Below are 72,089 nucleotides of genomic sequence, written 5' to 3'. Positions count from 1 at the left end.
AAGGTTAACCAACCCAACATACAAGGCCCCCCTGTTATGGCCTCGGGGATTCCAGCCCAAGCTCTGTCCCCACAAAGGAGGAAGAGGCCTCTGGACAATTGTAAATGGGAATTAAAGGACATTGTCCACTTGGTGATGTTACACCAAGCAGTGGCATTTTGGCAGATGGCCTTGGTACTATTCACCCACCAGACTTYGGACTGATTTTTCCCAGTATAGTTAAACATAGTGCAGTAAGTAGCAGACAAAKATCCTAGCAACTGCAGTTCTTGCGGTGGTAACGCAGGTGATACGCCTACTCGCTATAGCCAGCTATCCCAGGAGCCATTCCACCGCGTACAAAGAGACTGGCCGCTGCTGAGCGTGGTGTTACATAGGACTACCAATTCTTCTGCCGTCAATGGTGCGCCAACCAAGCAGGTAGAGAACAGGTTCTGTGGAGTAACAGTACTTAGCACAGGTGATCTTGTCCTGTGACGTTGGCTAGAGTCACCCAGACATTGTTGTGGCTGAGGTAYGGTCCAGGCATACCTGGGAAAATAAGAGGGGGAGGGGAAGACAACATTCTTCTGTCCCTGACTACTCTCTTCACCTGAGGTGCTCAGTTGATACTCGCTTCCACTGTTGCTCACCCTGAATGWCAATGATTACCGCATGCGAATCACCAGCTGCAAGTGTTTCCACCAGAAGTGGTACCGGCTCTAAAGGGGGTTRGTACCAGACACGAGCTCCTGCAAACCAAGTTGATGGTGGCGGACTTGGTGTTATGCTGTGGACATAATACACATTAACCCATGGAGCAGGTGGTACCAAGATTGGGCGCGATGTAGTATTTTTGAGACCTAACAACAGAGGCAATTTCAGGTTTGTTTGTATGAGATTCAACAGTACGATACTCTTACTAAGTAATGCTGAACTTAGTTGCAGCAYCCACAGGCATGCTGGTTGAGTATTGTTCACATACAGATGAACGTCGGTGCGTAACCATGTTACCTCCCCATTACCGATACTCCAGTCCTATGTGTTGTGGACAATATACCTACCTTGCCCACTGCTGGCTCGGAACTGTGCGCCCTGCTTCACAGATGCTACATTTGTTGCTGTGCGTACAGCCCGTATCTGGCCTTGTTTCATCAATAACAGTGGCGTGGTGCTGCTGGCAACAAGCCTGTTGTTTAAGATGCGAACAGCCTCTGGAAGGTGGTCTACCCAGCCCTGAAAGGAGCCTCCTCCCAATCTCTGGAGCTGTTCCTGTAGCAGTCCGTTTATCCRTTCTACCAGGCCAGCTCCCTGGGGGTGATAAGGGAGGTGCCACATCCATGTAATTCCTCGCTCTTCTGCCCACTGCTGCATTGCTTTATTTTTGAAATGTGAACCATTATCCGATTGTATTTCAATAGGGGTGCCATAGTACAACTCAATGGCGTTCAAGCACCGAATAGTTGTAAAAGCATTACTATGGCGGCTAGGAATGATGACAGCCAGTCCAGAACAGGTGTCTACTGCTACACAAGCATATCGCTGTCGTCGATGTTCCTTCAATGGACCCATATAATCAAGTTGTCAGACTTCCCCCCACCGTGGTTCCTCGCTTGATCTGCCCCAATGGTTGAGATAACACTTTCCGTTCCTTCAGCATCTGACAAACGGAGCACTGATCAATGACTTGCTGCACTAATGCTTGGCTCAATAGCAGACCCCATGCTTTTCCTCCTGCAACGGCAGCATTTCACCCAGCTTGGCCAGCTTTAGCATGAGCCCGCTTTGCTAACGCCTCTTCMTCTGGGGCTGTGATGGCGAGGCRGTGGATGTGAGCCAATTGGTCTACATGTGCACTCCATTTTGCTGTTTCTGTGGACTCTGTAGTGTGGGCATCCATGTGAAACACCCGAACATCTCGTTCTTGTAATAACTGCCATATACATTCCCAATACTGCTTTCCCCACATTTCTTTGGTGCCAATAAGCCATTGATCTTGCTGCCACTAATCAGATTCTGCAACTAATTGATATAACAGCTATCACAGGTGGAATTACACTCACCACACAGGATGGTTACTACTATAGAATTTATTGATAGCAAGGTATTCACACAAGTACTTACTGCATCATTAGCTAGCTAGCTCTTAGTATAGATTAAAAATCACGTTTATGTCTATTCACTGAGTGTAAGGCGTAACCTTAAGTGGCGTCCCACCTTAAGGGGAGATCCTGTCACGTAGCCTGCTGCCTTGCAGTAGAGTTCCAAGGAGTTCGTCTCTCAGGCTCCTATTTTTTACATTTGTGTTGGTGTTTGTACTCAGAGTCAAAATGCTTAGCTGGTAATTGACCAGGGAATTGCACAAGAGCAGGGCTAGTCAGTTGGCCAAACTGTACGAGTCTCTGCACTTAGCCCAGTTTCGATGACATTGCATAATTCCTTCCTCTGCCTATTTTGTGGAAGTTCAGAGTTCCTCTTTCTGCCCATTTTGCAGAGGTTCAAAGTCTCTCTTTTTGCCTATTTTGCAGATGTGATATCTGYGGTGAGATAGTATGCAATTCCTAGTGATAAACATAGTGTGAAGTTGTCCTCTCACAACTGCTGTTCCAAACTAAGGGTCTGTGCTCCTCCCCCTAATGTACGGCACACCTCATGAAATGAATTATATGACCAAAGTCATTTTTCCCCCAACTGTTTTCCATTCTTTTTGCATTACTATGTTCACGCTTTTATTCTTCTTTCTTTCTGTTTTTCTTTTTTTTTTCTTAAGCTCACATACCTTCTTGCAACTGACTGATTTTCCCAGTGTCTCTTTTGTGGATAAAATATTGACAAATTTTGAAAACTAATAGAAAGAGAATTAAACAGAAAACAAATAGGACACCTCAATCATGTAAGTGTGTTACTGCATAACCTTTCCATTCAGCTGACATATGTCATGTGTCTAAGGCCAAAAAGCAAGCTTCTCTCTTTATTCCCTTGTCTGCCATGTCAGCACAAGGATTATAGCGTGTATGGAGTCTACCACATATAACCAATTATATCATATGTGGAGGTCTTATGATAAGACTCAAGTGAAATAATTAAAACTATGTCAATTAGAACTAATGCTGAATCCAAACTGATATCCCCAAAGCAAGTGGTTTGCCTTAAAAGAAGAGGGAGAGACTGTTCTTTGTAAAATAGAACCTAAGTAAAATAAAATCCAGTATAATTCTCTTATTAAGTAGCATTTGACAGTTCAGGCATGTACATTTCTGTTGAAATATGAGATTTGCTTATTTTAATCTCCCTGAAAGCCAATCTGCATAAGAGTGATCTTCTCATACAATTACATTGATTTCCCATTTATAGACAAGTATCTTCTTAAATGATGCTTGAAACAGGTGTTTACAYGCTTGTTTCCAGAGTCTCTTGAGACTTATAGGGCCTCGTAGGACAAGCTCATGCCCTGTCTAGACCTGTGCCCTGATTTGTCTGTTCTCATTCTCCAGCCACAGTTTGGACTCTRTGTTTAATAGATTTTTGCCCGCCATCAGTCATATCACATCTGTTGCTGAGAGTCTCTAGAGATTGCAACAAGGCTGATAGATTTTGGCTAAGGAGAGAAAAATGTTGCATTTCTTCCTAAAAGAATCACACTTGAGTCTTGCTCTTTTTCTATAGTAATGTGAATTCAATATTAATATAATGATGTCTATGGAATTTAAATGTTACTTAACTGCTACTCCATCCATAAAAGAAAAGAAATGAGAGAGAAGAGAGGAAAAGAAGGAAGATTAAAGCTTTGATGGCATAGTCATAGGAGTTATACACGGAAAAAGTGATTGCAGTTAATTACACATTTTTTCAGTAGAAATTTTTTTAATGGGGTATATACTATAATTCTTTATTTAGGCTTAGTATGAGGCTACAATCATATTGACTTGCAAACTACAAGTAGTTTTAGAATTACTTACGTGAAGGCTTGTTAGTAAAGTCTTGCATTTTCTGTAGCTATATAAATTTCAACACACTAGAGGCCTTTCATCATTGTGCTAGAACACCTCAGCAAGTGCTGGGAAAAGGTCTGTGGTTCACACACCTTGTGTCTCCATGCACACACTAGTTTTATGCTCCCACAACAACAGCCCTCAAATCAGGAGAAAATCCTTCAGATAGGGAAAGAAAGGGGAAGGACAGATCTGCTTCACAGCTTTTTCTTCATCTGTCCAAGCATTTATACAAACTGACCTATGGTCATCTGATTTAGTTTGGYGTCAGTTTGTTCACTCAAACAATTCACCCAGTTTCTGCTGCATAAAGACAAGAATAGGTCATCCTGGAATCTATTTTATTAGATATGCATCAGAGTTTAGTACCAACTTAAATTTAAGACAGCTTTGCCCAAATCTTCAGCTTCTTCCAATGGATTACTAGACTCTATTTCTTCCTGAAACAGTTACTCTGCTATTCTGCTGAAAYATCTGTATTAAGCAATGTTTCATAAATTCTCCTGTAAAAGACAGTTTCAGACAGATGTTCTTACCTGACTGTCATGGGGGTGCTGCTCTGATCTTGATCTTTATTGTTGCCTTCCTTAATCAAACACTTCTCTCTTGCTGTGGTTGGGAATTTGGTGAGGTWTTTTTCTAAATAAACATTTGTCCTACAAGGCTACCACCCATCCTTTGTCTTCAGAGTCATAACTAGTGAGGCAAACAACTAGYATTACCTCATTAATATTGAGATTGATTTCAACTCAGAGTAAAAATCTTTTTACTTTCTGACAGGGACCGTACCATCCCTTAAACCTGTGAAATCAAAGTAGCTCMCCTTGCCATTCCTTTCAGATCCCATACTATAGTTGAGTGAATTCCTTTGGTAGAGTATCCAAGTCCTACATTGCAGTTGCAAGCATACATAGACCGAAGACAGATACCCAGAATTATGTGGGTGCAACAGGGAGTATCTATGGTAAATTTGTGTCTAGAATCARCTTTCTTTGACAAGGCCCCTAGTCATTGCTTCTGTTGAACAAGATGGCTGTGTGACCTGTGTTAGTGACATCATGTTCATCAATGGTTATCTCTGGAATTTAGGAGTTATTACTGTAGGCACTTGGGACAGATAAAGGATCATGGTGTTCTTAACCTTGCCCCAGAGCATGAAAGTGAAGGTCTTAAAAGTATCAATGCTCATGATTCCAGTTGCATGCAATGCTGAGAAATTACAAGATTTTTTGTTGGCTCTGAATTGAGACTGTTCCTTTTTGATCTCCTAGTCTCTGCTACTTAACTAAGCTACATGGGGTAATAGTGGTTCTATGCCAYCCTTCCCTGTGCTCAAGGAAGTTGTTACTCTTACAATAACAATGGAAATGATGTTTCCAATTGCTTTCATGTGTTAGCATTGCAGATGCTATCATTTAGCCATGGTAAGTCTGTGAGTGCATGTGTGCGTGTGTATGTTTGCAGCTGTCTGTTTGTGTATAGTGCTTAATATGATAAGGCATTTCTACTTCATGTTCTAGAGCTGGTTCTGTGATGTTACATACACATCATTTCAGAAATAAAACTTTGGAAATGAGCAGTTTTGTGTCTGGGCAGTAAATTATAGTTTCTCCCTCTCTCCTGACACGTTTCAGTGGCCCTTAATATAGATGTCCATATCCCAAACCTGATGGGAAGAATTAAGATGCTATCAAGACAGTGATACAACAGGTTGGTCRACCTGGTGAAGAGATTTAAGCTAGGAAGGATGGGGGCAGGGGAGAACTGTAAAGTCAAGGTAGTCAGCAAAACATGGCTCACATCAGGATGCCTCCAGTGGGTGGCTGCAGCTGGGGAAATGCATATGAGACATGACATTTTCCCTTGCCCCGCTCCAGGGAAACTTGCATGCACAACTATCTCTGAAATGCCTGTATGTCAATGCACGCAGCATGGGGAATAAACAGGAGGAACAGGAGATCTGTGTGCAGTCACAGGGCCATGATCTCATTGCARTTATAGAGGCATGGTGGGATAGCTCTCATGACTGGAATGTTGTCATGAACAACTATGTGCTTTATAGGAWAGTCAGACCGGGAAAACGAGGTGAAAGAGCAAATAGAACGTATTGAGCTCTGCCTAAGGGTAGATGAAGAGCAAGTCAAGAACTTACGGGTAAGGATTAAAGGGCAGGATGACATGGGTTATACTGTTGTGGGTGTGTACTTCAGGCCACCTGATCAGAAAGAGGAAGTCAATGAAGCCTTCTACAGACAGCTGGAAGTAGCCTCATGATCACAGGCCCTGGTTTTCCTGGGAGACTTCAACCATCCTGATATCTGCTGGAAGGACAAAACAGCTAGGCACAAACAATCCAGGAGGCTCTTGAAGAGCATTGATGATAACTTTTTGGCAAAGGCGGTAGAGAAGCCAACAAGGAGAGGCTAAGGCCCATTTGGAATTAAATCTGGCAAAGGATGTCAAGGACAACAAGAAGGGTTTCTTCAGCTATATCAGTAGCAAAAGGAAGACTAAGGAAAATGTGGGCTTACTGCTGAATGGAGTGGGGCTTACTGCTGAATGGAGTGGGTGCCCTGATGACGCAGGATCCAGAGAAGGCAGAGTTACTGAATGTCTTCTTTGCTTCAGTCTTTACTGTTAGGATTGGCCCTCGAGAATGCCAGAGTCTGAAGATGGGAGAGAAAATCTGGAGAAAGGAARACTTTCCCTTAGTTGAGGAGGATCAATGTTAGAGATCATTTAGGCAAATTTAATGTCCACAGATCCATGGGCCCTGGTAGGATGTGCACATGAGTGCTGAGGGAGCTGGTGGATGATATCTCTAGGCTCCTCTCCATCATCTTTGAAAGATCATGGAGAACTGGAGAGGTACCTGAGGACTGGAAGAAAGCTAATGTCACTCCAGTCTTCAAARAAGGGCAAGAAGGAGCATCCAGGCAACTACTAGCCAGTCAGCCTCACCTCCGTGCCTRGAAAGGTGATCAAACAGCTCATTCTGGATGTCATCTCCAGACATAGGGAGGAAAAGAAGGTGATCAGGAGTAATCAGCATGGATTCACCAAAGGGAAATCCTGCTTAACCATCTGATAGCCTTCTGTGGTGGAATGACTGTCTGGGTAGATGAGGGGAGAGCAGTGGACGCCGTGTCCCTTGACTTCAGCAAGGCTTTTGACACCGTCTCCCATAACATCCTCCTAGATAAGCTCAGGAAGTGTGGATTAGACGAGTGGCCAATGAGGTGAATTCAGAACTGGCTGAATGGCAGAGCTCAGAGGGTCGTGATGAACAGTTCAGTCTAGTTGGAGGTCTGTGACTGATGGAGTCCCCCAGGGCTCAGTACTGGGTCCAGTCTTTTTCAGCTTCTTCATCAATGACCTGGATGAAGGAACAGAGGGCATCTGCAGGAAGTCTGCTGACAAGTGGCTGATACACCAGAGCGCTGTGCTGCCATTCAGAGAGACCTGGAGAGGCTGGAGAGCTGGGCAGAGAGGAACCTCAGGAGGCTCAACAAGGGCAAGCCCAGGGTCCTGCACTTAGGGAAAAATAACCCTAGGCACCAGGACAAGCTGGGGGCTGACCTCCTGGAGAGCAGCTCTGCAGAGAAGGACCTGGGAGTGCTGGGGGATGACAAGTTGACCATGAGCCAGCAATGAGCCCCTGTGGCCAAGAAGGCCAATGGAGAGTCTCCTGGGGTGCGTTGGGAGGAGTGTTGCCAGCAGGTGGAGGGAGGTGATCCTGCCCCTCTCCTCAGCTCTAATGAGGCCTCATCTCGAGTCCTGTGTCCAGTTCTGGGCTCCCCAGGACAAGACACACATGGAGCTACTGGAGAGAATCCATCACAGGGCTACGAAGATGATCGGAGGGCTGGAGCACCTGCCCTATGAGGAACGGCTGCGTGAGCTGGACCTCTTCAGCCTGGGGAAGAGAAGACTGAGGGGAGATCTTATCAATGTGTACAAGTATCTGAAGGGAGGGTATCAAGGGGACGGGGACAAACTCTTTTCAGTTGYCCCGTGAGACAGAACAAGAGGCAATGGGCARAAAYYGAASCACAGGAAGTTCCGCCTGACTGTGAGGGGGAATTTCTTCCCTGTGACGAAGGGAACGGGGAAGCACTGAGAGTGACGAAGCACTGGACCAGGTTGCCCAGAKAGGTTGTGGAGTCTCCTTCTCTGGAGATCTTCAAGGCCYGCCTGSAYGCAACCCTGTCTAMCATGCTCTAGGTGACCCTGCTGAGCGGGGAGGTTGGACTAGATGATCTCCAGAGGTCCCTTCCAACCTTACCGATTCTGTGATTCTGTGATTCTGTGATTTTGATACAGACAAGAGATATTTCAGAAAAGACATGCAGCCATACAGTGTTTAGTCAGTGTCATATAAACGGTGAAGGACAGATGGGGGGTTGGAAGTGTCATTATAGCACAAAAGATCTTCATGCTGAAGTTTATAGTATTATCTATATAAACTCTTAACAGAAAAATAACTTGGTGAAGTAACACTGCACAGATCTTTCTGAATTCTTTAGACTTTTTCTCTGGATATTGCCATTTTAAAAGATAGAAGTGTTTTAGGTAGAATGGTACCTTCTCTTTGGAGCATATGCTTATTGGTTAGATGGTCTCCTTCCATGAGATAAAAAGTCAAGTTATTGGGGATCTGTCCCTGGAGGAATCACAACAACATCTTACAGTCAAAACCACTTGCAACACAAATTAGACACTCTTCTTATAAAAATGTTTTATTTAGTTGAAAATCTAATTTTTCCCTCATCAGTTTTACCTTCATTTTTCTTACCAGTGAGAAGTCAAGCATTTCTAAACAACTTCTTTAAGAAGCACAGTCGTCGCTAGTTAGAATCTTACCCTAAGGAGAAGATAAGCAAATTGTTTGTTGTGTCTCAGCTCTCCTTGAAATAAAATGAAGTGAAAGCTTCTGTTCTACCTACAAGACATGCAACATTTTTTGGAATTAGAGTCTGTTTAAGTTTAATCTCTTAACAGATTTAAATTCATCAATCTTCATTCTTTATTATTCCTTTATTTGTTTATGAGCAAAAAAAAGATAAATTGACTCTGAGCATTAAATTAGTCTAGATGCACTAATAGAAGTAGCTGCCTCTGTCTTCGCAAGGGTGAAACACATGAGAAGAGGGATTTACTTATCATAAAAAAGTTGAAATTTGCTTCATTTTCTTTGACTCACACATTGTTGCTGTTTGTAGTTTCAAGGTAGTGTGAAAAACGTGTTTGAATTATGCTGCATTGTATATAAGACTAGAAATATCTAGAACAAGAGTTTGAATTTAAAAAGTATCATAATGATTAAATGAATTCATATATTTTATTTATTTGAAGTTCAATAAAACAGGAGTCATGTGTACTTAATGAAATATATTTTTCCTAATATTGAAACTAAAATGGGGAAATGATATTTTAAAGAAGTGCAAAAAATTCTTAGTGATGTAGGAAGCACTAATGCTTCCTGGAGTCAAGTTAAAAATGTTTTACAGTGAAAACTAAAAGAAGTAGTCCCAAAGACAGTAAGACAGCTATTAGGACTGAAAATTATGCAATTATTCCAAACTTAAACAGCAAGCTARTGAGAAAAGTCTGGAGGGAAACTTCAGAGTTAACTTTCCCTTTCTTTTGCTCTGACTGCTAGTTAAATTCCTAGAGAGTTATACTGGAGATTTGCAGTACAGAATCCAGAGAGTGAAAGCACAGACGATTAAATAAGCAATATAAAAATGCTTRTATGAATTACCTCTTGATCATGCTTTGAAACCAACAACAGTGTTGATTTCCATTTTAAATAATACACATAGTTCAGATCCTCTAGCTTTGTTGGGATACCCAAATTTATACCTTATATTTATACCTTACCCAAAAGCAAGGTAAAGAAAGGCAGCCTGTGCTGTTGGCATGGCAAAGCAACTGGCCACAATAAACCTCAAATTTCATCACAAATTTATAGTGTCAACAAGTCATCCAGATGATTAGCTCCAAACTTCTACAAGACTATCTAATAAGCAGAACATTCTTAACACAATACCATCTCTCAAAGTTGCACAATGAAGGTTCTTAATGATACAGCAGTGTGTGAAAGGCCTTTCAGTGAATCAGAAATCTGGCAAGAGACTTTGATTCTATTAGACAAGAAACAGAAAAGACATARGAAACCTTGCAAATAACAGAGGAATATATTTAAATACAGTTTGAAAGTACAAAGCTCAAAACCTCAGAAGGTTTCTCAATAATAAAATGATCTCTGTCTTCCTATGATATTTGTAGACATGCAAAAAATATATTTTACTCTTATTTCTTTCATTCCAGCAGGTCTCTGATGAACTAATTAGAGTTTAAATACGAGGTCTATATTTATATTTATCTCAAAGGGTTGTGAAACAATGTCTCCCTTTTGCTGCTGCCAAGTACTGAGAAGTTAGGTTTCCCAGCCCCATTAAGCACTGCAGTTTGATCCCAGTTTCTCTCATGGTATGCCAAAAATTTAGCAGAGATGGCAGACACTTATTGCACTAAAATGTGACCACATGACAGTCCAGAAYAGATGAGGTAACCAGAGCAGTGGAGAAGTGAGCAGGCACCAGAATTGCATTTGTGATGTCTAGATGGCTCAAGGGATTGAGATCAATCCCTTTGACCCTAGTTGGTCCAGCCCACAAAGAGAGGCTTTTCATTTTGATAACACAAGTAGGTAGTATGTAGATATAAACAGGTACCAGTAATCAACACTAGGAACAGCTAWTGCAACGTATCTCTCACATTAACAAGCTAACAATTAATGTCACATCTACATGGATGGATACAGATAATTCTGTGAGCCTTCTCTGTGCTTGGAGGTAGGAACCAGGTCTGACCTGGAGCTGAAGAAGCCATGGTACTGCAGAAGTCTGGCTGAGCTAACACTGACTGTGGACAGGGAGGTGTTTCCTTGTATCCTATGTTGTTTGTGTTAAGATCATGTCTTAAAAAAACATGGAGAAAGTCATGCTTCCTCTTCCAATATTTGCTCTGGAGCTATGAGGAAGATCTGGCAGATCTCACTAACACTTTATAAAGAATTAAACTTGACATAACTAAGTAATGTCTAGACATGAGAGATTGTACATAGAACTCTTTAAAAGTGTCCTGAGGGTATGGAATGAAAGTTAGGAGTTTTATGCTCCTTGAAAATTTTTATGGGGAAGTAAAATCACAGAACTGAGAGACACAGTATGAACATCATTCTTATATATAAATAAGAAACTGCAAAAAAACATCCACTAAATATTATCACCTTTCTAAAAATTAGAAAGTGTATTTGTGAAAAATTTCTTGATCTAAATATCTAAATATAGCCAGATACATAAAATACATTTTTTTAATAGCTATCTGTGCAAAAGACAAAATGTGGACAGAAGAGATAATTAATGGATAATAAAAGATAATTTCCACTGAATCATTGGACAAAGTATCCTGATGTGAGAGTGTATTTCTGTAATGCTCTCTGAGAATGATACATCAAAAAAGACACTCATTCACACAATGCGTTTTTAACAGTAGAATTATTTCTTTCTTTCTTTTCATTTTCTTTCCCTTCCCTCCTTCCTTCTTTCTCTGCTTCCATCTTTTGTTTCTTTGAGGTGAGAGAGGGTTTTTTCTGCTCGTTCAATACAGCAGTTTGAACAAGACAGGACCCTCTAACTCCCGGTGAAGTGGATGGCTAACAGTGCTGGTAGTTAAGCCAGAGGCATCATGGGCAGTTTGCTATTGATCATGTTTGCATGTCGATTTTGGGTTTGAGCCACATCTACATTCTCCATTACTGAAATTATTAAAAACAGTACAATAGAACAAAATGAGTTAAAGGAGACAGAAGGTTTCTGTGGCAATTAAAGAAGCCCTGTATGCTTGCAAATGCATGACGATGAATTTATGGAAAGAAATTATTGTCATCTCACTAGTACAAGAAGGAGGGCTCAGCTGGGATATACTTTGTCTAAAGCTCAGCTGTCTGGAAGCTACTTTGACTTTTGCTACCTTGTTTCCTTTGTCATTAATATCTAGTCATCCAGAGGAGGGTCTCAGTTCAAAAAAGCACTTGAGATGGGACTTTGGTGCAATTAATAGGACTTTAAATATATGCTTCATTTGCGCAGCAACCTTAYCTGGTTTACAGAACAAACTCTTCTACACTTGGGAAGGAAACCCAGTGCAAGGCGTTTTTATTTGCTATTACCATTCCTTATGGGAATAATTGGAGTGCTAATAGAAAAAGGTGATAGAAACCCTGTGAACCTGGAATTTATTGCTCACATCTCAGTCCACGGGCAGAGCTAGACCCTCAGCTCCATTCAGCTTCAGAGGAAGTTGAATGCACTCAGCTCCTTCCAGGACCAATCCTGCTCTCTGTGGACCCAGATATGGTGTGTACGTGCACACACACACACACAAATATATGCATCCAGGGTGCAACTGGACATGCCAGTGAGCAATTGAGACACCTACAAGTGGACTCGCCAGGGTGAACGTCTGTGCTCCAGGACCAGCTTTGTGAGGATGCAGATTGTTCTGCTGAGCTGTGGCCTCTCTTGGCTCAGGTATCTCCTGGCACCTAGAGAGTCCATGTGGTCACAGCTCTGGTATTCAAGAGATATGAGCAAGGCATTGTCTGCAAAAAGAGAAAATAATTTTATTGGACCAACTAATAAAGTTGGAAAAACAAACAAAAAGGCTTTCAGGAACACTGAGCCTTGAAGAACAGTTTTCTTGCCACAGACTTGTCTTGCCTTTTTTCCAGCTACATCAGTTATTTTAATATGGAGTATTATTACCCTGCACAAAACTCTGCTTTTTGTAGGTATGGCAGCAAACTGTAAGTGAAGGCTGGTAGGCAACTTAGGCGGGAAGCCTATTTAACACACAGTAATATTGTCTGAGCTGCAGAAATTAGTTCATAATCATAAGACAGGACAGACTTGTGAAGACTTAAATTTCATATACTTTAGAGAAGAACATTTATAACTATAAGCCTTCTACAACTTTGTGATGATGTGGAATCTGATAACTAGGGGGGAAAAAAGCCAACAATTTTCATTCTGAATCTCGGATTAAAAGGCAAATATCTTTACAGAAAATTTATTCCACCTATAACATGCTGTTATTATCAATTTAATTCAGAAAACTTTCTGAAAATTTATGGACATCACTGAAATGATTTTCTTGCTGACTCGATGTCTAGGGGATTACCAGCCTGACAGAAAGATGAAAAAAATATATACACATACTTCTGGATACAGAAATAATTTTTTTTATAATGTATAAACAGAAAGCTGCAATATTTTTTATTCCAATAATTTATGAGCAAATATCTCCACTGACATAATAATTTTGCTGTTACCCAAACCAGGAATGATTACATGGTAGGGTTTTATTTGTGAAGTGTAAGTTAGAATTTCATCATAAATCCGGATCATTCAGCAGTGTTGAATTATCATTACTTGAAATAGTATTCAGGGAAAAAAAAAACAAAAGCAAAAAACCAACAAAAAATACAAGGATCTAAATTAATGAGTCAATAGAAGAATTTTCTAGTATGGTTGGTTGACACTTCAACATAACTAAWTGGAACTATAAATGAGTACAAGAATGTATCTTTTTGTGCTATGGAAGCCTTCTAAAATGAAACTGAGGAGCAAGAATAGCATGTATCTGTGGGTTCTAAAAACTATGTCAGTGCAGCATGAAGTGCTGAATACAGCTTAAGGTGCTTGATTTTATACTCCAAGTTTAATTATGTAAAACGATACACTGTTCCCTTGTCTRTATTTATAATATGGTAGAATGCACTGGCCCCAACCAAGACTTACTGAAAGAGAATATAATTTAAATAGACAAAACAAATAATAGGATTATCTACTAGCAAGGTTTTGAGATAAAGTATTTTTTCCCACATTGACACTAGAAAACTCTTCCAAATGTAGGACAGGAATCCAAGTATCTTTAGTTCAACCAGTGTATTAACCATAAGATGAATACACCAGAATCAAGTTTCTCTGTTTCATGTTGGCAGCATTTTGAGTAGGTTTCTAGACTTAGATTTGACTGGCCTAACTTTACACAGTAGATACCTATGTCTGAACCAGTCTTCCCAACTTTCCATGTCATCAACAAGGAGAAACGAGTTTTTTAGGGGATGATTCATCTGATCTATTGCAGACATCTACCTTAGCTACATTGAATTGCCCAAGCAGTGACATTGTCTCTCTGCAATTACAAAGGGAGCCGAGGGTGACGAGCTCAAGTGAAGCTATTTGCAGAGRAGGCATGTACATTTGAATGAATTTATTTTACTCTGAGTATCAAAGATGTGGAATGCCCCCAGTGAAACAGTAAAAAAGTGGGAAATGATAATTTGTTTCTACAATTTTTATTTACATATGTAGTAGTGAAATATTAATAATGTAGAGCATAATGTAGAGCRTGAATTTTGCTTGGGTAAATTTTCTCCTATTTCTTCAGCTAAAGAATCTTTGTAGTTCATATAAAAGCAAGAAAATGTGATTTGGGAACCAGATGAAGTCAAGATGCAGGCAGGCCTTTTGTTTCTATTCTGAAAAGAAATTGAATTTACTCTATATAAAAAGGACTAAGACTAAATGCAATTTCTTTGCATGGATTTAAGATGCTTATTCTCAGTAGAGATCCTGACTGTTTTTCTTGCATAAATAATAAACATGTTGACTACTATAAATTATTAACATATGAGTAATTCCATGGGACTGACGGTATTTGTGGATCAATCAGAGATGAAATTATCTTCWCAAAGAGATGAAATAAAGGGAACGATCAACACTATGTAAAGCCTGTGGGCTACCCTTTTCTAGTTTGTACCAAGAAGAATCATAGAATCATAGAATCAGTAAGGTTGGAAGGGACCTCTGGAGGTCATCTAGTCCAACCCCCCTGCTCAGCAGGGTCATGTTAGACAGGGTTGCATGCAGGCAGGCCTTGAAGATCTCCAGAGAAGGAGACTCCACAACCTCTCTGGGCAGCCTGGTCCAGTACTCTGTCACTCTCACAGGGAAGAAATTCCCCCTCATGCTCAGGTGGAACTTCCTGTGGTTCAGTTTCTGCCCATTGCTTCTTGTCCTGTCACATGGGACATCTGAAAAGAGTTTGTCCCCATCCCCTTGACACCCTCCCTTCAGATACTTGTACACATTGATAAGATTCCCCCCACCCCTCACCCCAGTCTTCTCTTCCCCAGGCTGAAGAGGTCCAGCTCTCGCAGCAGTTCCTCATAGGGCAGGTGCCCCGGCCCTCTGATCGTCTTTGTAGCCCTGTGCTGGACTCTCTCCAGTAGCTCCATGTGTGTCTTGTCCTGGGGAGCCCAGAACTGGTCACAGGACTCGAGATGAGGCCTCCGCAGGGCTGCGGAGAGGGGCAGGATCACCTCCCTCCACCTGCTGGCAATACTCCTCCCAACGCACCCCAGGAGACCATTGGCCCTCTTGGCCACAGGGTCTCATTGCTGGCTCACGGACAACTTGTCATCCCCCAGCACTCCCAGGCAATTTTTTTCCTCCTTTTTCTTGTGAGGTTTGGAATGACTAAAATCCAAGTCATTAGCATTCAGGTTGTTTATGACACTACAAAATATGAAAGTAGTTTGAAATTAGAAGTAGCTTAAAGTGTGAGACATTTTGTGAAATTATGCATCTGTTTCTTCACTGGAAAATTTGTATGCTAGCCAAGGCATAGAAAAGCAGAGAGACTGCAATTGAATAATAGGAAATTTTATTGCAATGTCCAGTTCAAGGTCTGAGTAATCCAAGGGAGGAATTTGTAGCCTTTCTAGTATACATAGAACATCTTAAAAAGAAAAATAAGCTCTAGAAGCTGTATAAAGAGCTTTRCATACTTTTTAAAGATTACTTTAATTTGTAAATTGACAGACCTTCACAGGTTATTTAGAAAAGTCTCTAAATATCTGGTCTTATTACTATGTGGATAATCCAGTGATCATTAAACTCATGAGATAAATATTTAGCCATGAGTCCATAACGGCTTAGTTAAACACAAAAATCTTGCCATGTAAAATATATGAAATATCTAGCAAGAGATCCTAGTCACAGTTCTGATGTGTTAAATACAGACTGCAGCCAGGGAGAACCATTTGTAAACTACAGTTAAAATATTCTACATTCAAACTGAAACAAACATTTGATTTCCAGGCTGATAACAGTCATAGTATCATCTTCGAGATCTTGGTTCAGAAATTGGCTCGCAATTCAGGAAAACATGTACATACTTAAGTGTCACAGAAGTGTATTCACATACCTAAAATTAAGCATGTGCTCAATTAATGAACACAGAYACCCTCTCAGAGGCTGAAGTCCAAAGATTAAATTAAAAACTGATTAATTACATTGATTTTATTAAATTTGACCAGGTTTTTTGTTCACTTACTATTTACACTTACTGTGTTTTACATACATTTTGAGTAGCTTGTTCRTAGTCTTCAGTGTCTGAGAGAATGCTAATTTTGTATCTACTTTACCTGTCTGAACTTAGAAAAACACATGAATAGATATGATAAAATATACAAAAGAGAAGCATTCTTTAACATAGGCTATTAGGATAAGCAGAGATATGTAGTGAATTCCACAGCATTGCTGAAGATATCTATTTTTCTATCAAAAGTCTAAAGAATATTACTCATAAGTGATAAAAATAAAATTACTACACCTGTTTGGAAAAGGGACTGGAAGGTTCGTAGAGATGAACAATTCAACTTTGATCAGGAAAGACTGAAAGATACTGCTGCATTTTGTGTGTGTTGTAGCAGAGGGAAAATAAAAGGCTGAATTTGCTCACATTGCCAACATAAAGGTGCAGTGACAGTGCAGGGTGCATGACAGTATATATATATGTGTGTGTGTGTGTGTATATTTATATATATATATATATATAAAAGAAAATCTCGTAATTCAGTCATCTCAACTAAGGAAGGAGGTCAGTGATAACTAGACTCATATCCTTAAAGAAGTACTGTATATCCTGTGAGGTAAATTCAGCATGCTGCCATGCCTTTGTACAGAACTCTACCTAGAGGATTTCAAGATCATTATATTCAATACAAGAATATCCACACCTAGTAGTGAAAGTTCACTTTGCCAGGTCAGCTATTTCTTCAACATTCAATGGGAAAGTTTGCCTCCAAGACTGAGATTCACAGTGGCTGAGATGCTGAGTGCTGGAACATTGAAAACAGACAAGAAACACCAGGATGTGGCTGCAGCTACATCTCCTGTGTGAGTTCAGGCATCTGTGGGAGGCTGAGAATCAAAGCCTGAAACTGTGGCTGGTCCTTAGGGATATGGGGTACAAGCAGGGTGCTCTTGAAGAAGGGTAAAGTGTGGCTGTCCTGTTTCTGCTCTTTGGGTCACTTTCAAGTTATAGATAACTATTTTTCTGCAGAAAACTGTATAAACAGAATGAACTTCTCTCTGCAGACGTAGCCACTCAGCTACAGCTCAGACTTCCTCCTATCTATCTCCTTTCTAGCTTCACGAATATATCTTGCGCAGTAGCCCAAATTTAGCAGGAAGCCTTGGGCAGTTTTAGTTCCCTGTAGCCTGCTGGCCTGGATACTCAYGTGAGATGTCAAAGCTGTGGTTTCATCTCCTGTTATTCTGAGGTAGATGACTGCTGTACGTACTAGAAGGAAAGGTCTATCACCACTATTTTTACTGTAGCATTGTAGTTCAAGTGAGTTAGGATGAGTCTAAGAATTTAACTGGTTGCTTCAGAAACTCTGGCACATAGATATCCGCCCCTTTTCTACAGCATTTTTGGAGGCTCTTTAGGCATGAGGAATGTATAACAGACTGATATTGCTTTTGTGTTCAGATATGAAGACGCTATCCTAACTGTTCATCCCTGAGGATTAACAGCTAGAGGCTGAGAATCAAACTCCCATCAGTGAATCAGAATTATAAACCTTCCTTCATGTTAGTCTCACAGAAAAGACAACTAATGCACCTTTACTTCACCCAAGCACAGGGCTATTCAGCTATCCTGTCTCAAGGTAGACAGTAGCCCAATAAACATTGAAAATAGCTCTATAGAAGTGAAAGTAAAAGCTATCTTTCTGTAATGGTATAGGATGGATGCTGTGCTTCAAGTTTCGGTAGGATTTTGGATCATTTGGCTTGTGGGACAACATGTAGTTGCTTTTAAGCTGAGATTCGATTTGTAATTTAAAGGTATTATGAGGTAATCACTTGCARCAGTGAGGGTTTAGTCTCAGTTCTGCTGTCCCTATATCTGTTTTATCCAAAATAGTTAAAAATTCAGGGCAGAGTATCAGCACATTCCAGTCTCCCACAGTGCTATGATCTTCAATGGGTGAAATACAGGGGAAAAAATATAGCTGTAGACCTCTTCTGCAGAGGTCTAGCTACTTGTGTACTGCTGCATCCCCCMAAAAATGTCAAAATGACTCTGTAAAAATTGGAAGAAAGTTACCTAGAATTTTTCAATTTTCCATATTTATTATTTATCCCTAGCTGAAGAAGAGGTTCAGACCAGGCCACTTTCTGCATTCATTACAATCTTTGACATAAGATATATCCACTGGAATGTGAACATTGTGTCAAAAGCACGAAAAAAAGTCATGAACTCTAATTTTTTGCCCTCTGTCAGCCTCCCCTCATTTTAATGGCTGACCAGGCCCACCAATGGCAACTGGCCTCACCAACTAGTAGAGTAGTAGTGACACCAACAGCCATGAGCAAATCGACCTATAGAAAAGCTTAGAGGTGGGAAAGAGAGGATGCTTTTCGCAGCCTCAGCATTAACATTCCCCTGCTTCACAGTCATGACAAGGATGGTAAGTGTAAGTGGCACAATATAAATACGTTCCTTTTAGAATGACAGAAATGTGAATGGAAAATGGTGCAAAAAGTCCTCACCCATTCTTATCATCTCAACATGGTAACTTCTGTTTTCTCCTTACGTACTTTATCTCTCTGTGAAATATTCACAGCTCCTCCTCTCCTCTCCTCTCCTCTCCTCTCCTCTCCTCTCCTCTCCTCTTTTTTTATTCCTCACAAAGGGTCAAAAGGAGAGCTGTAAAACTTAAATTTCTAAGCCTTTCCATTTCCACTCACCAAATTACTTGAATGTGCCTGACCCCATTTTGATGTAGCATTTGAGTAGAATGACACCAAGAAAAAGAAAAAGGAAAAAAAAAGAAAAGAAAAAAGGCAAACATTATAAAATAAAAACCTTAATCATGTAGTTATAAGTTTAAAAGGGGTTTGAAAGTCTGGTGCTTTGTCTTTCCCATTTCACATGGTCCTGCTGCTAAAAAAAATCTCCCTGAGGTTTCTGCTGCATCTACCCTATAAATGATTCTCTTTGATCAGAATCCAGTGCAAGTAGGGCTCTTTTTTTCAGTCTTACAGAGGCAATGATTCTATATCACAGCATTGAAACTCTTGACAGCTCAGTGGGGGTGAGAAGAAGAAGAAGCAGGATTATCTAAAAACGAGAGAAAAAAGAGGAAGCAATTCAAAGTCAGGCCAAAGATGACAGGAGAATCAGGGTAGCAGCTGTACAAAATCATACTTGATCTCTGCCAGAGATGTGGTATGTAGGGGTGAATGACAACTTCTAATTAAAATTGTGACTGATTACCATGTAAGAAATGACAAATTTATCGAAGACCTGGAGTTGAAGATGAATCACTTTTATTTGCAGAAAATGCTAATTTAAAGTTATGTGTTTTTAGAGGAACATCTGCAGCATATTTTGATAAAATTCACTGCATAATTAAATCCCCCACCCCTTTTTTGACTAAAACTTTTAAATTGTCTTTTATCCAAGCACTGACTTTGCATTACAGAAAATAAGAAGGGAGAAATATTGAAAATGATATTTGGAAGAGACTCCAACTGTACTTCAACAGCTCTGATTTAAAATTCCAAGAATGAAGCAAATTTAAAATATGGTATCTGCTTTAGTTTAATAAATTCATAGATCTGCATTGAGAGATTCAGGATATTATTTTTCAGAGATGTTGGATTGTTTACTTGTCATATATGCGTGTGAACTGCATTCATATCCCATTTCAAAGGGACACATGAATATGAGTGTTATTCAAACACATGTTGCTGACTCACTTGAAAGCACACTTTGAATTTGGATTCACATTGAGATTAGGCAGCTTCTGTGCTATTTTCTCTTGAGAGCTGTCTCAATCATTGTCCAAGTTGATATTTTTTAATATAGAAAGCTAAATCATCATCGCCTTCTACTGGTTGCTTCTCATTTCTCAGCCAATACAAAGCCCCTGGGAAACTACCTAATGGAGATGTCGGGGTTTTCTTAGCATGGAGAAATCTTTGAGTGGCCAGATCCGGCCAGATCACTCACTCCCAAAGTTGTTCATAAATTAAAATTTATAGGACCAGCAAGGAAAAGGTGGGATTGCTTGGTCTTGCCTGGACTCTGCTTGGGCATAGGCTAGGACAGTGATTGTTGCCTTGAACCAAAACCACATCAAGGACCATACTAATGGTTACATAGTATAGGTGTTCACTACATGTTGGTCTAACTCAAGCCTCTGTAGATTTTTTTGGTGTTGATACAGTCCTAAAGCCCCAGCTCATACCAGGATGATAAAGAAAAATTTGGTTCTCTTCACTTCATCCTTTCCACCACAGTTGATTAGAGAGGCTTCCTATATTGTTTTGTGACTCTAAGGAACTCTCAACCTATTATATCAAGTCTATGCTGGTTAGGATATATATGAGCAGGAAGTAAAGATGAAGTCTCATTTTAGAATAAATATTGGTTACATAGAGAGCAATGAAAGATCAGTTTGAATCTGATTCTTATTTCCCTGTGTCAGAAGAAAGCTTCCCATGAATTTCAATGAGATCTAGATGATGATTTCTTTCACTGTTTCACTGGACAACTCTATTAAATACTTTGACCCTTTAGCAGGATAAATATAATACAGTGAAAAAATGAGTATCTTAATCAGAAATGAAGTGGCATATACAATTAAGGAAGACAGATCAACTTCTTATAGATGTAGCCTTCATAAGGATGCAGATATTGAGTTGAAGAAGAAGCTAATTCTTCAACAGATTTTTTTTGTTGTCATTTGTTCTGGAGAATTGGCTGGATCCTCTGATAAACAAACAATCAGTATGTATGCATCAGTGGCATTTTTTAGATTACAAATATCTAAAATGTAATGTATAATATAATACAATTATTATTTTAAAACTATCATATAGATAGATATTTTCCAAACAGGTTTCTTTTCTGGCTTGCTCCAGGATTCACCTGACTTCTTACGCTTACCAGTAAATCCGGCTTCTGAAATGTCAATTTTAAATTTTTGTACTTTCACACTATCCAGAATTATTATATAGCTCTAGGCTATTGCTAGTTGTTGTTTTATTATTTTTAGATAAGCGGAAGTGGAGAGCAAAATTCTTGCATGTTTGCATATGTCATTGTTTATGTCTACAGCTACCTTTACAGAATGGAAAGTGAAACTATGTGCATTTCTTTCTCAATCTTTTTATACTTTTTTCTTATGCAAACCACATTTACACAACATGCATGCTACAGTTAAATCAAAATTTAAATTTATGTTTCTGATTTATTCTGAAATCACATATCATTTTTATAAGTTACGCATCTGCAAATACCAATTCTCCCTGTGAGAATAAGGAAACACAGAATCATAGAATAGCCAGAGTTGGAAAGGATGACTGGAGATCATCTGGTCCAAGCCAGCTACTTAAGCAGACTGACTTAGAACAGACTGCCTGGGCCCATGGTCAGTCTGATTTTGAACATCTCCAAGGATGGAGACTCCACAAACTCTCTGGGCAACCTATTCCAGTGTTCAATCACTCTCACAGCAAAGAAGTTCAAGTGGAATTTCCTGTGTCTTAATTTGTGCCCATTGCCTCTCATTCTGTCACTGAGTACCCACCACCAAAGAGACTCTGGGCCAATCTTCTTCACATCCTCTCTTCAGATATTTATACACATTGACATCTCTCCTCAGTCTTTTCTTCTCCAGGCTAAACAGGCCCAGCTCTCGCAACCTTCTCTCATATCCAATCCTTTAACTGTTTTAATCGTTCCAATAGCTTCATATCTCTATTATACTGAGGAGCCCAGAACCGGCTGCAGTACTCCAGATGAACCCTTACGAGGACTGAGGAGAGGGGCAGGATCACCTCCCTCCACCTGCTGTCAACACTCTTCCTAATACACCCCAGGATACCATTGGCCCTCTTGGCCACAAGGACACATTGCTGGCTCACGATCAACTTGTTGTCCTTCAAAACTCCCAGGTCCTTCTCTACAGAACTGTTCTCCAGCCTGCACTGGTTCCTAGGGTTATTTCTCCCTAGGTGCAGAACCCTGATGTTCACCTTCTTGTCTCCAGCCTGTCCAGGTCTCTCTGAAAGGCAGCACAGCCCTCAGGTGTATCAGCCACTCCTCCCAATTTGATATTGTCAGCAAATTTCCTGCAGATGCCCTCTGTCCTTTCATCTAGGTCACTGATGAAGAAGCTGAACAAGACTGGACCCAGTACTGAGCCCTGGGGAACTCCACTAGTCACAGGCCTCCAACTAGACTGAACTGCTCATCACAGCCCTCTGAGCTCTGCCATTCAGCCAGTTCTCAGTCCACCTCACTGTCCACTCGTTTAACCCACACTTCCTGAGCTTACCTATTAGGATGTTATGGGAGAAAGTGTTGAAAGCCCTGCTGAAGTCAAGGTACACAATGTCCACTGCTCTGTCCTCATCTGTCAAGCCATCCTCTCATCCTTGAATGCTATCAGATTGGTTAAGCCTGATTTCCCCTTGGTGAATCCAGCCAGAGATTCCTGATCACATTCTTGTCTTTTTGTGCCTGGAAATGGTGCCCAGAATTAGCTACTCCACACAAGATGAAAGTTAAATTAACTGACAAATATGAATGTACATCACTGCCTTCTGCTCCATGCTTATTTTAGGAAACATGGCCTTCTAGCAGGTACAGCAGGGTCTTCTCTATGTTAGTACATTTCAGAGCTATCACAACAAGATGTTTCTTCTTACTTCACCAAGAAGATCCATATTGTCATGATGCTGCAGCAAATTACAGGATCAGAAAAAAAGTTTAGAAAAGTGCCGAAAATGATATACAGATTCTGTCAGAAAAGCAATTTGAATTTTCTTATGTATACATTAAAATATTGGTGGCTTCCATTACAGTCACCAGTGGAAAATGAGCAAAATACGTTTGGGAATCCCTGGAGTATAGAAATGAATCAGCAAATCCTTTCCTCGGTTTTAGGGGCAATGAAGACATGAGATCATCCTAGGATCCTTGTCATATAATCTCATTTTGTAATTCGTCTTGACAGAACATGCGCTGTGGATAGAGATCAAATAATATTTTATTGTTATAGTCATTTGTTGTTGTTCTAACAATGGTCTGGATTTGTCTCATTATATTTAGGTACCTAGCTAAGATGACTGAACTAAGTCTAAGTCTTCATTGGCTCTGTCTTTCAGAAGCCCATTCTGGTCTTAGATTGGATTACTCATACCCTGGAAATGCTTATCTCCCTTCTTCATTTAATCTCTTGGTTTCTTAGGTGCTAGAAAATAGCATTTGAACCATTTTATTCAGTACTAAAAGATTTTCCTACTTCCTGCTTACACATTGGTGTATTTAGAAACAAGAAAATTAATTTGGTCTTTATTCATTTTCAGTTTTATTTTTCTAGGATAAATCAAATTATTCTTTCCTTCTATACATAGATTGATCAACTGAGTAGCATTTTCTGCACCCATTTCAGCTTGAGTTCTTTCTCAAATATGGATGACTAGAAGATATACATTCTTGTAGATCAGTACTCACCAGGGCCTTGTTTAATAGTATTAGTATTTCCCAGTCTCCCTATATCTGGATCTTTTTATAGCAATGCCTTGTTGGTTTTGGACTTGTTATGTGATAAAGTTATTTTTGGAGTTATGGAATGTCCACAGAAATCTCTTTTACACGGCATATAAAATAGACTGAAGTTCATTACAAATTTGAAAGTGCCTGTGTCTATGATCTTACAGCTTTCAAGTATTGGCTGATTTTAACTTTGAATATATAAAAGTCAAACTGAAAGTAAAACCTGCAGAGGAGATGGGACAAAAAATGTTTTGTATTCTTACCTGACAATTCTGCAAATTCAACCTGAAATTCAATAGCTAATCTGAGTTATACCAAATCTCATCACCCATACAGAAATTTCTGTAGACCAGCTATGATGTAGACCTGAAAACCTCAAGTATTCCTTACTTTTCTGTAAGTTTATATGGATGCCATTGTCCTGCATTTTTAACTCTGCCAAGAAGTTCTGATAGTAGTGTTCATGGTAAGCATAAATAAGGGCTTACCAGACTCATCATTCTATTTAATATATGGGCTCTTGTATTACTCTCTTCATCACAATATTTCAGTAGATTTGTTATGGTGGCATTGTCAGAAGTAGAAAGCAGAGAAAGCGTCATTTCCCATTAGCTTCACCAGATATGATTCTGAACACTTATGAGGACAAAATCTACTTAATACGGTGGTGTAATTTTTAGAGAGCTACTCATTAAAGAGGACATGCTGTTTTGTTTATTGTTTAGCATTAGTCTTATACAAATGCTTTAAAGCTTCAGTCAAAGATCAAAAAACCTCACTGGAAAAATGATGTTAAAAAATAGTGTGTGAATATTTCTCTGGATAAATATTGAAGAGATTATTTTAAAAAGGATAATATTCTCTAAAAGCTGTAAAATACTCACTCTTCCAAACATTATCCACTTCTTTTAGGCTTTCCCTGTATCCTACATTTAAATAAAATATGTAAAGCTGACATCTTATGTCATTTCTCTATAAAATAGGGCAAACTCATAAACCAGTCTGAATGTAGATGATAATAATATAGAGTTTTGGTTCAAAGAGTGCATATTCACAAATCCAAGTGCTTTTTGAAGTTCAAAAGCTTATACTTGTCTCAGTCTCTTCCACCCACTCAGGACAAAGGCCTCTGCTCAGATCTACAGAAATATGAGTTGATAGGAAATATAGCTATGATAGCTACCATTTTCAACAACACAGCAAGGAGGTGCTGTAGACTGCCTGTGAAAAAGTGTTGTCTTGTGCAAGGTGAGCAGTAGAGTAGAGCCAAATGCTGTTTTGTAGTATTGTATCAGGTCCTGTCCAGACCAGAGACAGAAAGCAACTCATCAGATACACTTTCCAATGAATAGTACCCTCATATACTCAATGCTTTGAGCATCCTTATCCTGTTACGGGTTTTTATTTCATACAGTAGTGCCAGTCCTTTTTTCCAACTACTTTAAATTTTTCAAAAATATTTTTCTAACTAATCTCTCATTTTTTGTCTTTTATTTCCTGATGATAAAGATAATCCTTGATGAGAGGAAGGATACAGTAAACTACACAGTCCACAATCAGACTGGAAAACAAGAAATGTGAGATGATGGAGGCCAATGACACAGCTGCATGAAATACAGATATCTGCAGAGGAAGCTACACATGAATTTATTACACAGACATCACTCAGACCATTTGATTAGCATGTCAGCTGACTCTAATACTACTGCAGCAGTAGTAGGAATAATCTCCAGAAAAGAATATGAATGGCAGGCCATCTGTCACTGCCCCTGGGAATGGCTGCCACGCTCCATTTTGATCATCAGCATCTTGCAAGCATGAACAGGGTGTAGTTTGATATCCTCTCTGGGCCAAGACGATACTTTGCAGATGAGCTAGTCCTGAAAGAAGCCCACCATGAGATGAGGTTAAGTAGTAGTTCTATATCCCAAACAGCAATGAGATAAATGCCCAGAATCTCATGAAGAAATATTATAGATCAGTGACTGAGCAAAAAGTATTCAGGACTGCTTTTTAGTTTGTGTTGCCTGTAATAGTACAAGGTAAGGGAGAATCTCCTTAGCTCAAGTGCTTAGGGCACTGGCAAAGAACATTAGCTGTTGTAAAGCAAGGTTACAGGAAAATATCAGTTTGTAACATTTTCTTGGTTTGTGCAGTGCAAGCAGAAGGGTCTTCAGTTAGACACCCAGCTAGCAAAACCCAGAGTGTGTCCCATGGCCTACCTTCCCAGCTGGTATAAATCAGCACTACTGTCAACAGAGGCGGTTTTCACTAGCTGAGAATCTGACACAAAGATTTAAGTAATACAATATTGATTTTCCCTAACTGATGAGTTCCAACCACAGGTTTTCAGATCATAAAAAGTTAGAGTCTTTCTAATTATTGTTATACCAGACTACATATGGTAGTTATAATCTGGGAACTTCACTATACTGTGGTGTTGTTACTTTGCTGCTGTGTTTATTAAAAGTGTGCTGCATTTGTCTGTGAGATCATTTTTTCCAGAGGCCTTTAAATATAAAAAAGGATCTCATCTAAATGCAAAATTAAGATAATGATACTTACTTTCTTTAGGCTGGGAAGCCAAGCTAATTAATAGTTATAAAAGAATTTTGACATACTCAGATAGAAGGCGGGTAGAACTAGAAGGTATCTTTACCTTTCCTAACACAGTCTAGACCCATATCTGGTAATTATTTCAACATGTACTTATTAAAACCGCATGTTTTATTTTTGTCCACTTCCACTTAAATGCTTTCCATTTAAGTTTTATAAATATTCTAGAAGGCCATTCTAACTTTAAGAATCTAGCAGGAGTGGTAAATCTTTAAATCAAATTGACTGTATCAGGGGGCTGAATACAGGTGAGAAATATCAGTTACAGCAAATATAGGATGCAGATGTTTATAGGGAAAAAGGAGAAAGCTGTTTTGAAAGAAGCAGATTTTTAAAGAGAGTTTAGCTCATACTATATTTTGTAACTCTTTTAAGGAAACTCAAATACTCCAGCTAGAGATTTTGTTCTGCAGGTTATTTGATTTTAACAAATGTGCCCAGCACCAGAATGACAAATAAATAAACAAATATTCAAAAACTACCTAGCATTCTTTCCAGATCAGCATTTTATAAATAGCACTGATTTAAGAAATAAGACAAAAAAAAAAAAAAAAAAACATAGAAACATGAATACATGTCTCAAATAAATATTGAACTATGAGGTAAAAAATCATTTATTTAGAAAGAAAAATTAAATATTAAAATATCAAGAAAAATAGCTTTAAATACAACTACATATTCCAGAATCATAAGCAATGGGTATTGATCCTAACTAAAATCAGGAATGCTTCATGAGGAAAAAAATAAGTCTCTTTTCTCCTTTAACATTGTTACTAAAAACAAGGAAATTTACCCTGCCCATACTGATTATAGCCCAACTACATTCTAGCATCAAAAGTTACATTTCTGAGAAAAACAAACTAATCTGAATAAAGCTAATATCCTTTATACAACAAAATATTTCTCACACAATCCCAGAACTGGCATCACACCATGGGCCATGGTAGACTGTGCCTTCTTATATAAATGGATAGAGGATGGACAGATGTTCTCATTCTTCTGTACCTCTCTGACACATTTGAGTCAGTTATCCAAAAGGTATTATAACSTCGCCTGCAAGAGGTTACCCTGTTCCATTATACTTGCAATATTCTTTCCCCAAAAGACATATTTAATAAACAGCAATGAGAAACTGCACTCGTATCACTGACCACCTGGAACCGGGCAAGAACCCATTGTCTTTCTAGCTGTAGTTGGTATCTGTAGGCACCTACGAGGGAACATGTTCAGGGATAACGGATTAAAACGTTAATTGCAAAAAGCTTACWCATAATCCTAACTATCCATCGATATGTACAACCAAATCACCCTAACCCACATGGTTCAAAGTTTGAGCCTATTCAACACAGGAGTGGAACTGAATCACATGCRCCGTGATACAATCTATTTTTACTCACCTACTTGCATTCATGAGCAGCACTTTCTAACAATATCAGCTGTCTAGAATAACCTGTTTTATCCTGCCAGACATGCCCTCAGTATTTCATACATTTACAGCATCTATACTGCAATATAGCAGGRTAACCAGAGAGGAAACTTTCCAGACTGGCCCAGAGCACTGAAGCCTGTCTCCTCAGGAATGCTGGCTACAGTGAAACMACTGCAGCATGTTCTTGATTCTGTGTACTGCTTTCCTAAAGTTATGAAATTAGATTTATGGTCTCCATCCTTATCTTCAAGCCTCAGAGTATCCCAAAGGTACCATTTAAAGAATAGGTACACAGTATACTTAACATAATTTATATAAAATGCTCTGAATGTTTATGAACAACATTCAGAACAAACCTCTGCACACAGTCTGATTATGAGAGAAAAATGGTAAATGTAGTCAATTTTCTTAGCTGTCTTTAAAGGTGGCAAGATAGTCTGCTGAATACTGTAGAACCTGTGTAAAACAAATGACGTTTACTGTGGGACTGATTCAAGACCAGTTGAAAAGCATATGGTCCATTAGGTTTTCCTTATAAACATGGTAATAGCAGGACATGTTTCATATTCCTATGCTCTCCTTCTGCAAAGATTATTCTGTCATTCTTGAAAGAGATAGAGTAAATAAACCTAAGACGAGAATTCAACTAGTATTGATGGCAGAATACAACTATATTTTACTCAGATACTTCAGAAGTGTGAAAAAGKGGAAAATTTATAGTACAGTAATTAATATGCAAACTATTAAAGGAAGCACAGAGTAATTCATGAAAAAGGAAACAACTTCCATGATCAAAAAGGGCAATAATGATATCATCTCTTTACAGGAAAGGGTATTGTAAACTAACTCAYTGAAGTTTAAAGTTCCTGAAGTTTTGGAGGTTGAAGTTTTGGGGGGTTTCRTGGAGAGTCACCTACAGGAGGGAAGATATTCCATATTGTTTTACAAAATTTTCCTGCAGTGCAACACCTTTATTTTCAAAAGATATARAGTGGCTTGTCTTAAATATATAGGGTAACAATAAAGAGAACTCTACATYATTACTCAACCAAGGCTTAACTAGGATTCATTCAAGTAACTGACTTTTCTCACAAAAGGGGCTGTCTACAGCTTAGCAGTTAGGGTATGCTTTTGAGAAGGAGATTAGAAATGGAGCTGGCAACCCAAATCCTTGAAATATAAGGGCTTTCATGCATTTAAAAAGTATATGACACSTGGGATCTTAGAATCGCTCTTCCAGGAGAAAGATTAACTAATAATCTGCATTTAAAACCTGTCCTAATCCTGTAATTTTTGCATGTTTGGCTCATTTCAGTAGAGGACATGGAGTGTCTCCATCCAGAAGACTGTAGCTGACTAAAGCCTAGAGTCTGTGATCTCCCACTGCTTGTAACATGTTGCAGAAGATGGCAGAGAACTTCATCATAATTCTCTAATAAATATGTAGAGCAGCCTAAAATTAAGCATCCAGTCTTATCTGTGAGACCCTGTGGTATCAAGACATCTGCATAGGTCTATTAACCCTGACCCAGGACATACAGGAAAACTTTGCCATTCTGAGGAATAGGAAGATACAGAGAGATAAAACATTTCTTGGATGGAGGTGCTTACTGTTTGCTACTGATTCTCTGCCCCTGCGAAAAGACAGGCTCCTAAATCAGGCAGGCTAGTTCAACCTGGTTCAGCCTCTGATGATTTTTTTCTATAGTTATTCCTTCTACAGTTAATGGAGGGAGCTACTGCTCTTACAGATAAGGAAAACTTGATATCCCTCTGCAGTTCTTCTGAGTCACCTACTCTGTTAACACTTGGAAATTCAATGTTTAGTATGTGGGCATATCTATCTTAGAGGTGGGGAATACCACCTCTAAGATTCAGCATTTGCATTTCAGTGAGGCAATAACAAAGCTAAGCAGCTAAATTAGGATCAAATAGATTCTACCATCAGCTAGTAGAGAAATACTAGTTTGCATGGACAGCTGCTCATTTTTACTGCAAGGTTAGATAAACTGCATGGTCTCTAGCACCAGCTTGATTAGCAAGGATGCTTATGATTTATGTATATTGCTTTTGGTAAATCTGAAGTTTAATCTGGTGAAAGTCACTGTTAGGAAAATAATAGTTGTAACTATAGTTTATCATGATAACATCATACTTCAGCATGTGGGTTTAAACTAACTATTCATTGCAAGACAGTTCTTCCTCAGTTTCTCATCCAATGCTATAACATCGCTGTCTGATGCAATGATAATTAGATCTAAGAGGAACTCTTGCTCTCAGCTTTCTATATCTCAGTTTTATGCATTGAGATAAAAGATGCAAGAAGATATGAAAGAAAGGTCTAAACCAGTAACTATCAAACTCTTTAAGTCAGAGGTCATGGTGAAACGTCAACATTTCTCACAGACAGCAATTCAAATTTAGCATCAAACTCTTAATTGATAATTCTATAGAGGTAATGCACATTTAACTATTTAATAGGGTTAAAAGCTATTTATCATTGAATTAGTATGAGAACTGCTGTCCTAAGCACCACGATATCGTAAACGAGTGCTAGAGAAGACAGAAGGCAGCAAATTCATGTAAATACATGTGATGTATACAATAGCTAAATGATAAAATGTAAAACATGAATGTTGTACTCATCCAAGAGCTTCTTCATAATTAATGCAACAATAGTTTTTTCCGGTTGTTTTCTGTTATCTAGAATAGATTTCTGCTTCAGAGATGGGCAACTGATAACTCCAGCAGCTGCATGCTAAAATCCTCATGTAGCTGCGTGCCACAAAACCACAAATACCACATAACTATGGAATTGAAACATGGGGTAGGCCAGGAGCTCTTTGCAGATGGGAATTGGCTACAGAGCCTTATCAGTCTTCGCATCTAAACTGTGGGACAGAAATAGTGTTGGCATGCATCACAGAGCAAGCCAACGATGCCAGCCCAAATAACCCCTGCTGGCTTCCTTCTCACAGCCACGGAGTCCAAGTACTTACTACCCTGCCAGAACACGTGACTGAGTTTTATCAAGGTAGCCATATACCTGACCCAGTCTTGCTTCGCTATGTGACTCAGAAGTCCTAGATTCATCATCACTTTTTTTTTCCTTTCTTTTTTTCATGTAGAAAGACCTGCTGAATATACAGGTCTACTGCTTTGTAGCTTGACAACGTTTGAGTGTTCACAGTATAGCTGAACACTTGAGGATATGCACAGAAGTGTGACAGTGCAGCCACTTTTGTAGTCCTTGAGTCTGTATTAGCACCAGGGCATGGCAATACTTACAAGAACAAAGCCCAATAGTGAGAAAGGAGAACTCTTTAGTACTACCAAAGGTAACAGGTATGAAATTACTATGCCTGTTTTTTGTCATCATGATGCTATCTCACTGTAAATAATTATATTTCCTGTTCACTTATTTATATCTTTTAAAAATTCACTGTTTTATTTATTATATTTGAATTTATTTGCATGTGCTGTGCCCTCTCACCAGCTCAAATGGTAATAAAGATTCTGTTTATCATTTGCAACAATTATCATATTTTCTTTCTTCTATTCTTCTGCACTTGCAGAGCCTTCTTTGTCTACTATAATATACATATAATCTCCTCCTATGTTCACTAATAAGTAATCATCATATGCTGAAAATAATGTTTACACATATGTAATTTACACTCTCTTAGGGTGTAAAGTGCATTTTAGGGAACTTATTAAGAATTGTATTCATGACTGAGAACTCCCCAATGATGAGGTGTGAAAGATGGTTTTGTATAATTTGCAAAATATTGGTGCCTGGCAATGAGTTCTCATTTATGTTGTATCTAACATAATTTAAATTACAGTAAGGGAAGAAAGGAAGGTTTGCATGGAGGAATGGCCCTAGGTGATAACTGATTTATTATGATAATGTCAGAGATTTGGCTTGACTGTGATCTTTTGAAATAGCTTTTCTATGGAAAAGTAGCAGACATTAATGCACTCTATTTATCTGCTGCACACAATGAGATTGGCTGCAGATTTTCTGCACTGAACAGCAATGTTTTCTTTCTAGTAAAAGAGTCTCCCTCTCCCTTTCAGGTAGTCCTGCCAGTGAGATCTGACTTCAATGCTTATGTGGTGAACTGGTGATACAGAAAGCAAAAAAGGGCAAATTGAATTGAAAATACCTTTTCTTTCGTAATAACTATATATTTCTATGAAATAGCAAAGAGAATTGGAAGGTGATACCCTAAGCTGGTCTTGAACTAGTAGCAAGTGCTGAGAAGCTTATCAGGGTTCAGCATGCTCTGGCCTTGGAGATGATTGTCTCCCGCACTTTACCTCTTCTGTAAGCTGTGCATAAAATCTAGATATTTACAATGTATATGAAGGGTAGAAATTTCAGCTGATGTTTAAGATACAAAAAAAAAAAAAAAAAAAAAAAAAAAAAAAAAAAAAAAAAAAAAAAAAAGAAAAGGTATTTCTTGTAGATAACACCTTGATAAAGCTTGAATTCTAAAAATAATATTTCTAAATGACAACTAAATATTTATTCTGGACCTTATAATGTATTTTCTAGATGGGGAGAAGGGTGGGGATATTTATTCTCCTGATTATAAAAATAACCTTGTAGATGTTTTTAAATTTTCCCAAATGAGACAAAGGAAATTGAAGAATGAAAAAAAAAATAAAAGGGAAATAGGAAACCAGCACATGATTGCCAAAGTCTGAGGAACTGCTAAAGAGGTGTAAGTCTAAATATATGACTTACATGTTATCTTGATACTCATAATGTGTCTAGACACACCGAGACACACAAATATGCAATGTATGTATGCATATTTTCAGAATTGCCATCAGCTAAGATTCCCAGGCTTTCAGAAACACAACCACTAACACTAGCTACAATAAGCAATGAATGATCACAGTCTTGATGGGAATCCTAAAATTAGTTGATATATAGGTAGAAAGGAAAACAAGTAACAGGAAAGCATATGATAGGGAAAGRTAAAGCACAAGATGGCAGAGCTTCTGAGCACTCAAGTAATACCAGGTCTGACTCCATTACAYCCACTCATGGGCCAGTAGGATGAGATTATTCAGTCTACAAGAGTCGATATAAAAGATTCTTAATTTCCACCACCTGCAGATCACTCAGGCATTTGCAGAACTTGCAGTATATGAAGATGCCCTTGGGCAAAATGTGAGGATTGCTCATTTCACAAATCATAGAAAAGTTTTGGAACTCAAATATTCACCTTTCCTGGAATAGAGATATTCTGAAAACCAAATGGGTAACATTAAAAAAAAAAAAAAAATGAAAGAAAGAAAAAAAGACTTTTACAAAGGAGAATTCTACCTGTTCTGTGAGGAAATGCATTTAGCACTGAAAACCTTGGTTCAGCACCATGGGCATGGCTGGGAGAATAGAACAGTCCTGAGGTGTTACAACAAAAAAGGAACAGARCAAAGCAAATGAAGGATGCTTTTACTCTAATTTATGACCAGTACTTCACCCCCAAAGGCCTTGATTAAACCTAAATTCCACCTAAGCATTGGTACCTCTTGCTGGCTGCAGGCTTTCAGAGGCAGCCAGCCAGTYGGAAATATTAGGCTCAGAGACGTAAATGCAATTTAAGCTGGTGGAAAACTGCCTGAAGTATTGTTATCTGTTTGGGCACTTAAAGCAATRTTTTTAAAGTTTTTTCAATTGCTAACTCAAAAATATTTTGAATTTTTTTCATTTATTATAGAAGTGAGACAATACCAATGCTAATAATTACAAAGCCACATAATTTATTTGAATGTGTTTTGAAAAAATACCTTCAAGGTAATAGGAAGGAAAGAGCTTGACTGTTTTTGATATAGCTTGTAATAACATTTCAGTGAGTAATAGAAATTCCCAGGTGACGTTCATGAACCTACAATCCAGATGCTGAAAAACTTTGATCAAACTATAAATGATTAAAAGCCATTTGCACTGAACACTACTACAAAATGTCTTGATTCTGGGCTTTTACTGAATATTTTTTTCTAATTTGTCTTATGTATTATTAATCTGAACATTTTAAAAAAGTGTACCCCTCCAGTACTRCCCAAATTCCAGTACCACCCTACTTTAATAAAAAGTACAGCTGGAAAGAACTTGTGGATAACATTTTCCCTGTAGATTTAGTTTGAGAAATTCACTGTCATGTTGATATATTTGAAAAAGAAAAAACAAAAAGAATTCAAAAAGATTTAAAAAAGACTTTTTTTTTTTAACATAATTGAAATTATTGGAATTTGTTTTCATCCAAATTTTTTTGTCGATGAACAAAAAAAAAAATCATTATTCATCCAGTTCTTTTCTAGGTAGCAGGACCAAATCATCAAAAAATTCCACTGACAGTGCAGATGATACCATTTAAAATAGTAAAATGTRATGAGGTAAACAATATAATTAAAATATAATTATCCCAATGAAACTAGTATTTGATTTTGGAGCAGTCTTTGATCACTGAGCAATACTTGAGGACTAAGATTCCAAGATTTCTTTAAAAGCATTCATACTTTGCTCACAGTTACAAAAGTGTGTTTGAGAAGAGAATGATGCAGAGGGGCGAACAATAAAAGGTCATTCTTCTCTGAAGTCTTAGTGTTTTTAACAATAGCTGAACCTCAAAGGGTGTTCATCTTATATTTCAGGATAGCACATCAGTAGAGAACCAGTAAAAACACAGGAAATGGTTTGCTCAGAACTAGAGTAATTTCAGAGCCCCTGGATATAATTCCTAATATGTAATTATTCATTCATGGTAATCATCTGTGCTTAAATGCCCGGATAAGAGTTTGTTATTTATGTGGATACCATGCTTAGGGCTAGAAAGTCACTTCAACACTCCTTTCCTAGGCATCCGTAGAAGGGATGATGATCATAGAGTGTCTGGGAAAGTTTGTTTAACTGACACGTTAGCACACACCGTGGAGACAGTGTGTGCTAATACACTGGCCCTACGCTTGCCAGTTACTCTTAGAATGGGATATTGTTTCTGTCAGGAGATATTTGATCATGATCTGGGGAAACTTGCTCTAATCCCAATGGGATAACATATGGCTCCTTTTTTTTTTTTTTTTTTTTTTTTTTTTTTTATTATGACCTTAAATATTGATGAATGAATTATGTGAAGGAGGTCACATACGAACCCTTAAAGCAAAGTTACTCATCTTACAGTGACTGGAGTATTCTAGCCTTGTGAGGAGTTCGAAAAATCTCTGTCATTGGTGCGTTTGTTGCATTATAGGTCATGCATGCGTTCTCTGTGCTTTAGAAAAGAGTATTTTTAATATGTGGTCCAGACATCTTCCCGATCCAATCAGTCTACAAGTTCAAGAGCTTTCACAGACTCAGTAGTTTTCCAAAGAATGTGRAGGAGGTGAACAGGAAGGTGGGTAGCAAAACTATGCCCAGACAACATGTCTCCAGGCAGTGGTTACTGTATGTTAATGAATACTTTTTTTCTAAATGCTCGTCCCTCTGACTATTCCTTTGTAAATGATCCCCAGTCAGGATCAAGTGGACACCTGAAGTACTACTACACAATGAATCGAAGGATTCCTTCCAACAGGTACCCAGAACAGATGTTTGAACTAATGCATTATATCTTAAGAGGTTTTTTGGACATTTGTGAGTCAAACAGAACATGTCAAAAAGAGRTCATAACTGCAGGACAAATTAGCCAAGAATTCCATAGTACCAAATAAGTCTTAATAACTGGTATAATACAGAGCAAAGTGCTGTACATCCTGAGATCAGCTTTGAAAAATCTTTATGTTAAAAACAGAATCATCTTTCATTCCTTTAGGTATGAGAACATTTTGTAGCTACAGAGACCAGCCTCCATGGATTTCAAGGAAGCATCACAYGCATCTCAGCTTATTCATATGAAGAACTTACCAACTATTTGCCATTCTTTATGAGGACTATGAACTGTTGCCTATTTTCTGGTGAAATTTGTCAGTATGATCAATTACTGSAATACAGTCACATTTCAGTGTGACTTCAAATATGGTATTTTTTAATGTGAAATAGTAAACTTGCTGATGAGTAATTTTTCCTTTGAAAGAGGTTTAATTATTTAACCTCTCTATTCTTTGCTTGATGCATATTCCTTTTTTTAGCTACCGTGACAGTGAAGAAATTCAACAAGATATGAATAAAAACTATCCATTCCCTCTGGTATATAACTTTTCTCTAAGGTTTCTTTGAAGTAGCTGAAAGAGCAGCAGGACTGAACTATTTAAGCAATTGTAGAAATATTCATTAATAAGTATAATTTTATKGAATCGTGAGAAATATTTGCTAGAGAGATGTGGAATTCTCTGTCCTTCTAGAGTTATTTTTGACTGCATCTGTTGATCACTACATTATTTCCTGTGAAAGAGAGACAGTTGCTGTTGTTTGTGTTGGTGAAAAACTGGCAACAGGTTTGAGCTGATACTCCTTTCTGCTTAGAATGGTCTCCATTTTCAGAAGGTTGTTTTTGATTCTCCAGATCCAGCTCTTCTTCAAGCAAAAGGTTTGTGTGTGATGTTCTGTGAGCACTTTAGAAACTTAAGCTGAGTTTATGACTCTGTTATATCTTAGTGGAGGTTCCCCTTCCTCGAGCATATACATAGTGCTAAGTCTTTATCATGTGTGAAGTACCAAGATCTATTCTCTGGTCTTGTTTGTGGGTGATGAGTCCTGGCCACCTTCCAGTGTCCCATGAAGCAATCAAAAAACAGGGGTTGTACAYAGTGACCCTATCAGGTCATACAGGGGCCCTCCATGTACTTCCAGAGATTACTGTTCTCAGCTGAAAATGTTTGGATAAAGGCTTAGACAGWTATTTGCCCAGACACTCTTTTCACTGTCCTTTGGCTGCAGCTTTCATTTTTGTCGTTGTAGCACTGCATATCAGCTCATTTATGATTTCTATCCATACTATTGCTAGGAGCAAAAACACTCAGAAGATCCTGTTGAGAATCATGTCTGTACATTTATTAGCATCACAGGCTTAAGTCCTTCCAGGTTTGTTCCTGTACTTTCTATTTCTGAGCAGGACACATCAAGTTTCATGCAATTCCATGTAGGAAGTGTTCAGATGAGATCTCAACCCCCAATTCTAACTTCCTCAGCATGATGGGATGAGGTAAGGGCTTTCTTAGCTTTAGTTTTCATGGCTTAAATAGGATAATAGATGGGATAGTAGATGAGGTTTTGTGGTTAGATACAGCTGCAAGGAAGAGGGTATTATTTCACATAATACTGGTTATGTTCAGTTTATTCCAAAACACACAATGACACACTCTTACAAAAGTGTAGTGCAATGTGGAGGTGAATATAGCAGCCATCATATACTCAGTAAAAGCCAGTGATTATCATCAATTTAGCCCCAGAATTGTCTGGATTATACTCAATCTTGACTGCATTCACTTGCTAAGTACATCCAGAACTCTATAGTAGCTGAATCTACTAATTTGCAAGCAATCCTTTTACTGTTTGAGTTCTGGGGCCAAAAATTTCACTTATCTAAGAACAGTATAAGTTACAGTGCTAGAAGCTAGCACATACCTAAGAGTAGTGTAAGCAAAGGAATATATAGAAAGATCCACATATTTCACCTGACTGTACCTGTCACCATGTTGCATTATGCCCAAGAGACTGTTGCCAGCCCAACAAAGTAAAATAATTCTTAAATGTTCAGTTTCCCCTAATTTGCGTGTATTAAATGGATCYCTACTTCACAACAAGATACAAAAGGAATTTTCTTGAAAAGATATATCTTTATCAGGAAGTTAAAGGAAATTATTAGATTTTTGAAAGCTTCAACTCACATTTCAATTCCTAATTTGACAATCATAAGCAGAGATGATGTAGAGCTGTCCCATTAAGAGATTTTACTTTGTCATAACTGAAAAACTTCAAATGAAATGGTGTTTGTTAATGAATTCCTCCTCTTGATAAAATCTATCATGTTTTATCAAAAATTCCTTTTTGGACAATTTCACATGAAATATTTTTATTTGTCTGTTCTAAATGACTTTTTGTCTCAAATATGTAGAATAACTATAGAATAATTTTTTTAGATATTACTATAGTTACTGTAGAATAAAAATATTTTTTTCAAAAGGCTCAACTAAAATGAGATATTTAGATATTATCAAAAGTAAATGCAATGAATGACTCAAACTTATTGTATGGGTTTAAAATGCTAGGATTACACCTTTTCTGAGATTCTTCCTGTCTTTTTATGTGCTGTTTCAGGGTAGAAATAATACCAAGAAAATCTATTTTCCCTCTTCTGCTTCCTTGGGAATTAACTTGTTTGAACAAACACACAGAGAACATCTCAATAACTGGATTTTGCAAACAGTTTGTACTGCAAGAAATGTTATTTCTGAGGCACTAAAAATGCTGTCTGGGTCCTGCTGTGCTACCTTCATTTCTTTATGTATCAGAACTGAGCCAGTTTCTAAGATGCAGAGAGATTACTTGGTAAGATCAATATAATGGTGCTTACTAAAAGTGTGTCTTTGCCCCCAGATCAAGTTCTAATGCTATGTTTAAAGCATCCAACCTTTCTTTATAGATGGCAGTGAGCTAGACAAGTTCCTATGGTCTCCATTGGAATCTTATAATGAAGGCTGTTGACATACCTAATGGAGGTACAGGAGAGCTGTTTTCCTTCCAAGATAATAGGTGTTTGCAGTTTGCCTGCAGCTAGACCCATAAAMCAGTGCCAAATTGTCACCATACCCTCCTATTTGACAGTCTGGAAGTAATAGGAAAAAAATGGATTTCCCACAGAGATGAATGCTGACTTAACGAAAAGTCACACACTCCTAAGCGSACAAGTCTCCCCATTGCCCCTTCTCAACAAAAGCACCTTCCAGGAAGATAATACATTCTAAGTGGCATTCTRTGTTCTCTTTAGATGTTACATAAAAATCAAGACAAAGGATTGCAGAAAAAACAGTCTGTCTTTAGGAAGAAGCAGATTCAACTGATGCACCTTCTCAGAATCCAGGTCACAAAAAACAAATTCCATGGGTGACATTCCCAACTTTAAACTGTCCAACAAGTTTACTTATGTATTTCTTAAGATCTTTACTGTCAAAATGGAACTAGGCAATTTCAGACTATCTAAATTCTTTCTGTCTCTGAGCTTTATCAGAAAAAGCTGACGACCAAGCCTACAGCAACCTTAAMCTTTAAAAGCAGCTAATATCATCTGATGCCATCATTGTGGGCTAATGAGTTCCCGAGAGGTCTAAATATAGGGTTTCAAAATGTTTCAGAAACWTTGTTTTCAAAATTCAGTACTCTGGTTCCTTTTTAGAATGCATCATGATACCGAGATAGCTTAGTACAGTAGGGCCAAATCTCCATCTAAGTCCCAGGAGGGACTGATCCATTAGACAGTTAGATGTCTACAGTATGCAGTTTGAAAATATCCATGAGTTCTTCCTRCTAGCCCTTCTCTTGTGATAAATCTGTCAAACTGCAAAGGACAGTTCAGCTCATGAGGACTGTGAGGGTGCAGAGTAAGAAACCACTGCCCCGAGCTTCTAATTATTGCCCTCAGGCATAAGTAGTTTGCTGGCCTATTCTCTGTTTACGCTGAGGTTGGAGGGACTAAGAGTGCCAACACAATCATCTCGCAGAGCTGAGCTCTGGGGGCTGTCCCCTCCACCTGCAGGATAATAAGCAGCGGCTGAGAGCTCTCTGTTACTGACATCAGAATTCAGGTATAAGCACTTTACTGCATCAAGGCCTAGAGGAGTTTCTTTTGCTGTTTATTTGAATCATATAAACTGCAGACAAAACAGAGTTCTTTGGTCAGCAGTATTGCACAGTGCCTGAGTACCTTTGTGCCTTAGCATAGTCTGCAATTTGCAGCTCTCTACCATTTCACCTAAATTGAGGTAGGAGTGGTTTTCCAGAGTCTTTATGGTAGTTTTCCCTTGTGTTTCCATGGTATAATTCAAGTGCTGTTGGTCTCACAGCCTTCCACATGCCAAACCCTTGCATCTGCCAAGCTTTGATACTGGTGTTATGAGAAGATCTGATGGGAAATGACTGCTATTGATATAAAAACCACCTCTCTTTCCTTCACTTCTTATTTTTCAGATTTTAGTTTATACAAGAGAAAAATAAGCAAAACATTACAGCATATGCTGTTTGTTTRTATACTTGATAAATACTGTCCAGTAATCTGTGTGCACAAAGTCTTAACAGCACATCAGTCTTCATGCATGTGGACTTGTCTCATCTTCCCTTGTGCAACAGCATATTCATAACCTTTCGCCCAGGAAGTGCACTTAATCGTAAGCATGTTATCATGATATCAGGGTGTATCAGTTTGGAGTCTATGGCTGAAAATCAGAAGTATCYATCTCACACATAAAACTCCTTGGTTTATCAGTGTTAGAGATAGAATATGGATGACTTTACAATGCCACAGACTGGCCTGATTTCTGGTGTGTAAATCAYTGCCGTGCTGTGAGCACCAAATTCACCTAATATATTAAGATATATGCCTAAAATGTAGCACTTGATCATTTATAAGCTRCATTTTACAAGACTTTTATTAAAATATCTCTGCTATGTACTTGCTATTTTTACTGTATCTTCARCTATATCTCTTTTGTTAATTCAACAAATTCCAAAGATACTTTTAAAAAATAGTTGTAATAATTAAATTCTAGCTTTTCAAGGTTACAAGGATTTTCATTTTTCACCCTCTTACACTCCACATTCACTGTGAACTCTGATCAAAACCAAGTACTTAAAAATATACTTTACAGTTTCTAGAACTCAAGTTTAATTYAAGTTTCGCTGGGCTCAGAAAACTTTCAACTGTATTACAATAAATGCATTTCTTGGGAAGTGTTGAAAGTACTGCATAAAGTAATGGTATGTATTGTTGTTGAGAAAAACATTTTACTACGTTCTATRCAGGGACAGCTGCATTTCATTCTTGACTTAAGTGATATTGATTAGAAAAGTGTCTATAGGATCCTGTTCCAGATGTAGCATGTACGACAATGATAGATCACTATTTAAGYATTTAATTCAGATTTTTGATTAATTTGCCATTGCATTCAGACATAGCATCTATCTTTGTATAAAGATAAGGGCCATCTGCTACATTCAGATCCTTTASATTCTCTTGCCTCCTTATTGCGCATCCCTACCTTCCTCGTCCTTACCCAAAATCACCAAAGTGTCAATCTTGCTATTTGTGAAATCTAACTAAGGAGAGAATCTTGCAGTTAGACTTGATCTCCATCTTCCYTCTTTACAGGCAATGAAAGAGGAGGGTAAGAATAGGGTTAGATGGGTTCTGATCCTGCTGTTGAGAATTATATTAGTCTTTCAATGGCCTATAAGGCTTTCTGGAATCTAAGAATAGGGCCTAAGACTTTGCTACCAYAGCTGGATTGAAAGTTCATTTTAAATATGGGAAGATATTTAGAGTCCTTTAACTGATTCTCTTTTTGTCTTTCATTAGATAGTCTCATTACTCATTTCTATCCATAACTAGCAGAATTTCAGTGCAGAAAGATAATGCCAACTGATGATTCACAGATATGATTCCTGTATGACTAGTGACAAGCCATTAAAACTTTTATTACTCATGAGATATTTTCTTTGTTCTATTTTGCTCAAACACAGATAGAATGGAAAATTCTCTAAGATATCAAACATGTATAACATGCCCCAGTTCTGTTGTAGTCCACTGTCATTCTCTTATCTTCAAAGTCTTTTAGAAACATTATATCTATATGGTAGATATAGATACAAACATTAAACAYTACATAGATTAAAATCAATGTGTTATAACTTAGACTATGACAGCATTTTAAAAAATGTGAAGGGTATTTATCAGCACAAAAGAAGACAACTTTCAAACAAAAACATGGGTAATCTAAAACTTTCTTTAATACATATCTTTTCAAATGTATATCCTAAAAGTATTGAAAATGGCAGATAGACAGTTATAAAGSATTCACTCATATGCTTTTTATATTTCTTTTTGTGTGTTTTGCTGGAAAAAGTTTGCAACATTTAACATGCCCAGTATGTTACAGCGGTGGACAGTATGACATATTCCCTTTATCTTAACAAATCGAGAGGTAGAGTTGTCACTGCCCATGGCACCAAATTGTCTGAGGTACTTGATGCTTTGCAGAAAGTCTGGAAGAAATCTTCTTTGACAGTTAYAAAGTGAGTCATGTATTCTATACCAGATATCACTGCTGCACTTACTTTGTGTTGCAAGAACGTTTCTGAGTGACTGTAAATTTACTGTGAATTAGTAAAGACACCATTTAAGGCAATATAGCAAGAAACTACACTGGGTATTTTTAAGTATGAATTTTGTTTCTTTTTCATTTCTTTCATTCTGGTATGTTTTATTTCTGCAGAGCTACAACGCTGTTGAAAGATAAGCTAAATGCAACTACGTCTACGCTATGGGAGATGTGTCATCTACAAGGGGCAACTGGAGGCCACTTGAGGCACTCCCATATCGTGGTGGTGCACTTCCCCCTTCCTCCCCCCTACAATGTGCTCTCCTCACTRTCTTCCCATATTTTTCCCCCTCTTCCCTTCCCCACTGATAAAGAGGTCCCCCTCACTGTAATGGGAGTTTTATACCCAGTCAGGAAAATGCCAGCCCGCAGCCATAGCAAGGCTGCCATAGCTCCAGTCCGTAACGGTGTGCACATCAAGAGGTCACCTTGTTCTCAGCCCCAACAGCAACACACCCATTAGCAGGTCACTCTGTGGGGAATGGCACCACAGCTGAGATGTCTACGGTGTGAGTCTGTGGTGTCACTTCTCATTTGCCTGGCTTGGCAATTATGGAGTCCTTAGAGATGTGCCCCGAGACTGCAGCAACTGTGGTGRTACCAGCCACTAGCCATGATGCCATGATGCACCTGGGGTTGTTTGCTCTTGAGGAGCGCCCTAGAGCAAACCCCTCTTCTATGGGCTGCTCCATCTGGACCCATACTTGCCTGTGTGGTGCATGTCATCGCTATGGAATTACTATTACATTTTAACCTTTGTCATCCCTTTAATTTTGTACCTTTTTATCTTTTGAAATGTTTGATTCAGTCAAAAAAAACCCCAAAGTCTTGAACTGATACATCAGCTGCAAATTTTGAAACTTCAGGTAAAAAAAAAAAACTCGAACTCCACAGGAAAACAGGGAAAAAATCCTATAAAAATGAATTATTTTCCTATTTCTGTATATCCAGGTTAATCTTTTTATGTTTGCATTTGTTCAGTTATARAATGAGTGAAGGACTTATTGTGTCCAAGTCTTACAGCTTGCTGACCCAATTTTTAACCTCAAAATAATGACTGAAATTCACCATCTCTGAATTTTATCTGACCTTTAACCTGAATTATACACATTTCAATCATAAAGCCTCTAAAACATACAGCTTCAGAGATTCGGTCCAATACCTAATTGTAATGGAATTTCTGGACATGGAGTTGAGGTGGAATCTGCTCCAGTGTTTAATCAATTGTAAATGCTCTGTATTGTGTCATATACTCCTCTGCTATATTAGATCTCGGACAGGTGAAACAAGAGGATTTCAATTCCCTCCAATGTACCATAGTCAAAAAAAAGAGTCAGCTGTTTAAGATAAGAATTAGGGAAGATTAATGCCAAAATTGAAACAGGGCTAGGTATTACTAATCAGGGCTTTTTATAGCACAATTTCATGATGTTTTCAAGAGCCAATTGGAGATGAACTCCAAGTGACAGAATGAATAGTCATAAGAAGCTCTTGCAAAAAAAAAAAAAAAAAAAAAGAAAAAAAAAAAAAAAAAAAAAAAAAAGGAATATCACTTCAGGCACATAATGTAAAAACACGAGCTTGCTTGCAATGCCATACAGGGATGACTTTGTTATCCAAGGATATCCAGGCTGACTAGTGTTATCTTGCATTAATGTGAGTAGTGGACATAAAGAAATATGAGTGATGCCAAGGAAGGCCCCCAAATCTGGGTTGGAGTTTTGCTCCTCAATTTGTTTTGGCTCAGATTACATTTTTTCATATGCACAGATCCAGTGTGAGTTGCTTCAGGAAGTTTCGTGTGAATATCATCTTAGCATGAGCTGGAGTGTTTTCCCCTCCTTTTAATATATTTTTTGGTGAATATAAAGGTATCCTTCCCTATGCAGATTTCCATCTCATAGTCTGAATTTTCCATCCCTGGACCTCACTCACRCATACAAGTATGAATTCAGAAGCTCAGCAAGCCAAAAGTCCCTTTAATCCACTGAATTCTGCATAATGAAGGATTTGACTCATATCATCCATTCCTATTTATCTTTTTATAGACAGCAGAGCAGTTTTCCCTTGGTGAGTCCAATACAGTCTTGCTCCTCCAGCCACCTATCAAGTTCTTTTCTCRTTCCTATACAGTCAACAAGTTGACTCAATGCTTCTAGTCACCTAAGTTCTTCCTATGTCCTCTCTTCTGTGTCCTCTCCCTCTGTCCTCTCTTTTATGGTTTTACATATAGATGCTACAAAGGAAGCCACAGTCCCTCGATGAGGAAGTCTGTCAAGGGGATCTTTTTTGAAAGATCCCATTCTCCTGTGGAATTCTCAGAGTTAGGCTTGAAAATCACCAGCCTTGGAAATAAGAACAATACTTTTGTCTCAAATTATATAAACCAGCTCAGATGAAATGAAAACACCCTGCTGACAAACATTTTTGATTCATAAGTGATTTTAAGAAAAGCTGTAATGTTAAGTAGGGGTTTGCTTTCTGCTGTTTCTTTTTATGTTGTGCCTTTTTGAATAGGTTGCACTCACTAAGCCATGTGAATCATATAATTATGATTAACCCTCCCAACAGTCCTATCAGAAATGAAGGTTTATACAGAGAGTACATGATAGCTATTTATTATTTTCCTTCAGCTCACTTAGCTGTGAATTTTTATGGGAGATATTTAAATAAGTGTTCCACTTGAAAAAGATGACTGACTGAAAAAAACATAAATGAAGGAAGCTCAGAGAGTTTTATAAGAATTAAATTCTGACTATTGTACTGCAAAGAAATCAGTTTTGTATAATGTTGTACATCATGTCTTTAMTCAGGATCAGATTGTACAGACTGTAACACAGTCAGGATTTGATAGGTAATTTGAGGCAATGGTACAATGCGTATATGTAACAACCACATTAATAAAATCTAAAATTAGCAATCGATGTTTCCTTTCTTATGTGGGTTTCRGTTTCATATCTTCCTCTTTGTCTGTATCCTTCAGGTTAAAAGACCTGAAGAGACTTTTTCCCTTTTATCTATAGAATAATGCAACCAAGCACAACTTCAATTCTTTGCTTTTGGGCTCAGGCTCTTGTGGGCTTTTGTGTGTTCTTTATCACTGTAGAGACAGTTGGAAAAACTAGTATTGATTGTTTCATTCTTTTTTTTTTTATAAAGCTGAGATTTTTGTGCACTTTTTCATCATGGTCTGTAAAGATTACAGTTTTAACTMTAATCCTTGTATTTTAAATTTCATTTACATTAGAAAAAAAGCTTTTTCTAATTTTTGTATTTTAAGAAAGGAAGCGGGATATTTCTTTTTCTCACTTGAGTAGAATAAATTGGAAGCTTAAAGTGAAGGTATTAAAATTCCTCTAGTATGAAAGAAAAAATATTTGGGAAAATATGTTCCTTCTCAAATATTAAAAACTTTTTTTTTTTGAAATCACTTTTCTCCTTTATCCCATATTCTGTTCTGGCATCTTTAACAGACACGATCAAGGACAGATTTCTTCTGCAAATTCCAAAAGTTCTGAACTTTTTTCTTTATATTCAGAAGCATATTGAAACAAAAAAGTCAAAATTTCCTATGACAAAATATTTCAAAAAATCATTTGGGGCTAATCAAAACATTCATGTTTTCATTTTATTCCCATAAGTCATTTTGAAATGAAAAATCAAAACATTCTTCTGAAAAAATCAAAATGGGATTTTTCAGAACTTCTGAAGCACTTCATCAAGCTTGTCATTGCTGATTTTGATTCTCAAAATAAATTTCATCACCATACAGATACAAGAATTTCTTAATTGGTGTACGTTGGTGCCCACAGAGGGAAAAATATATGTAAGGATAGTTTCCATTTTCATGGTTTTCCTGCAGTTTCATTCATATCCAATCAGACAAAGTTTTGAAGCACAGGATTAATTTTAAATTCATGTTCAAATATTCCTATTTAGCAAATAAGGATAAGCATGTRCTTACCTCTTTCTGACTCCAGGAATACATAAACATGTGCTTCAATGCTTTGCTGAATAGCAAGACATATAAACTCCTCAGTTGCCCCAGAACTGGGGCCCCAAGCTTTTGATGAAGGATGCGTGGATATAAGACAAAAGAGTATCAACCATCATCAAAAGCTCAGACTTTTCATTTCGTTGCTATCACATGAAACAACATACTTGAGAAAGATCTRTATCGGGTTAACTACTTCAATGGTGAGATGATACTGATGTCGCACTATCTATCCTCATCAGTTACACACGGTCTGAATTGATTTATAGTGCACTGCATGGATTCTTTTACAAACCACCAGCTCTTTGACATGGATTTAAAAACTGGGTCAGTTCCAAAAGAAAAAAAAATCTAAAAGATAAAAAAATAAATAAAAAAATAAAGGAGGAAGATGGATTCTCTAAGGCTAATGTAAAAATAAGAATAGATCATACATTTAGCAATAGACATTTCATAGGCAAAATCTTATGATCAGCTTAGCCATATTCTTTATTCTTTTCCCATGAAAGCTTTTTTTCATAAAAGAAAATGGGAAAGAAGATAAAAGACAGGAACATGCATCCAGCAAATAAGAGAGTACTCTAAGCCAAGGTCACTGCATGTTGGCCWTACTCTTACATGCTTTTGTAGGTAGTCAATAGTGAGTACTTACAGTGATAGGATATTGGGTTAGGTGGACCTCTAATCCAATCTGATATGTTCAGTCTCATGTTYTTACCAGATGAGATGCAAAGGACAGGATATATCTACATGTATCATTATGAAGCATGTTCTTCAATCTTATTTTTATTTTTAAGCAATTCTGAGATTTTTTTATGTAAAGTCTGAATTTTATTTTTGTATTCACAAAAAAAAAAAAAGAACATGCTGCAATAGTCAAGTGACAAGGTCTTCTTGTCCTGCACCACTTGGGGGCTGTATTCTGCAAGTGCAATATAAGCCACCTGGAGGGGCAACGTTAGGTGCTGAAGGATTGTCTCTACAGAAGAAACACCTTGGCACAAACATGCCTGCCCTGTTTTCAACAGTTCAAGTTTCAGTTCAGTGGGTTGTGCCACTGGAAGATTCTTCTGACACAGCAGGGAATGATGGATGCGGATCCTCTCTTCAAGCTGAAACTGCCATGATAATCATTCTGCTAACATCTTACATGAGCAGGCAGGCACTGTAAAGGTCAGGCATGTTCATTTATAAGAGCTGATGAACTGCTGGGGAKCTCTGAGAAAAATAAACACTGAAGGAATTAGAGATAGTCAAGAATTTTTTGATGATGCTTTTGCCAAAAAAATGTTGAGTGATCAAAAATAATGATCCTTTTTCCGCAGGCARGGGTCATTTTAAGTGAATTTCTTTACCTGAAGAATCATAGGAATAAAAGTTCTGAAATTTTCAGAGTCTTTTTTAACTATTAGTAGAGCTTAAATGCACCATAGAGGGAAGGCTGTAACTCTTAGACAACCAGTCAAGAAATGAGTTTTGCTCTAAATGTTCCATAAAAAAAAAAAAAAAAAAAAAGAACTCTAACAGCTGCTACTGTTCCTTCAAATATTTATACGCTATTTAGATCTTAGCCCACAATTTCTACTCTTTTTAACTTTAATACCTTTCCATTCAGTTTCTTTAGAGTGTGTACTGTCAGAAATAAGGTTATAGGAACAAAGAATTCACCATACTGAGAAAGCAAGTCCCATACCCTGATTCCAAAAGATCTGTCCACTACCAGAGGTTTCAAAGGAAGCTTTAACAACCTTCACTGTGAAAGATGATATAATCTGGACCACGTCAGTTTCCTTTACATTCTTTAATAGGTTGTGATTGTTCTAAAYCCTGAAGTCCATGATTGAAGAGACTCTTTAGTCATGGTTATTCTTGCTATTCCTATATTCTTCATATCTAAACTATTTTTGAAATTGCTAAATTCCCCATCTCAACAACTTATTTTGACAATGGCTGCATTGTCAATGCCTTGTGAGGAGAATATTTCCTATATCTATTGTGAATTTACCTTGGATGGTCTTTGGTTCTTCCTATTCCTAGGTCCCTATTCCTGTCAGCTATTTTATTGTCAACATTTTATTCCTTTCCATCAGCAAAGACCATAAAGTTGTAAGAACGTCCATAAATTAGGACAAAGATCTGATTATCCCAGCAACCTGCTCTAGGAATGGTCAACACAGGAGATTATGAGATAGTTAAGCAGTATCTTCAAGCCTGTAGTAATCTTCAGCACATGGCAATTTTTTTTTTTGTTCTGGAGATTTTCTTCCTTATTTTTGTTAAGTTCATTTTTAACTTATATGAATTTTTTATCATCCACAATATTCTCAGTTTCACAAGTTATGTGAAGTATCACATTGTTTTGATTTTCCAAACAAACCCCCTGCTTGTTCCATTTAAATCCCTCCCGTTATTGTATTAGAAGAGAAAGTGAATAATGGTCACCTTTCGGCCTGCTCCATGACTCTCATTTTATAGGTTTCTGACATATCTCCCTCACTGCCAAGTTGAGGCTTGTGCAGATCTGCATGGAGCATTCCTGCCTGCTAGCTAACAGAGCCTCCTGGACTGCTCTTGCACCCACCCAGGATGGCACAGGGTCACGTGAAAACCCCAGAACAGTACCCATATATTAATATGTGTCTTCTTTGTGCCAGTTAGCTTTGCTAAGGCTCAGAATATATTATTTGCTTCTTTAGACACTGTATTGTCCTTGGTATCCCAATCAGAGCTAAAGCAAATGTCTTCACATGGAGGTGTAACCCAAAGGAGATCTCTCTGAGAAAAGAACAAACCCCAATTCCTCTTCCATTACATTATTTTGAAGAACTGTTTCTAAAGAAAAAGAAAAAAAATATTTCTCTGGGCATCTTTTAACCTCTGATTGGAGATGTTTTGGGAAGATATGTGACAAATGTTTTCTCTTTCAACAGATCAACAAGTTATTACTTTCCTCTATAAATATGTGGGAAACATCACAGCCATTGAAAAATATTGTTTTTTTTTTCCTCTAGTCTTGACATTAAGGTTTAGTGAACAAAACTACCAGTAAAAGAATTGAGGTCTGCTCCTGACTGACTAAATGACTTTGGACTACCTTGTGCCTTGGTTGCCTGACTGTAATGCAATAAACCATTTCTGAAAGACAATCATCTTGTCATTCTTTGCTTCGGTAAGTTTAAGAATTTGCATACGTGATGAGCAGATACATCCAAATATAAATCAATGGATTAGTGAATCTGATATGTTGAAAGATTTTTAACTCCAACTCTTCACTCTTCATCTCAGGTTGGGGGCAGCCTTGGCTGCAGTGACCATGAGATGGTGGAGTTCAGGATCCTGCAGGAAAGAACTAAGGCAACAAGCAGGACTGCAACCCTGGACTTCAGGAGAGCGGACGTTGGGCTCTTCAGAGASCTGCTTGGTGGAGTCTCATGGGTTAAGGCCCTAGAAGGAAGGGGGGTCCAGGAGAGCTGGCCGATATTCAAACAACACTTCCTTCAAGCTCAAGAGTGGTGCATCCGTATGAGTAAGAAGTGCAGCAAAATGGACAGGAGACCTGCATGGGTGAGCAAGGAACTCCTGGCCAAATTCAGACAGAAGAATAAAAGTAGACAGAATGTAGAAGAGGGGACAGGCTACTTGGGAGAATTATAGGAATGCAGTCAGGGTATGTAGAGATGCTGTGAGGAAGGCTAAGGCCCAGTTGGAATTGAGTCTAGCAAGGGCTGTCAAGGAAAACAGGAAGGGCTTCTTCAAATACATCAGCAGCAAGAGGAGGACTTGGGAAAATGTGGTCCCGCTCCTGAATGGGGCGGGGGCCCTGGTGACAAGGGATGCAGAGAAGGCAGAATTACTGAATGCCTTCTTTGCTTCAGTCTTCACTGCTAAGGGCAGCCCCCAGGAATCCTGTAGCCTGGATGTGAGGGAGAGGGTCCAGAAAAGGGAAGATTTTCCTTTGGTTGAGGAGGATAAGATTAGAGACCTTCTGGGCAGGCTAGACGTCCACAAATCCATGGGCCYGGATGGGATGCATCCACAGGTACTAAGGGAGCTGAAGGATGTTGTTGCCAGGTCACGCTCCATCATCTTTGAAAGGTCCTGGAGAACTGGAGAGGTGTTTGAGGACTGGAAGAAAGCCAATGTCACTCCAGTCTTCAAAAAGGGCAAGAAGAAAGACTCAGGCAATTATAGGTCGGTCAGCCTCACCTCCATGCCTGGAATGGTGATGGAACAGCTCATTCTGGATGTCATCTCAAGGCATACAGAGGAAAAGAAGGTGATCAGGAGCAATCAGCATGGATTCACCAAGGGGAAATTTTGCTTAACCAACCTGATAGCCTTCTGTGATGGAATGACTGTCTGGGTAGATGAGGGGAGAGCAGTGGACGTTGTGTGCCTTAACTTCAGCAAGGCTTTTGACACTGTCTCCCATCACATCCTCCTAGAGAAGCTCAGGAAGTGTGGGTTAGACGAGTGGATGGTGAGGTGGCTTGAGAACTGGCTGAAAGGCAGAGCTCACAGGACTGTCATCAGTGGCGTGGTGTCCAGTTGGAGGCCTGTGGCTAGTGGTGTCCTCCAGGGCTCTGTAAGGGGTCCCATCCCATTCAACTTCTTCATCAGTGACCTGGATGAGGGGACAGAGTGCCTCCTCAGCAAGTTTGTGGATGATCCCAGGCTGGGAGGAGTGGCTGACACACCAGWGGGCTGTGCTGCCATTCAGAGAGACCGGGACAGGCCAGATAGTTGGGCGGAGAGGAATCTCATGAGGTTCAACAAGGGCAAGTGCAGAGTCCTGCATCTAGGGAAAAATAACCCTAGGCACCAGGACAAGCTGGGGKCTGACCTTCTGGAGAGCAGCTCTGCAGAGAAGGACCTGGGAGTGCTGGGGGATGACAAGTTGACCATGAGCCAGCAATGAGCCCCTGTGGCCAAGAAGGCCAATGATCTCCTGGGGTGCATTAGGAAGACTGTTGCCAGCAAGTAGAGGGAGGTGATCCTGCCCCTCTCCTCAGCCCTAATGAGGCCTCATCTCGAGTCCTGTGTCCAGTTCTGGGCTCCCCAGGACAAGACACACRTGGAACTACTGGAGAGAATCCATCATAGGGCTACGAAGATGATCAGAGGGCTGGAGCACCTGCCCTATGAGGAACGGCTGCGAGAGCTGGGCCTCTTCAGCCTGGGGAAGAGCAGACTGAGGGGGGATCTTATCAATGTGTACAAGTACCTGAAGGGAGGGTGTCAAGGAGATGGGGACAAACTCTTTTCAGTTGTCCCGTGTGACAGGACAAGAGGCAATGGGCAGAAATTGAAGCACAGGAAGTTCCACCTGAGCGTGAGGGGGAATTTCTTCCCTGTGAGAGTGACGGAGCACTGGACCAGGTTTCCCAGAGAGGTTGTGGAGTCTCCTTCTCTGGAGATCTTCAAGGTGCGCCTGGATGCAACCCTGTCTACCATGCTCTAGGTGAGCCTGCTTGAGCAGGGAGGTTGAACTAGATGATCTCCAGAGGTCCCTTCCAACCTTACTGATTCTATTATTCTATGATTCTATTTTTTTCTATTCTATCTCATAATAAAAAATAAATTTTGAGATTAGCATTTGTAATAAGGAAAAAAACCACTGAAAACAAAAATTCTTTGAGTAGAGCTGAGGATTTTTTCATTTATTTTCAATCAAAAGAAAATTTCATTTTTTTTTGCCTAAAAATAAAATGTTTTGGAAGATTTTAAATAATTCATTTAATTTCCCTTTTGTCTATATTTAAATTCCCCTTTTGTCTATACTTAAAAAATATTTAAAATTTTAAATCAAATAATAATGCAAATTTATTACTAACGAATTGACAGATTTTCTCAAGGAAATGTTGCGAGTAACATTCTGATGTTTCCATGATAAAATATTTCACTTAATATGAGACACTTACAAGTGTCAAAATAAAACAATTCACGTTTTAATTTCCCTCCCTCTTTATTTTAAGATTGACATTATTTGTCAGTAGATTCATTTCCACCCACCCTCAATCCAAATTCCTCTTACTGTTAAATTTTATATTCTCAAATATATATTGATCTCATTGAAGTTATCCTGCAATTAATASAATTGGCCCCTCATCAAGCCCTGGACTGTATATTATACAAGCCTGCTTTGAATGCCACAGATTGGAAGTTTGTCAGAGTAGTACGGTAGTGTTGTGCTGAGTGGAGCACACAAAACAACAGGAAACCCGAGAAACTCTCTGCTCTTAGTCATTCGTATCAGCTTCAGCCATCACAGACACTGATAATCTTTTATTGTTATTTTAGTGAATGACCAGCTACTTTCTTCAGTTGAAAAATCCAATTTAAAACTCATCTGGGAATACTGTTATCCTTTAAGCTACATATGAATGAGAAAGAAAGCAAGAAAAGACTGCTTGACCAAGGACTAAAGTAAAAGTGACCCATTCAGTGATCAATTTTAGTGTGAGTTCTGACTAAATCAGAACAGAAGGAGAAGGGCTGAATGGGTCTAAAACACCACCATCTGCATAGCAATGTTTCTAAAACAGGCATTTCATAAGCATTTTCCAGATGCTGGACAAAATCCATGCTAATCATTCCTCAGGACATTTGTTCCAGAAATACTGCCTTTAGTACACATCATTCTAGTTCTTTCTTTCTGACCTTACATATTTTGGGATCTCTGGTATACACTGTAACAAAAAATAAATATCTTTTCCACTGCAATTTGTCTGCTTTATTTTTGGTGTTTTATTTAAAAAACTGTATAATAGATGTTTTTTCCTCCCCAATTTTATTTTAACAATCTCTGGTTTCTCAGTACATATCTTGTAACACAACTCCTAGTTTCTGTTATTTCAGGTAAATTCATAATTTTTGTTCCTCTTTATAGGGTCATTCATACATTTTGAATTCTGAGGAAGCTTTATGACATGTATTTAAGAAGTTATTAAATCTTAAGATTTCTCCTTTTCCTTGGTTCCTATGACTTTTTAAATAACTGTTCTCTCAAGTTCCTTTATTTATATCAACCACTTTATCAGAATTCCCAATCTATTTCAGAATCTAAACTATTTGTGTTTGATCTAGCTCCCTCAGCTGACTTCACTTCAAAGAATCAAAATTCTCAAAAAAAATCTCCTTCATTTTCCTTTTGGTGGGGGATACCACAGTGTTTCTTTTTTTTCAAACGAAACTTCAAGCCTGACGCCTGGTGCATGTTTGATCTCTTTCTCTTTTCTTAAAAAGTGATCAGTTTAACTTCTGAGTTTTTAGGGGYTCTTTTATGTTTGCTTGTTTTTCCCTTATAGTCACCATTTTGTCTATTTTCCTCTTGAAGCACCCCATGGAGTTTAATCCTCTTTCAACATCAGCCGAAAATAGTTTCTACAAATGTTACCCACAGCTTGAGTGCAAACTACATACGCCATTCTTTATGGCTGGGCCTCTGGGTATAACTATATTGCTCAGCGAAATACCATCCAAGCAATCTGTTCTGCTTAGGCTGGTGCATCTGCATAAAGGTCTGGTGCTCTGTCCGAGGAGCCTGCTGTGGCACCAAAAGGAGGTCACCACATCAGCAAGGTGCTGATCTCTGGGCAATCCTTTCACTGTTCAGTTTCCAGTTCAGAGCAACTCACTGGCAAGTAGCTAGCAGAATTCTGGATTCAAGCTCTTATCCTTCTTATAATATAGACTTTCATCCAGCTATAATAAATATGACCTTACCTTGATATCTCCATCTAGAAATTGCCACAGAAGCTATTTCTGCTTTTACCGTGAGACGCCTCTTATTAAATCCCTCTCCTGGTTACCTTTTCTCTATCATGTCAAACCAAGGCAACACTGAGAGGCCTTTACTATATACCATTCCTTGTTTTATATTTAGACATCCATCTCTCTTTTTTCCACCTCCTGCATTGTCTATTCACATTTCAAACAAGCAACTTTTTACTTAACTCATTCTGCCCCTCCTCTGTTGTGAGTAACATCTCAGGAACTGTTTCCAAGTGTCTTTTCATCTTTGTTAAAATCCTCCTTAAGAGTCTCCTATATTACAAAATATGGCAATGGTTATGTCTCTGGGTATTTGTATGGCACAGATTTTTTACCATGCTTCAAAACACTGTATTACATTTCTTTCTGAATATAGTGTCTTACAATAGACAGTAAGCTCTTTGGAGTGTTGTAGGAGAGTTCATGGAATTCCCAGGTCAAAAAAAAAAAATGTATTTACAAATTCTCTAAGCTAGACACAACATTATCTCCATGCTGTTTATCCTTCACTGTGTTGAATATCCAGGAGAAATTAGTTAATGTATCACAGCTCCTGTTCCCAATTAAATGTTTGTATAAATAACATTTTATGAAAAACTATGTACTTAAACTCATGCATACTTGAAAATGATGCAGACCAGTTTGTGAATATGTCTGCCAGGAAGAGAGATGTTCATGTAGTGTGAATTCTGTTGTTCATAGCATGTAAAGCATTAATGTAAGCAACATTCACTCTTTTGGATATGGCCTCTTTTCTTTTTTTTTCTTTCTTTTTTTAATAGAAAGCTGTGTCAGATAAGTATGAGTTTAGATGTCAGGAATTAAAAGTAAGCTTTTTTCCTAATTAAATCAATAATCAAGAATATGGAGTTGAGTAATTTAGACTTAACAAAATTGTGATGAAAGGAGTCAGCAGTGTGCTCTTGGAGCAAAGAAGGACAAACACATCTTGGCTTCATTAGCAAGATCATAGTGAGCAGGTTGAGGGAAGTGGTTATTCTCCCCTCTTCTGCACTTGTGAAGCCTCATGTGGAGTACTCTACCATTTGTGAACTACTCAGTACATGAGAAAAAAATGATAATCTGAAGTAAGTCCAGTGCAGGATCACTCTGATCATTGGGAGGCTGGAGCATCTGAGAGGCAAGAGGGAGCAGAGGGATCTGGATTTCTTCAGTCTGAGGAAGAAAARGTTGGGATGATATCTCACTGCTGTCTTCAATATTATGGAGAAGATATAAGATAAAGACAGACTCTTCTCAGAGATTGCAGCAAGGAAAATACCAACTAGATGTAGAGAAAAATAAATTCACAGTAAGACTGCTTAAACACTATACCAGGTTGTCCAGAGAGGCTACGGGATCTCCATCTTTGGAGATTTTCCAAGCTCAACAGAGCAAGACCTGAGTAATCTGATATAAGTTAGAAGTTAGATCTGCTTTGAGCTGCTTGAACTAGCCAACCTCTAGATATTTCTTTCAACCTAAGTGATTTCCATTCCTTAGGAATTAGAGAAATTTAAAAAGGTGGCTCACTTCAGGTCAGAATTCACTTTGGGAAAAAGTGGGATTTGTTAGAGACTAGAATTCTGTCTATGGTAGCAATGCGTCTTAGAATTTTATTTGACTGGATCATCTACTAAAAGGAAAGCACACAACTGGAAAATCAAAATCAAAGTTAATTATAAAAATATACTTTTGCTTGTTTGATAATATACACTAACTTGATATCCATGTCTGGCAATTCAACGTAAGAAATTCACTTGCTTTTATCTTACCTAGCTCTAGCTAGCATTAAGAGAGTGAATTCATGTTGATTCCACTGGTATCCCATTAACTGAGGAGTGGTAATCCTACACACTCCTGCTGGTCCCACATCTTGATCAGGAATGCCAAGGAGCAGCAAGGCACTGCTCCACGAAGCTGCAGAGGGAAAGYGTGTTTGGGACTTGGCAGTGTGGAGTCATCCCTCACCGGCAGATGCTGACTAGCTATCTTAGTCATGAAGCAGAACAGGGGAAGAGTGCCGTAAGAGACTCTTCAAAATTTAACAAGTATCTTTTATTAATCACAGTGCAAGGACCTTGTGAATCTTAGGCTGTAACGAGGAATCCTCTGTGCTCTAGCAGTAAAAATAACAAAAGAAGATTGCTCTACATCAATAAGAAAAGAATATTTATTGAATAAGCTGCTCTACCAACATAAATAATGATGTCACAGTCTAGCTTTCTGTCTCTCTTTCTGCTCATTTTTAATTACTTTGTCTCGTTTCCTTCTATGGTATAAGGAATAGATTTTTCCTCTCTCTGTGTCCTTTTCTATTGCATTATTTTTATTCCAGGTAGCACTAACCTCTGACGTAACTGCTCTCTGTTTGCTGGAAAGAACAGACAACAGTCTGTCTGGACTCAATGAGGAAAGCAGTGCTTCAGAAAATGTTGTCCTCTTTCATTTACTTACCATTCTATTTAGCAGTTTTCTTGATTAAAAGCAATCTATCAAAAAAAGATCTCAGCTGTACACATACATATGCATGTATAAGATCAGATACTTTCAAATTTCTGAAGAAATTCTGAAAAAAAGAAAATATAAAATGTATGATGCCTAAAGCACTCTCTTTGCTTCTAGGCACACAGGGAAAGAAAGGGAAGCTAGAAGGTTCTCAAATAACTTCACCTTTGGTTTCTATTTATGAGAAAACCTTTTTGTCCTTACCGTGATAATGCCAGTTCTTGGCTTTTTTGAAAATGTCTTGTATTCAGGCTCCCGAATGACAGATAAACTTTTCTGAAAACATCTTTCTAATAGTGTTCTTGAGTTTTTGACCCTGAGTTAAATCAAAAAATCTGACCCTCAAGTGTGCAAAACAGCATACACATGCTATAACAGATTTCTTTTGCAGTGAGTAAAGCTAAAGGACCTTATGTCTACTAACCTATAAACAAAAGACCCTATCTCTTCATATCCTGATAGTAGTATAATAATCTCCTGAAACCAGATCATGAACAAAACCCTTCAAATGTCTCTCTGCAAATATAAAGTCATAACATTCAAAACTATTATTTTTTCCAGCTGAAAGGTTAGCATTTCCCATCTGTTTTTTTCGTTAGGTTTCAGTAAAGAAATATGAGAGTCCCGTATATTTTCCTCTTTCATTTCCATTCTCAGTATTCATGAGAAATTGAAAAAAGTCTGTAGTCAAAAAACAGTTTTGTATGATTTGTTGATCTATGAAAATTAATTGTAAAATATCTTGACTTCTTCCTTCAAGGAAATACAAATCAAGTTTCCTTTGTGTCAGAAAAAATCTTAATTCTTTAAGACAAGTGGTAAGGGATGAGCTTTTTGATTTTGACTGATTATTGATTGGATTCTTTTCTTACCAACATTTATATAAAATTAGATTGTTATCACTGCGGTTTTTAAAGTTTTACTCTCACTTGAAGAACTGCAGAATCTCAGTTATAAGCTGATATAATTCGGACTTGACACCATTTAGCTCAGTATATTTCAGTAGAGCTACACATGCTCAATACTGAATTGAAACCAGACTTAGACCTAAATTGTAGATTAAGGAATCAATCTTAAAAAAATAAGGCTTCTATTCCTGCTAGGCTGTGATGCTCACTATCTACTGAATTGCATCTCTGAAAGATTAAGTGCTGCAGAAGATTCAAATAAGACTTCCACACTCTCTCATTTACTCTGTCATTATCAATAATTTATCTTTATTACAAATTAACTGCAGTAATTTGTAATTTTCTTTTAGTTTTTTTTTTTTTTTTTGAGATCTAATGTTTTAAAGTCCTCAGAAAAACAATAAAGGCTTCTATTAAATATTTTTCAAGAAAATGGTGAGTGTAGGTAACATGTATGTGTTTTATATCAAATTGCTGTGTTTAACCATGCCACAGATGGGACTGATTTGAGGTTTTAAAAGGTATAGATTCCTGGCTGTCTTTATATTTTGTTTTATGTTCTCTTTTGTTTCCTGGCAAGGTATTTTGGGCAGAGATAGACTACAGGATTAAGTACTGGGAGACTGAGGATTATACACCTATGTGAGAATAAGTCTAAGATCTGCAATAAAGACAAGATGTAATGTTTTGTGAATTAAAATATCTTAGGAGAAAATTACTTGTATATGGGGTGCTGACTTCTCGAGTACTGTGAGAGCCAAACTTCTGATTTTGAGCGTCAATTTATTGTAGTACTCTGTAATATTTATAAATCCGAGCCAGTGAGTTTCTTGCAGGCCTGGAACAGCAATACCAAGGATAAAGGTCTTTGTTTGGACAGGTTGGAGCACTGGCTGGAGCTGGCATCTGAACTAGCCAGAGCAGGTGGATGTCTTAGCACTCCTAGAAATTCGAGATACAAAAGACTTGTCTTATTTGGGGCAGAGCGGTAGAAAGGCTGACAAACAGCCTGCAGTAATGCAAGAGATGTCCCTGAAAGCCTGTGACTCAGGTGCACCTCTGCAGCCCTGTTAGGTATGGAAATTATCATAAAGTAGACTTGGGCATGAACATAAAGAGCCCAGGTCACTCTGCATTCCTTCACCTCGTGGACATGTAATAAACGTAGGGTTATACAGATTACTTTCAGACTAAATTTTGTCCATACTTTTGCTGTCCGGACAAGCCCTGAGTGATCATCCCTCCTCTGGCCATGTAATAATATGCCCCACACAGGCTTAAAGTACCAGCATCCTGTCCTGATACATCCTTCCTCCTGCACTGTGGCTTGTAAGAACATCCTTGCAGAATGTCCTAGGAGGCACCCTAAAGACAACTTGCTAGACCTCTCCCAAGGGGGAATACACCAGCTAGATATATCTTTTAGGACTAGCTACATTAAGGACATAGCTGCAGTGTAAGGGGGGAGTAGAATCAAGATGAGAGACTTGAGAACTTCTGCTTCATCCAATCTACTTCTAATGTGTCAGAGATGTCTCTGATTGATCATCCTGAAATTTAGGCATACAATACCATTAGTTGCCCAAGGACACACCGGACTGGGCTGTGAGGAGTGGAACTGAGGGGCCCACAGAGGTGGTCAAGGCTTTGTCTAAGCAGAGAAAAGACTTTTCACGCTTCTTGTGAGCCCAACAATTTACTCCTAGCAACAGGAGTAAACCTTGAAACCTTTCATTCTCACTATTGACAGGCTAAGCTAATGGAGGGAAGGCATACGTGTTAAAACACAGGTCACATTGCAGTGGCCAAACTTTCAAAGGGAACATCAAAATAGAAGGGGAGAAAAGATAAAAGGCAGATGGAGTGAGCAGACAAAGTAGGGAAAAGTGTGCATCCGTGAGAAAAAGAAATGACTCCCGAGAGAACAAAAGGCAAAAATGTAAGGAAATATTTTTTATATATAAAATAGAAGAACAAAAGCAAAAAGAAACTTTCACTCATGCCCTTTTGAGTAGTTGCTCAAGACAGCATACAAATGCACAAAGCAGGGGAAATAGAAAGATAATCTAATTATGTTTCTAACAAGGGAGAAAACAATCCTACACAGGAGAAAAACTATAGGTGTTCAATTTGAGCAGAGCAAGCTTTGTTAGAATTCAAGTGTTGGGTAAAATTGAAAGAAATAGAATGGTAAAGGGGAAGGGCTGAGTGAGGGAAATTGGAAGGCGTTCAAAGTAAAATTCATGCATGCCTCAAGCACTGTTGTATATGGGTATGCTACCTACACAGTAAATACACCATAAATGAAAAGGGATACTGAAGTGAATGAAAAATGCTTTTTACAAAGTAATCAAGGTTAGGAAAGAACCAAATTGAAACATAAATGTGGATTATGGAAAAGAGAGAAGAGAAAGGGTAGAGAAAAGAGAGGGAAATTCAGCATAAAGGCTAAAAGTAAAGTAGCATGAGAGGGGGGAAAAGAAGCAATAGAAATGTATTAGGGCAAAGAGGTTAGCCAAGGAGATTATAGAATAGGATATTGTAAATGTAAGATATTATTAACCAAAGAAATAGATATGGCTACAATATGAAATTAATTCCTGCCTTAGTTTTCACAAAATAAAAATAAAGGGCAAATGTTAAAAGCAGACATAAAATTTCCCCAAGGACGAAAAAGAAATATTAGAAATATTACAGGAAATCTCAGTCATGCCAGAACAGGTAATCAAAAATAATGGTCAAAACCATATACACCAAGAATATATATAGAAAAAAAACCCTCAAACTATGTCTACTCAAGTATACTTTACAACTTTCTTTGTAAGAAAAAAAGAAAAAGGAGGTTAGAGGAGAGAAGAATAAAAATTTCAGCTCACAGCTCTCTTTTAAAGCATATCAATGACAAGCTAAAAGCTGTATTTAAAATACCCAGCCCACCAATTCTTCGCTCTTCTGATAAAATAGAAGTCTTTGGAAAAGAACACAATAAAACCACTCCTTAAAGCCAATACATTTCACTCTCTTGTAATTCACATACCCATTAAGGACCTAATCTGCTACCACTGAAGCCAATGGAAGGATTTAGTGCTGATTTCACTTGGCATTGAGTCAGGTCCTAGCTAACAGAACAGATTACATGCCTGCACTGCAGAAGTGGTATGGATCTTAGCAGACAGTGGCTCTCCCACAAAATTCATGTATGTTCATTGCTGCTCCGTGCCTCAGTCTCCTCAGGTGGAAAACAGGACAGATCAACTGATGGTGAATTCTGTAAAGCATTTTGAGATGAATCAGTGAAAATCCTGACATTTTATATACATAAGGGTCACTCAAAAACCTGCTCTTCAGATATGTGGAAGAGGAAGCAACTGCTAAGCACTTCTCTATTTCTCTTTATTGGCTATCTATACTGTCTAAAACAACAGGGCAGGAAAATAGCTGCGTCTGRGCTCCTACAGTTTTCCAGTGCCCAAAGTCAATCTCCTTGTGTGTATCATTCAAAGTGCAAGTAAACAGGAGGAAAAATTGCAGCTTCTGTTCCAAAGACTCTTTAATTCCCTTTTTACTGCCAGGCTAGTGTAATTACATCTTGGTGAAGATTGCAACCACTGTATTTTCAAGCAGTGCTTCACTAAAATACCTAAGGTCTATCAGCTTTACAGTCTTGGGGGAATCACCCTTAAGCAGTTTAATATCAAAGACTCCATCTGAGGTCTGTGGTCTTGAAGCCATGAAGCACTTTTGTTTTCCCTTTTTTAAATGTTTACTAATAGYAGGGGCTCTTCTAAAGAAATTACATCTGGGTAAGGTGAATCCTGCTCTGAGTTGCTTTGGAATGAATTCAGAGAAACTCCTSTAGCTTCTCTTGTCCCCTGCATACTCTCCTGAATGCATATAGGGCAGCCAACTTGAAGCAGTAGAGGAAGGTGGTTTCCTCAACCCATCACACTGATACAGGCATTTTCTTTTTTCTTTTTTCTTTTTTCTTTTTTTCTTTTTTTCTTTTTTCTTTTTTCTTTTTTCTTTTTTCTTTTTTTTAAGTTAAGTTAATAGGTTTTAAAAATGCATTCTGAGAATCTTCAGATGCTAGTGGATACATTATTCACACTATCATCTTCTTTTTTTCTCCTTCTTTGTCCTCCCAATAACATGTCAGATGTTATGTAGAAGAAGCATGGGCAGTAGGTTTTGTTTGGTTTACATTAAGTATAAATGGTATCTCATATATTTTTTGGAAAATGGATAAAGTTTGGTAAAGAGAGGAGATGGAAAGCAGTGATAGGATCACTTCTTGGAATTCCGGGTATTTGGCTTCAAACCTTTACTGAATGCAGGAGAAAGGTTGGCTGTAATCTTCTGTGCATCAAACAGTGGTCTCTGCACCATTTGAGAATTTAACCCACAAGGTTTCTGTAAATATACATAGAGGTGTGAATCTTAGCTGGTGTGAATTGACACTGGCTAAGCTGAACTTAGACTTATTTACACCAGATGTGAAAGATTAAGCAGCAAATCAGTGGTAGAGCCAGAAGCAGAATCCAGGAATCCAGACTTCCTTGAATCACATTCCCACCTGTATCTCAAGGGCCTTTATCCTTTTCAGCTGCCTAATTTTACTGGTTAAACTTACTAGTTTATTTATTTACTTAAGTGTCCTACAGTGAAGCAAACTTCATCTGTAGAGAAATTCTGACTTCACAGTAGGAAGAAGTYAAACAAATGAACCAGCCCTCAGTTCAAGCAGAACAGCCATTCTAAGCAGAACAGGCAGAAGAAAGTGTCATTCTATAAATAACGGGAGTTTTCAGTGAACTTTACAAACAAACATCAAAGCTTTTGTTGTGGTGGAAGTCTCAGTGCAAGAACCTTTTGAAACTCATAAAAACTGAGTCATAAATCGAAGATACAACTCTACAAGTGCTCAACACATAAAATGCTAGTGCATGCCAGAAAAGGAAGTATTTGAGCTGCATTCAAAGGACAGCTGAAGAAGGTACAAGCAATCGAGAGGGCAAAGGGCCACTGTGTAGGAGAATATGATTAAACATGCTATGTTGCTTGGGAGGAGTCCAGATCAGCACCTCAGCAGCTGCATATTCTGCACAATCTGTTGCTGATTAACGAAGGAAGAGGGGAGGCCATTCACAATCATCTTAGCCTAGTTCTACGAATGCATAAATCAGGCTTTCATCATCCTTTGTAAAGATCCTAGTGCAAAACATGGAGTAAGTTTCAGGTGGAAACAAGGGYGCTCTGAAAACTGATGTTCAATAAGCAGATATATTGGCCTGGTATTTTTTTAGAGGAGAGTTAACTGTGAAAAATCATGTGGCACCAAACAACAAGCTGAGGAAAGTTTCAGAAAAAATGCTGAAATGTTAGACCCACAACTTTAGATCATTCATCAAATCCAGAAATATTTATATGGGTGGCAGTCAAGCATTTAGACACCTTCAGAGTAGGTGGCTGTTTTTGACATCCAGGATTCCCCTTATACTCAGAGGAGAAAAATAGGTGAGTTCTTCTGGCCTATTTTAGATGCTTACATTAGGCTCAACTATGTCTAGGAATGCCTAGATCTCTCATTTGAGAATATAGTTACCTTACAGTAACTAGTTCTAATGCATAGACTGCATAGAAATGTTACATTTAATCAGGCAAGTTCTCTCCTCCTCTTCTAAGAATATAAAAGGCTTTTATCAGGTATTCAGCTTTTGCTGTTAAGTCTTGGACTTGAAATTAGAGATATTGGGGATAGAAAAGGCTGGCTGAGTTTCTTTGCTTACCATAAAGGCTAGGTGACTCCTTTTACAGTGAACTATGGAGTATGATGCAGACTTCCTCAGCTATCAGCAACCCATATGTGTGAATATGTTCACACAGCAAAGCTTTGTGCTTAGCAGCTCATCTTCAGAAGTGGTATAATCATGTTGTCAGAGCCAAGGAACAATATGAACATGAAAATATTGTTTTCAAAACATGTTTGATATCTCAACAGCATGCCTCCCACAGCTTTGAATTTCAGCAYATGAAGAGCCAGCTTGAATTTCTCTGCTTGCATGGTGTAAAATATGTCCTCAGCCTTCTTTTGTTACTGCAAAGACCTCAGTGTCATCCCCAATACCTTATTTTATGCAATGGAGTCTCAGTTATCAAAGGTACAGAGAAATGTAGGGATTATGTAGAATATTCCTCTTTTTTTTTTCCCTATAACTGGGTGAGATGCTTCAGCCAGTGCTTTTTAGTTGCTTAAAACTGTGGAATTGGATAAAAGGAAATGTGTCACGGATAAGTTTAATTTATCAAATAGTTCAGCAGAAATGCAAAAAAACAAATCCTTAAAAATTCTCTGGAGAAAAATAAAAGAAGATTCAGCTTTAATTTAAGAGCTTAACAATAATAAAAAAAAGTTTCCTGTTCCTAAATGTACTTTGTATTTGGTAATATTTTTATAAAATAAAAAAAAAACAAGCTATATATTTTCAAAAGGAACCTTTTTATCTGAAATTACATATCTTTTCGAATCATTTCATTTCAGATTGATTGAATTATGTGGTTACTATTATTAGCTACAGTAATGAATGAAAAATGAATATGGCTGTCTGCATATAGGTTGGAGTTTCAGTTGAAAAGTCAGGATATTGCAGGAGAGGGTTTATGAACTTCTTTCTATAACTTAAAGTCTAACACAAACCCTCAAAYAAAATTCTCCCATGGTAGTGTTCTGATCCAATATGCAACCATAGATGTTCACATGCAGCTTTTGATCAGAAGATGTTTTTATAACATTACAGTAAACCATATGGCCTCATCTATGACTGTCATACTTAACATGACCTGCCACTGTGCTGTTAATCCGCACCTAGCCATACCTGTTATGACCTAGTTCAGGCTGCAAATAAACTGTCAGACTACTTTGCAAGAAGTGCTTGTGTTCCTGAAGCTCCCTGTGCAAGGACTCCCTTACTATACTACTACAGACCAAAGTCCTTTTCCACTAGTGTAATGTGGRCATGTTCCAAAGTGCCTCTTTTGGCGAAGGAAAAGATAGCTGGTAACACTGGTGTTTAAGCCATCTTCCCCTTCCTTACAAGTGCAAAGTCCTGCCTCGGGGATGGAATGACTCCATGAGATGATACAGGATGGAAGTCATCCACCTAGAAAGCAGCTTTGCAGAGTAGGGTCTGGGGATCTGGGTGGATAGGAAGATGAACATGAATCAACTGTGAGCCTTTGTAGCAAAGGTGGCTAAGYGCATACTGGGAAGCAGGTCAAGAGAAGTGATTCTTCGGTACAATACAGACACCAACTCGAGGAAGCAAATCCAGTGAAGGTCATATAAAAAAACCTGAGAGAATTGTGTTTTTCCATCCTTAAGAGAGAAGACTAAGGGGAGATCTTATTGCTATCTTCAACAATCTAATGGAAGGATATAGAAAAGATGGAGCCAAACTCTTCTTAGAGTTGCACAGTGATATGACAAGAAGCAACAGACACTAGCTGGGTCATGGAAAATTCTGTTTAGATGTTAGGAAAAGAGAAGAACAAATTCACAACAAAAGTGGTCAAACACTGTAACTAATTGTTCAGAGAGATTGTGGAAACTCCATCCTTGGAGATATTCAAAATGGGGTTGGACAAAGCCCTGAGCAATCTGACCTAGTTGGATCCTGCTTTGAGCAGGAGATTGGACCAGAAGGYCTACAGAGGCCTCTTCCAAACCAAAGTCGTCTTTGATTCTGTGATTTCCCTTGTCCATTTCACAGAATAGTGCTGCTGCTCACAGGCACTCTTCATGCAAACCAAGCTCCTTTCTTCCAGAGTCACAAAATCCCAGCAGCTGCCACCTCTTGAGCTATACCAGAAGGCCCAGCAGGCAGTAACAGGGTCGACAGAGACTTGTCAAAAAAGGACTCTCAAACTAAATAGGATCCTTTATTCTTTAGGTGCTACAAGCAGGGCTGAAAGTAGAAGAATAATCTTAGTTCTCCAATATTTGGTCTCTCTGTTTTTTCCCATATTAGCACATAACACATTAGCGTTTTGGCCAGGAGTTTGAGGTTGAATCATAGCGTAAGTCTGAAAGTATCTTTAAGGGTTATTCACTGTTTTTCTTAGATGTTGGATTGTCTTGCATTTTACCAGTGGCAAAAATATATGACCTGTTGGGTTTGACTGCTGCAAACTCAAGGTGAACATGGGCCCTCTAGATACAGACTTTGGTCATCAGGCTCCTTCTGATAATTCATTAGTAAGAGGTAAAAAGGAATGTCTTTCTTTTCCCTACAAAGTCTTGCAAGCCCAAAGTACTGAAGAGTTGAAAGGTAGACCTCAAAAAAAACATACTGCTGGCTTCACAGTAATAAGATTAAGTGTAAATTAGGAAAAAAGGGACTATTTCTCTTCTCATTTCTGAGTCTGTCAGCTTTACTTGGGTCACATTTTGAAGCCTTTCAAGTTCTACAAAAGTGACCTCCAAAATTTAGTTTTCTTAAATAAAAAGAAAGCTCAGACTCTTACTAATCTCGTAATTTTGCAAGCTGGACACGGAACATAYAATACTTTCCTTTTTCTAAATATCTTCATATAAGTTTGTATGATGGTCCAGATCCTCAGAAAATGTAAACTTTTGTAGTTTTTGACAGCAGTATTTACTGTAATTTAGCCAGATCACCTTATACCTAATCTCAAAGCAAATTCTTTTGCTTAATCTTTCCTTACTAGTCAGCAGATTGACCATTTCTGGTCTTATCATTCTCTCTAACTGTTCTTATTATTCCTGCCCAGGAGGAATTATTCATCATTTGGATACATTCCAAATGCATAGACATATTTTAAAGACTGAAGACAGTTCATGGCATGAAAAAAAATCATCTTTGTGAAACATGCTTTCCTTCTCTGGCTCTGCTTTCCACTCTCTTGTTTCCTTAATGCTTGATACATTCAGCTTTCAGRGTCTTTTCCCTGAATATGATCTTTATTTTTCATGAAATTACCCAATCGTTGCTCTCTGCAAGTATGTGGTCCCACATCGGTCTGAAACATTTAGAGGYTACTGTATTAGATGGTTATTTGTGACCTATAAAATTGATATCAAGTTTATTATTGTGCAGCTGATTTGGTTTCAGATTTCAGAAGTTATTAATCATAATAGAAAAGAGTGTAACAGCAGGAGCATGGCTGACAGAGGAGACTTCAGACAGAGATTTGTCCTATTTGTAGCTTGAAAAACAGCTGAATATATCCATGTTTTCCTTGTGAGATCTCTAGTTCTTTACATTTACTTTTAAGCATTCTAAGTATAGAAAGAGAACAATGTCCTTGAAAATTTAACATTGCTTTTGTCTGGGGAGAAAAAAAAATAAAGCTCAAACAGATAGACAAGCAAAAATCGCAGTTTAGGACTTCTTCAGTATTTGCATTAATCGCTGAAGTAGCTTCACAAAATGGAGGTTTATGAAACACTGAAGAATAAATACTGATTAAAGTTACCATAGGGTAAACTGGAATTATTCCCTTGACATGAACAAACCTCTATAAATTAAAACAGAATCAGGGTTTTGGAGAAATCTGTTGCCTAGAGATGCAACTCTCACTAACTACTCTCATTAAAAGTCAATAGTATAAACCTAACACTTGAACATAAAAAGGCCTCGATGAACAAAGACAGAGATGCATGACTAGTTCACCTTTCAACCGGAACAGCTATAAGAAACAAAATTAAAAGCATTCCTACAACATGAAACACTTTTTCCTACAAGAAAAATATACATTCCTATCACTCCTGTATAAATTCATYGGGGGAAAGTACACTAAGGAAGCTGTTGTTGCCACAACTGCCCCATTATTATCATATTGTGGGGCAGCAGCTATGTTRTCACCACAGTGGCATTCACGAGTGACTGCAGAGCTCCCTGTTGTGTAGTGRCGTGGTGGCCAAGCATTAGTGAGACACTTATATAGATAGCCCAGCCTCTGGTTACAATATTAAAGAAGAATTTTTGATTCCTCAAGGAATCAAAACTAGCAGGGAGGCAGAAAAAACTTTCCTGTGAGTAAATATTTCTAAAGCTGTTTTCTTGTTTGAAGTACTCAATACCAACCACACCATCCTGAGTGTCTGTGCAGAGAAGAATCACAGCACGTTCATTACTATACTGSTATATGATCATTAAGTTAAGGTGGTTACAAAGAGTTTCTGTGTACTGCAMCACTCTCTCAAGCCAGGTGGTCTGCCACTGCTGGTCTGCTCAGCTGCAACAAGGTGCTTTAAACACATGTTTAATTTCAGGCATGAGATTAGTCTTATTGAAGGCAGAAAGCACCATTTTATAGGATATTTAAACATTTTTTTGAAGATACCTGAGCTCTAAAATCTACCTGTCAATACAAAAAGTAGGCAATATTCATGGAGTGAATCATTACAAGTTGTTTGCCCAACACTCTTCAAGAGCTCAAAGACAATGTGTCAACACTACAAACACAGGTGTGAAGGAGAACAAAGCACTACCATTTTTACTGTGTTTCTTTACTCTGTCAACTCCTGTAAACTGCAGAAGCTCCCAAAAACTGCCAATTTATTTTAAGAGTGTGCAGGGATATTCCATACTGATAGGAAATAATTTTGCATAAAGCTTAAAACTTCAGTACATAGAGTAAAACTAAATCCTCAGATTGCCTCTCAGCTTTGAACAGTGCTGCTTAGGAAAAGAAGTGATTGCATATGCAAGAGAAAATCAGAAATAAAACCCATCTATGCTGAAAAATTAAATATCAAATGAAGAGATAAATAATATGCTACTTCAAAGTAAGTCTTGCCACAGAAATCCTGTAATCACTGCRAAAAAAAGGGATTATGTAAATATATTTAGTGATTAGCAAAATTGCATATTCATAATTATTTAATTTCATTATCTACTGAAAGTTACACAAATAAATACCTACAGTACCTGCATGTTTCCCATCTGCCTCTTTGTCATTTTTGACAATTATTATCTACAAGCTAGGTAACGTATGACCAGAGGATGAGCTACGTTTTGTTTAATAAACATTTATCATGTAATACCTTGAGTGATTTTAGAGTAATGAGGGCAGACTGGTGCTTAAAGTGCATGAATAAGAATCAGGATATCTTGGTACTGCTCTCACTTTATTATTCATGGAAGGTCAATTATTTTCATGTCCTATTTTGGGGCTATGAACAATGCACTACTACCTGGCCACAGGYTGCCTTGGTTAAAACGCACTGCTTTGTATATGGGAGTATGATGGGAGCAGATGGAAAAAGTGGAGATGGCTTTGAGATATAGGAATAACAATAATTGTCACATGTGGCCAGGTAGCCAAGGCCAGCAGGTAAAACAAAGCCCTTCTGTACCTTCACTCCACCCCAAGAAAGGGGAAGGGTTCCAAAGACAGAATAGCAATTTATCAGCCTCTGATAGAGCTATGAGGAGAGAAAAGAAAAGGACTGATAGATGGGCCGTAGATTGCATGAATTATTTTGGGTAAGATTCATTTCTGTTAAAAAGGAGGTTGTAAAGTGGAGGAAAGWTTCTGGTAATAACTGTATATAGAAGTCCAGGCTAACTAACTCTGGATATGCATGGGGTGAGTGGTCACCCTAAGCTGAGGACAACAAATTCCACTAGTGAGATGCAAATTACATGAGACCCTAAGATGAAGAGGAGATATATATGAGTTCTCCCTGTGAGGACAGAAAATAAAAGAAACTGCTTGGAGTTGTCTAGTGAGCTAATAAACTTTCTTATATTCTCCATGCTACACTTGTATTTCTTGAGATACAAAATAACAAGAACTACTTTCAGAGCAGCTGGATGGCACCTGAGCAGCTACCAGAGCAAGGCAAGAAGCCATGCAGGACAGGGCTTACAGGAGCCACCAGAAGGGGAAGCAGAGGGCTGAATACCAACCAAAAGAAGAGACTGAAGAGGGTGGGGAASAAAACAAGGCAGAGGAAGAGGAGGYAGCCAGCACCTCACCAGCTGATGAGCTCTGCTGAAACCTGATGTTGCTRCCCAGAAATATTTAACAAGCTCAGATCCAGCAGAAAGTAATACAGAAAGGGGAARTAACCCAGAGGCTTAGTATCTGTCTCTCTAAAGGRAAAAAAAAATTAAAGAATTAGTTACCATTGGTTTGTTTACCTATCTGTTAGAGTTGGATTCTCTCCCTTGATTACAGGCATTGTTTTTTAGCCATTCTATTTGTTTTCATAAGAAAGCAACAAAGAATGTATTACAATAACCAGAGTTGGGTCTTAGTCTAGGGATTTACATTTTAACTTGATCCTTCACGCTGCCAAACAAGACCCCCTGAAGTTTAAATATGGATGTCCAACACCTGTGAACTCCCATACCCCACAGTATATGAACACCAAGCAGCCCTCGCCGTACGTGTCTTTATGACAGCTCCACGAGGCAGCAAAGTGGTGTGCTTGGAGGACAGGAATGCAGGGGCAGAAGTAAATTCATGGAAAGCTAATAGAAAAATCAAGCGTTAGTTCTTGTCTTCAAGAAGTATGCAGATCACTGAACCATCCTTCATATCCAACCAAAACCCTCAGGAAACTAAAAAAAAAAAATAAATAAAAATAAACTAACGGAGAGGATATGGGATTTGAGGGAACTGGGATTGCATCTTGGTTCAGGCAGGGAGTATCTGTGGAGTTTCAGAGTGTACCTAAACCGGTGTAACTGCAGACTGTTGCCAAAAGAGGGAGTTACCTTCTCCTCTCCTCTCTCCTCACTCTGCATCCTCAGTCGTGTATTATTTTCCATTCCCTGTGGGACATCACATAGACTTCAAGATGCGTTGGATAAATGAGGAGACTTGATGGAAATTTTGGGTGGAAGAATGGAGTGGAGCTAGTTTTCCATCAAATCAGCTGGGAAAGCTGACTCATACTTCTGCCCTAATACATGGGAAGCAGCAGGAGTGCACAGCTGGGGACAGATCATAAAGCAAACCAGTGCTTCAAGGTGTGTTGATAACTCATACGGGTTTGAGGTGTTTATCAAGTTACAGCCTGCTTCTACCCAACTCTTCAATTTCTCCTAGGTARGACAGAATTATTCTCTCTTGTTTCCATATGAGGATGTTAGCCAATAAGATTCAGTAAGGATTGTGGACTACTAATCAGTGAAGCTTAGAAAGATAGGTATCTGGATACATTCTTATTTATGCTCCTTTCAGTTTAGTAGAGCTCTTTGACCTTTCTGACTCATRACTTCTCACAGATGAGTTGTTAGGAAAACATGTTTTTCTTTTGCAGAATAAAGTTTGGAAAACAAGACTCCTCACCTGTGAGTGATTTTAATGTTCAGAGTGAGAAAAGAAAAAGGAGAGAAGGAATCATCCTGAATCAGGATGAAAGCACTCAGTTGCATATCACCTTGAACAATGGAGTGGAAACACATGCGATAAGCACATAATTCTGAGACACATTTCTTTCAAATAAAAATATATAGGTCCTGATTCTGCAGAGTCATGTGTCTTACATTATTAAAACATTGCACCATAAAGATCTATGGAAAGTTGGTATTTTGAGGGGCCACCACCTGGTCTTCAGTTTTTATATATGATCTGTATTGGTGCCTGAAGTTAATATCACACCTATAGTTCCATTCCTAAAGCTTATTACCAGAAGCTTATAAATTTAATCCTCAAGAACAAAATAATTTGTTCTCAAACAGCTGTCAGATGGCTTTCAGAAAMATGAATGTAAACAGTTGTGTTTCTTTTGAGGTTGCAGAAATTTTGTTTTATTATTACAAGATTTTTGCAAGCTTTTTAAAGTACTTCTAACGGCTCAGTAGGAGAAGATATGGGCTTGAAACTTCAACAGAAAAGYATGGTTTGCAGTCATGGCTTCACATGATCCCAGGGAAAGCTGTTTTAATTTGGCTGCTTTCTAGAGATTTGAAATATTTTTTCCACATGCAAAGTACTTCATATTTGACCCGTAAAGGACCCATCAGTGTTTCACTGGTACATAACAGGTATGGAAATTATTTGAAAATTTCCATTATATTGTTGACCCCCATGCAGTGCCAGAGACTTGTAAAGAGAAAGAAAGGAAAAGGAAGATATACACACCTTTGTGGATCAGTAATCTGAAATACCTACATACTAATACATACTACTTATAAGAGTTTAAAGAGCTATTTACGTACAAGACTAGAAAGTCACAAGATAAAATATTTCTATGTTGCATGTAAAAGAGATATCTGGGTTACATAAAACTGCCAAAACAGGTATCAATACAATGAGAATCAATGTACGTGGAAAAGAACATATCTCTCAAAAAAATGAAATAGTTTCTCCTCTAAAGTTCTCTATTTTCCAAGCGTGTGACCCTTATATTTTGTTTATCATTAAGTGACRTTCATAGCTTTTTAAATTGTTTGGCATCATATCATATTTCATAGATTTTCCTTCCTGTAATATGTAATCATGTAATTTGTATAATTCATTTATTATAAAATTTTAACACCAGGATAAGGATCAATAAAACAATTTAATCTGAACCTCAAATAACCAGGCCATGC

Source organism: Rhea americana, unplaced genomic scaffold (assembly GCF_003343005.1).
Source record: "Rhea americana isolate MKP2758 unplaced genomic scaffold, rheAme1 scaffold_280, whole genome shotgun sequence".
Taxonomy (NCBI): domain Eukaryota; kingdom Metazoa; phylum Chordata; class Aves; order Rheiformes; family Rheidae; genus Rhea; species Rhea americana.
Note: the sequence above shows the minus strand (reverse complement) of the source record.